This window comes from Vigna radiata, unplaced genomic scaffold (assembly GCF_000741045.1).
Source record: "Vigna radiata var. radiata cultivar VC1973A unplaced genomic scaffold, Vradiata_ver6 scaffold_310, whole genome shotgun sequence".
Classification (NCBI taxonomy): domain Eukaryota; kingdom Viridiplantae; phylum Streptophyta; class Magnoliopsida; order Fabales; family Fabaceae; genus Vigna; species Vigna radiata.
The window spans coordinates 101,362-162,725 of NW_014542572.1; the positions used below are offsets into that span (position 1 = coordinate 101,362).

At 33.4% G+C, this 61,364-nt stretch overlaps 6 protein-coding genes and 1 pseudogene across 10 annotated transcripts; 2 read left to right on the forward strand and 5 right to left on the reverse strand.

Annotated features, from left to right (window-relative positions):
- Window positions 1-3,274: 3,274 nt before the first annotated feature.
- On the reverse strand, window positions 3,275-7,785 carry LOC106780435 (G-type lectin S-receptor-like serine/threonine-protein kinase At4g27290). Of its 2 annotated transcripts, none has more exons than XM_014668720.2 (7): window positions 5,929-7,785; window positions 5,678-5,812; window positions 4,739-4,896; window positions 4,437-4,647; window positions 4,054-4,291; window positions 3,758-3,908; window positions 3,275-3,553 (listed from the first exon to the last, which is right to left on the reverse strand). In XM_014668720.2, the coding sequence occupies exons 1-7, from the start codon at window positions 7,229-7,231 to the stop codon at window positions 3,371-3,373; spliced, it is 2,379 nt and encodes a 792-aa protein (XP_014524206.1). In that variant the 5' UTR covers window positions 7,232-7,785; the 3' UTR covers window positions 3,275-3,370. The 2 variants fall into 2 exon arrangements, with proteins under 2 accessions (XP_014524206.1, XP_014524205.1); XM_014668719.2 differs by having other exon boundaries at window positions 3,275-3,673.
- A 17,509-nt stretch (window positions 7,786-25,294) lies between these two features.
- LOC106780438 lies at window positions 25,295-26,547 on the forward strand (annotated as a pseudogene).
- A 919-nt stretch (window positions 26,548-27,466) lies between these two features.
- LOC106780437 (G-type lectin S-receptor-like serine/threonine-protein kinase At4g27290) lies at window positions 27,467-31,857 on the reverse strand. Of its 3 annotated transcripts, none has more exons than XM_014668721.2 (7): window positions 30,212-31,856; window positions 29,961-30,113; window positions 29,351-29,505; window positions 29,045-29,255; window positions 28,658-28,895; window positions 28,412-28,562; window positions 27,467-28,325 (listed from the first exon to the last, which is right to left on the reverse strand). In XM_014668721.2, the coding sequence occupies exons 1-7, from the start codon at window positions 31,491-31,493 to the stop codon at window positions 28,017-28,019; spliced, it is 2,499 nt and encodes an 832-aa protein (XP_014524207.1). In that variant the 5' UTR covers window positions 31,494-31,856; the 3' UTR covers window positions 27,467-28,016. The 3 variants fall into 3 exon arrangements, with proteins under 3 accessions (XP_014524207.1, XP_014524208.1, XP_022632704.1); XM_014668722.2 differs by having other exon boundaries at window positions 29,961-30,074; window positions 30,212-31,855; XM_022776983.1 differs by lacking the exon at window positions 27,467-28,325 and having other exon boundaries at window positions 28,411-28,518; window positions 30,212-31,857.
- Window positions 31,858-33,031: 1,174 nt separating this feature from the next.
- On the reverse strand, window positions 33,032-33,659 carry LOC106780432 (calcium-binding protein PBP1-like). The gene has a single exon (XM_014668717.2). It carries the CDS (start codon window positions 33,488-33,490, stop codon window positions 33,134-33,136), a length of 357 nt encoding a protein of 118 aa, XP_014524203.1. The 5' UTR covers window positions 33,491-33,659; the 3' UTR covers window positions 33,032-33,133.
- A 7,856-nt stretch (window positions 33,660-41,515) lies between these two features.
- LOC106780431 (G-type lectin S-receptor-like serine/threonine-protein kinase At4g27290) lies at window positions 41,516-45,854 on the forward strand. Its single transcript, XM_014668716.2, has 7 exons — window positions 41,516-42,895; window positions 42,994-43,137; window positions 43,594-43,757; window positions 44,437-44,647; window positions 44,933-45,170; window positions 45,254-45,395; window positions 45,471-45,854. Exons 1-7 carry the CDS (start codon window positions 41,644-41,646, stop codon window positions 45,774-45,776), a joined length of 2,457 nt encoding a protein of 818 aa, XP_014524202.1. The 5' UTR covers window positions 41,516-41,643; the 3' UTR covers window positions 45,777-45,854.
- Window positions 45,855-48,595: 2,741 nt separating this feature from the next.
- Window positions 48,596-52,284, reverse strand: LOC106780441 (G-type lectin S-receptor-like serine/threonine-protein kinase At4g27290). The gene is made up of 7 exons (XM_014668725.2): window positions 50,876-52,284; window positions 50,432-50,554; window positions 50,121-50,278; window positions 49,835-50,045; window positions 49,508-49,745; window positions 49,266-49,413; window positions 48,596-49,041 (listed from the first exon to the last, which is right to left on the reverse strand). The coding sequence occupies exons 1-7, from the start codon at window positions 52,137-52,139 to the stop codon at window positions 48,742-48,744; spliced, it is 2,442 nt and encodes an 813-aa protein (XP_014524211.1). The 5' UTR covers window positions 52,140-52,284; the 3' UTR covers window positions 48,596-48,741.
- Window positions 52,285-56,180: 3,896 nt separating this feature from the next.
- LOC106780440 (G-type lectin S-receptor-like serine/threonine-protein kinase At4g27290) lies at window positions 56,181-59,870 on the reverse strand. Of its 2 annotated transcripts, none has more exons than XM_014668724.2 (7): window positions 58,504-59,870; window positions 58,247-58,372; window positions 57,676-57,833; window positions 57,395-57,605; window positions 57,075-57,312; window positions 56,832-56,982; window positions 56,181-56,645 (listed from the first exon to the last, which is right to left on the reverse strand). In XM_014668724.2, exons 1-7 carry the CDS (start codon window positions 59,774-59,776, stop codon window positions 56,355-56,357), a joined length of 2,448 nt encoding a protein of 815 aa, XP_014524210.1. In that variant the 5' UTR covers window positions 59,777-59,870; the 3' UTR covers window positions 56,181-56,354. The 2 variants fall into 2 exon arrangements, with proteins under 2 accessions (XP_014524210.1, XP_022632703.1); XM_022776982.1 differs by having other exon boundaries at window positions 56,522-56,667.
- Between the last annotated feature and the right edge of the window lie 1,494 nt (window positions 59,871-61,364).

Genomic DNA, 61,364 nt, shown 5'->3' on the forward strand with positions numbered 1-61,364 from the left:
GAGTATAGAGAAAAATAGGTTCTCACACCTAAAGGTTCTGTCAACAACAACCACCTCAGAAAGCACTAAGGAAGTTCCAAAAGCTAAAAAGGTATATCACCTCTACACTCTTATTTTCCTCTTTTTATTATACTTTGTAAGTTTTCTTCCAAAGATACTTTTTTTGTATGCGCGGAAAATGTTTTCTTAAAAATCATAATTTTTTTGAATTTAAGTATGTGTTGGACTATGACCAGTTCCTTATTTTCGGGCTTTTCAAGAATACAAATCAATCCATTTTTTTTAAACAACTCACAAACCTTTTTTTAGATAAAGAACTACGTGAGCCCTGATTGTCCATTAATGGATATACGTAGGACCAAGGTCAATCCTTGTCGGGTTCATAAAATAAAAAATATATTTTTGTTTCTCAATAATTTATTTTTATTTCTATTGATTTTTATTTTTTTGGAGAAAATTAATTATTTTTAAAAACCACATTAATTTTAAACATTTAATTAAAGGTAATGCCTTTGGCAGGCGCGGTAGGGTGCTAATACTTTCCTTACGTGTAACCGATTCCCGAACTTAAAATATCTTTTTCGTAGACCATGCTTTTATTTTAGGGTTTTTCCATATTTTTCCATAATAAATTATGGTGGCGACTCCAAAAATATTTTTCAAACCCGTTTGTTTTTCGGTTCGTCGTCCCGTCGCGATCCCGGTTGTGACATGATTTTATATTGGTTTAGACCAAAAGATCCTATATCTAGTTGTTAATATCTCTTAAAGAGTCATTACCTAATAACTAACAAATATCCAAAACTTACAAATGAAAAGAGTATAGTAAAGGTTAGAGTTCACATATCATGAATTCACATCTATTAAATACACAAGAGATGACTATCTCTTTCTTTTGGCACACAAAAGGATGAACAACTTATCCTAACCACAACAGATGTGCACACTTCGCTTAAACACACTTAGTGGAAACACTTCCTTTTACCAACACTAGGGTTTATAAGCTCACAACTTAAAGCACAAAGAGTTTCTTAGCAAAAGCACTAAGCTTCTCAAAAATAATAATTAGTTTAAAAAATATTCAGAGGCAAAATATTTATAGGCCAAGGTTTAAAAGTAGGTCAAAAGTTGAAGAGTCTTCTTATAACTACCATTGATAATCACTTATCCCAAGTGATAATCTATTATTAGTGGGTCTTTTCTAAATTTATTTTTCTTGTGGTAATCGGTTATTAGTGGGCCTTTTCTAAAACTATTTTTCCTATGATAATATATTATCTCAAGTGATAATCGATTATTAGTATGTTTTTTTTTTCAATTCTGAATTTGATTGGATAATCGATTATCACAAGTGATAATAATTATTCTAGTGCGTTTCTGAAATAATGCCTTTCTTTAATGGTCTCTCAACCTATTATGCATATTTATATGCTAAGTCTAATATAAAATTACAAAATGCTTTATTACATAAGCTTTAAATTAATCAACAACTTGAGCAACAAATTCTTATAATCTTCAAACACTAAGTTTGCTTCATCATTAAAACTTCCTTAACTTCAATTCTTCATTTGTTGCTAAAAGGAATATATGACTATAGGACTGAACATTATAAAAGGAATTGAAAGACCACTTAAATTATACTATGACAACAAATCAACTGTATTGTTTTCTAACAACAATAAAAGCTCGAGCAAGTCAAAACACATTGACATAAAGTTCATGGTATTTAAAGAAAGGGTACAAAGTGAATAGATTTCCATAGAACATTTAAGGACAAACTCCATGATAGCATATCATCTTACTAAGGTTCTTACACCCAAGGTCTTTCATGAGCATATTGCTCATATGAGTGTTTTACATTTTGAAGAATCTTTGGTTTAGTGGAAGTTAGTCACTTTTGTGTGTTTGGTGTTCTATGCTTAGTTTTATGTATACATACGTTTTTTTTGACATATTTGCTGTTTATAAAATATGGTTTATTGTTTAGAGATTACACTATATATGTATATTAAAGTTATTATTATATTAATCTCGTTGAGATAAAGTAAGGACTAGTTGAAAATACACATGTACAAGTTATCTTTCCCTAATTTTCATGTTACCTATTTCATGATAAGTCCAATCATTTAGTTCTGTTAATGTTAGGAATCATTGTCACGTTTAAGTTGTGATTAATGTAATGAAAATTGTTTTAACTCTACTTGTCGATATAATCAATGGATAGATCTTTTGAACATGTTCAAGATATATAATGACATATTTGAGCTCATAAAGTCTAATACATTTATAAAAATTTATAAGGATTTATATATTTGTGACCCTGAAAATGACTAATAATTTGGATTATATAGATATAATTTGTCAAGGGATCAAATTATAAATATTAAAACTTAAAAAAAAAATAAACCACAAATGTTACACAAAAAAGTCATGTTCTTTCTTTGTAAGCATGTGAAGTTTTTGTTTTTCTGTTTCTTTTTTTCATCTCATCAGTTTGGAAGGAAATCGGAAATTGCTTTATCACGAAAGAGTTTATTGCTCATTTATAATTGATCTGTTTTGATCTTTTTCCGAGTGAGTTTCAGTTAGATACAGAACCAGAATAACCAAACTTTAGATGTGATTGCTGAGAAATTCGTTATAATGCTGAAAATAGCCACGCCCTCACGCGAAGCAGTTTCGTTTGAGAGCATATCAAGAAGCTAATAATTAGAACATTTGTAGGATAGCTTCATTTTGAAACATGATTATTTCAGGTTAATTAACATATTTTCCTCGGTTTCGTGAAAAAGAAAAAGAGCTATGTTCTAAACACTAATCAATGCATCAAAATATTTACCTTTCTATTAAAGGATGAGTGAACTTGATTTCAGACTTTTAACAGCTTAGTTCAGAAGTTAGTGAATTTGAAGCAGCATAGTTTCTGTTATCTCAACATAGCCAAATTTTTTGTTCTTTTAACAAATACAAAAGAAAGAAACATAAAAGATGCTGAAGGAGTAAACACATTGTATTAACAAATTATAGCTATATCTTCTCAGACAAGACTAGTAGTTACAGAGAACTCCTGGTATCATTTTCCTGGATGCAAAAGTCTGACCAACTTTAAGGTATGAAAAGTTGTAAACCATGATGTGATTTCTTGGTTACTTTTTTTTATTGTTTTGTTGTGATATCATATTTTCAGCTCTTTAAGGGACCAAGCTTTTAATGTTCCCTTTCAATATTATTATGTTTAGTCACAACTTCACTCAGAAGGAAGAAGGGAGAGAAAGAGTGAATATAGTCCATGACCTAGACTTAATTTCTAATGATACAAAATGTTATGTATCTATACAAGTTAGATGATGAATGTGACTAACAAATATTATCAACGGGCTTCTAATAAGGTAATGGTTATTTCGTTTGTTGAACTTTGTTGCTGCTTGCTTGTAGAAGAGTCTCCTTCACCTGAATATTTACCAAAGAATCCTGGTTGCTTTGGCTCAGGCAATTCAACCTCACTCACTAACATTAAGAGCACACTAGACATTCCAGGCCTATCATCTGGATTCTGTTGAACACACAAGAGACTAACATGAATGCAACGCAATATCTGTGATTGAAAAATGGATTTTTCTATGCTTTTATCAAACAGTTCTAGTGGTCTTCCTTTTTTCCAGAGTTCCCATGCCTGAAAGACATTAAAATTGCTTGTCATAAAGAATACAAGCCTGTTTGATGCATGTGAGTTTGCAATTTGTCTCTAATTACTTACATGGCCTATGAGATTTTGCGTGTGGTTCTGATTGTAATACCCTCTGCTTCTCTTCCCAGATATAATCTCCATCAATAAAACTCCAAAGCTGAAAACATCAGATTTCACTGAAAATAGCCCATCAGTTGCATATTCTGGTGCCATGTAGCCACTGCAGAACATATTTTACATGAAAACTGTTAATTCGTTACTTGAATGGAAACTCTTAACATTTATTCTGATGCAGTGAATCTATTAACTAGGATAAAATAGATGTCATGAATTCAGCTTGACTGGAAGAACATTTGTTCACTTACTAAGTACCAACTATTCTCCCAGTGTTTCCTTCTTTCTGATCTCCACCAAATATTCTAGCCATGCCAAAATCTGAAATTTTGGGGTTCAACTCATTATCAAGTAATACATTACTTGCTTTGAGATCTCTATGAATAATCCTTAGCCTGGAATCCTGATGAAGGTAGAGAAGGCCCTTAGTAATTCCACATATAATGTTGAAGCGCTTTGACCAGTCTAGTAACTCACTCTTTTCCTGATCTGCCAGATTTTTCCATCAGAAAACAAAATCAATTTGATTATATGCTGTTAAAAGATATTCTAGTGTGAAAATTGTTTAGCGGATAGTCTATCATGAGATTAATCTTAACTACTTAAATATATAATTCCTTCCTTGGATCCATACCAAAAATAAATGAGTTCAGGCTGCCATTTATCATGTACTCATAAACCAACATTTTTTCCTCTCCTTCAAGGCAACATCCAAGAAGCTTTACAAGATTCCGGTGTTGGAGTTTTGCAATCAATTTTACTTCGTTCTTGAATTCAGTCAATCCTTGTCCTGAACTTTCTGAAAGCCTCTTCACAGCAATTTCCTGTCCATCTGCTAGTGTTCCCTGAAAAATTAAATTTTCAAATGATCATGCGATACATAATTTCATTTTATCTCCCAATTCTTGAGGTCATGATAATCTATAAGCAAATTACCCTGTATACAGATCCAAAACCACCTTCTCCAATTTTGTTCTTGAGTGTAAAGTTGTTAGTGGCTTTGGCTATAGTTGACAAGTCAAAAACTGGTAGGTCCATATCACCCACTTCCATTGCACTGTTTTGATATGATTTGATACTGAAGTCTGATCTCTCTGACAAAGTATAAGTGGGTGGTTTTAGATAGTGATAACTGACAAGCATGTCAGAAAATGTCTTTCAATGTTTGAAAGAAATAAAATTTCATCTTTGCATACAATGAAAAGAAATTCTACATCCTAGTTTGAGTAATCTCACTCAATCCCCACTCTCCCCCCAAATGCCAAGAAATAAATAGGAAATGAGAGAGCTAGTAACTCCAAGTGGGTGCAAGGAATCAGGAAAACATGCGCAGAAAAGTGTTTCAATTTTAACTTAATTTGCAGAAGTTAGCATAACTATTAGGAACACAACATTTCACAACATATTAGGAAGACAAAATTTAAAAAAAGTCAGCGTAAATATGATGAGAAAATTGAAAATCATATAAGAAAAAATATTCATAAATTTATTGTTTTAATGTTTTGGATTATAGGATATCAATCTCGAATTGGGGTTAAATCATGTTATGTAATCTCTCCCTCATGAAACATTTCTGAAAAAAAAAAATCATCATTCCATGACTTCTCAACATCCGTATATCTTTTTTTCCCCTTATTTCAAATTGAATTCCACAAACTTCACATTTAGCAAGCAAATATTGACAAAGGAAGGTGAACAAAATTGGCAATAGTGGAACCTATACACTGTTTACTTTCTACGGCTTTTTTTGATGTGGACCACTCCATCGCTGGGAAATAATATGTGCATACATCTAATGCAATACTACAACATTACTAGGAAATTCAGATACTGTTTTTCCGCTCATGAGAAGAGGAACAGAAATGTGAATTTTACCTTTCACATTGGCGCGTGATTTCTTTCTATAACACAAGCCAAGTATTACTAGAATACCAGAAACTGTTGCCACGGCAAAAGAAACTGTCACTGCAGCCAAGACTCTTCCCTTCTTGTGGCTCTTGCTGGTGTGTTCTAATTGAATGTGATCACAAATTTACAGAAGTTGGCATAAGTATTTCCAGATGAAAATCTAGCCTAGCTAAGAAATTTAGTTGAAGGACTAAAAGGTGGCAAAGTTTAGTTCCTACCTAATTCTGAAGCATCCACTCGAACATATACTTCCTGGCCTCCATCTGAAAACTGTCTCATATCAATGAGATCACCAAACCACATGGCACAACCACTTCCTTGTCCACTGATATCTGAATTTGCATAAGCCATACAAGAACAGTTATCCAAGCACTTGGCTTTGCATTCCTCTAGCCCAATTGTCTGATCTAGCCAACTATGTGTAGTGTCAGGCGTTTTCATCTCAGGCAGTTTGATAAATTCATCCTTGTGTTTGTTCTCACAGCTTAATTCCTTATTGCGGACACATCCATGAGACCAATCCATTGAGTTCCATGCTTGAGGGTACTTAGGCTTGAACCCTTCCAAACATTGGCACACAGGTGAATCTGATATAACACAATTTGCATTAGCTCCACAAAGGGAATAACTGTCACATAAGTCCAGTGGCACTGAAGTGTAGACCTCCCATATTTGCTTTGATTCAATCCAGACATACCGTCTACGAACGTAGCTTGTTGCATTCAGCACCAACCTCGAGATCACAGAGGAGTTCTTAAGGCTATATGTGTAGTAAACTTCAGCTTCGTTGAAAACAAACCTGAAGTCATAAATGGGGTTGGCCCTAACATGTGGTGAACCACTTGAATGCAAACCATTCCATGGCCCACTTCGGTAGAACTTTTGGTTACCCTTCATCATGTATGCTTCAGGATAGTTGTTGAGCACCATACCAAAAGAGAAGTCACTGGGAGATGGATCATCAGGACTCTTCCAAGCTGTTATCTTCCTATTGATACCAGTTCTCAAGTCCCAACCAAACTTCATTTCTGGTAAGAAGGTATCAGTGGGGTAGTCAAAGCTCTGCCACAAGTAGGCCTCAATGTTTGAATCTTTCTCATCTCTTATCACAAGATTACCAGAATCTAAGAGAAGGGCTACTGGGCTTTCTGCTCTTTTGGAAGAGGTTGTAGTCCAAACAACTTTGTCATCCTGTGTGAGGACAAGGTTCCCACTGCTGGTGTTCATCCTCAAGATGCCAGATGAGTCATTGATCGGATCGAGCCTGTTTGCAACCCAAACCACAGTTTGAATAGGGATTTTCCTGTACCAAATCCCCAGGTAACGTTTCTGGGAATTTCCTGGGGTGAAGAATCCAAGTTCGAAGGTTCCATCTTTGGAAACCAAGGTGGTGTTATCAACATCATCACTTAGAGACAGGTCTTGAGAAATGGAGTCAAGTGCCAAGGAAATTTCACAAAGACATAGAAGCATATGATAACACAGAAAAATGATTCTCATTAAAGACATTAGATTCTTCATGTTTGTAACATCTCAAGAACTATGCTCTTCAGCTACATAAATATACAGTGATTGATAAACCAAAGGAATAAACAACCTGGATTGTAAATTGCTTAGGCTTTTGCAACGATGTTATTGGCACCCTATGAAAAAACTGAATTGAAGTGAAATGTGAACACAGAAATGACCATGATGCATCACAGTATCTGGATGGAAAATGTTACTTCTTCATGTGATTTTCATTCCACAAATAAATAGAATTGATTGAGTAATAATAAATGCGACCTTAGAGGTTGGTTGTGGAAAAAGAATACATTATGTTACTTTCATAGTGAAATCACGAAGTGGTGGTTTGTTAAGGGTGGTTGGGAAAAATTATACAAGTAGGAAGCAGTAGACTTGAAGAAGCTGGTGCAGTTTCTTTGAAACAACGTTGAACACTAACAGACACATTATTGGAGAACAGAAGTGTAAGAAATTCTGAATCAACAATTTGCAAAGGGCAGTTTCCTTTGAAACACTGCTTTAACGAAAAGTCTTATGACTCCATAGTCAAAGTCCCTATCTCAAAGAGAAGACTTTTCTTGTGTGGTCCAAAACTTTGACATAAGAAATATTTCTATCTTTTATCTGTTAAAATTCTTTGTTGGGGCCTCTGTCTCACTTATATGTTTTCTGTATACAAGTCAGTATCTGTCAAAAGTATTTATATTTTTTTAATACAAGGCGAAAAGAAAAATAAAATAAAATAACTATTGGTAAGAACATTTTTAAGCTTTAAAATTGATTTTACAATTAAAAATTGATGAAGAAAATTTCATTGCATTAATTGTGTGAAGGACCAATGACCAAAGCAGTAGCAGTAAGTACGGTCATAGTTTTTGAAAAATTCAACCTTTCTGTGTACTCTATAGTCAGTAGCAGAGAGATTTAAATCTAGCTATTGCTTACTTCAGAGAGTGGACAAAAGCTACATTGAAGGAACTCGGCTTTTGTACGGAAATAGGCAGATTTCACTGCCAAATTACGAAAGTAGGCAAAAATGGCGGAATTTACGGAAATGGGGAAGTCGTCTGGGGGTAGAACGACTTCATAAGAAGAAGTCGTGCCCTCCTGCACGACTTCACACTGTTCACATGAACAGTAGTGAAGTCGTGCACCCCTAAAACGATTTCTGGACTCTGTAATCGATTACCAGGAGCTATAATCGATTACAGCTTGTTAAAATCGTGGCCTCCCTGCCTGCACGACTTCAGCATTATAGGAAAAAACGGGCCTGGTAATCGATTACAGACCCTTGTAATCGATTACCAGGTGTTTTTTAAGTGGTAACAACCCCTGTAATCGCTTACCAGGGTGTGTAATATGGAAAAATGACCCTGGTAATCGATTACAGACCCCTTGTAATCGATTACCAGAGTTATTTGATTGTTGAAAATGTTTTTTATGAGGTACCAATATAGGTGCAATTATGAGGTACCATTTCCGTAAATTCCCCCATTTTTGCCTACTTCCGTAATTTGGCAGTGAAATCTGCCTATTTCCGTACAAAAGCCAAGGAACTCACAAGTCAATATTGCATATATCAAGATGAAAGGAGCACTTATAGAAAATGAATAATTAAAAAAAAAAATGATTCTTTAAAAAGGGCTTCTGGTTTTTATATATTTTTTTTAAATCAAATTATTAAAATAATTAGATATTGTAAAAATGAAAAGTGAGTACATTGAATTACTCATAAAGTAACGTAACTCGTAAAGTAACGTAATCCTTCTTTATAATTTTATATTTTTCTTTTCTAAAAACATGGAGATATTTTCATTTTTAATTATTGAGCAGTGAAAAGTTAATTAAAAATAGGTTTAATGATTCAGAAAGTTCTTATTTTCAGACAGAATCTTAATTTAGTCCCTTTCTTTCTTGATATCTCAGTTGGGTCCTAATTTAGTAAAAATTACAATAAATCACTCCTTACCGTTAAATTAAGCCTAACAGCGTCAATCTCTTGTTGACTTGGCACGCTAACTTTTATCACTCAGATTTTTATCACTCAGATTTTTGAAAGGGTAAAATGGGAATAACAAAATTAAGTGCTGACTTGACAAATCTAATTGATATTGGGGAAAAATTTGCGGGTAGGGTTGGAACAAATTTGGGAAAAATTTTGGGGGTAGGGAAAAATTTGGGGAACAAATTAGCGTTGGAAGTTGGAAGAAGGCCTTCACAGTTTCAGGCTCTTGCTTGATCATATCCCGCTTCTCAAAGGTGTCAACTTTCTGAGGCGTCAATCCATTGATGGCTTCCCCAGAGGGCTACCCTGCTACAATCCACCTAATCACTGATGCGGTGAGCAATGAGGGCGAGAATATTGGCGTTACACAGGAACGTGTGGTAGTTGGAGGAGGAGCCCCTTTTGGGGCATATGGAGGTGACGACGGAGGAGACCGCGCGCCTAAGGGGATATGTGATCGAGCTGGAGGAGAGGAAGGGTCGCGGCCCATGAATCGTAGTGACCCGTCTCGGGCCTGTGACAGTGGTCAAGTGATGGTCGCTCGACGACCACGTCATTGTCTTGCTGTTGACCTCAGATCATACGGCGGCGCTGATGGCGGAATCAAATCTCGGAGGCGCGACATCACGTCTAACTCCAGATCAGAAGGTTACGATTCTACGAATCATAGATGAAGATGAAGCTGGTGACTGGGGTTCATGAATCTAGGGGGTTTCCTCTGTTTCGATGGCGCGAGATGGCTACTGTCGCGGGATTGATGACGGGGGTGGCGAAGTGGTCTTGTAGAATGGGTTGGGCCTGATGGAATAGCTATTTGAAAGGGGTTGATGGTGGAGGGTGCGCCGTAGGGAGCGTCGAAACCTCTTCCTGGCGCGGTGGCAGTGAGAAGTGCGGGCGCCGGTGGACGCAAGAATTTGGGAAATTGACAGACATCCAGGAGGTTAATTTGGTTTGAACCATGCTCTTGAACTCTTATTCACCTTCATGGTGGTAACTTAGATAACAATAGTTGGATCTGAGGAGAAGAAAATACATTGTGTCTCAGACGGAAGCTTCAGATATTCGGAAAATGTGGGAAGCAATAGCCACTATTGCTCGTATAGGTGCAAGACGCACGTGGTTGTCCTCAATCCAAGGATGGTGTGTGATCTTAACAGTGGATGATCATCATGGTTCTCTCTGCGCGTTTGAACTACTCTGAGTCTAACATCAATACCGTGACTATCTTCTTCCAGATGATGTTGGTTGGTTTCATTACTGAGATGGGGTTCTAGGATTTTGAAAGAAGGGGTTAATGGAAGAAGAAAAGAGGATTGTCTTTTTTGCCCCTACGAAGACATTTGATTTAATTTTGCTTAATTATTTTTTAATATAAAAATTAATTCAAATTTATTTTTAATGCCACGTGGGATAAATTTAAACGACCGTTTGTTTAATTTAACGGCAGGTCTTTAATTGTTTCAATTTTACAAAAATAAGGACTCAATTGAGAAGTTGAAAAAGAAAGGGACCTAATTGAGATTTAGGGCGAAAATAAGGACTTACGGAGCTATTAAACCTTAAAAATATACCGAAACTGTTACGAAACAATGAAGAGTAAAGACATGATGTCAGTGTAATGACTCGTCCATATAGAAATGTGAGATAACTGTTTTTAGAAGCAAAGTTGAGGGATTGGTCAGAGTTTTAATGTTTGCATTTGTTTGGATTTGAAGCGATTTAAAAAAAAAAATCAAATTAATCCTCAAGTACAATTATCAATTTTACCTTTGGTAAAAGTGGAAATAATTAATTACAAGATATATAGAATCAATTCCAACCTTCGTGCCTTGTAACTGATTCCAACCAAGTATAAATCGATTACGGAATCTATAATAATAATATTTGAAATGTCTTTGTTGCCATATCGCAAGTTCTCGAGCTCTCTGCATTGTGTATTGCTTTTCTTTGGCATGCACAAGGATTCCTTACTCACAAAGATTCCTCCAGTTACATAGAAGAGGACAAGATTCCTGAATTGCACAGTGCCTAATTTGAAAACTTTTCGCTCTTTGGTAGGTATGGTTGGTAGCATCTACTGGTTTATAATAAGTGCCATGCCTCATGCTTCATATATAAGGTCGTGCAAAGAGTGGTGTTGGAGTATGAACTGCCCAATCGAGAGTGTTGAAAGACAAACTTTGGAGTATTATCGAGAGTTTTGAAGGAAAACTTGTGACTTCTTTGAGATGAGGGTTCGTGATTCGTTGTTGTTGTGTGGTTGTTCTTTGGTGCAAGTTAGGCAATTCCCAGCTGAAGAAAGAAGCAAGGTTAATAGGATCCATTCCATACATGTGAAGTTTTAACTCATGCAGCTTGGGGCTTTAGTTTCGATGTTTAAGGGGAAGAGGTTGAAGATGAAGATATTGAATATGGAGGTTGAAGGATTATGGAGGTTGAAAACGAAGTTGGAACTGATTCCAGTGCAAGGTAATCGATTCCACTTGCACCTGGAATCATGTCTAGAGAGCATGTATCTAATGTCAGGCCACAACGATGCACACCGTAATCTATTCCAACAAAGGAGTAATCAATTCCAGCTCCTTGTATTCGATTCCAACTCTTTGTATTCAGTTCCAAGCTCCTTGTATTTGGTTCCAAGACCTTCGAAAGGTTACATGCAGCGGCGAGCAACCTTGTAATGGCAGGTTTAACCCATTTTTGTCTGGTGAAGGTGTTACAAAAGGAATTTAGAGGTGAACGTGGTTGTTTTGGTGGTGAACGTGTGAAGAAAACATCAGTGGTGGATCTATAGCTCTATAAATGTGTTTCTAAAGGGCAATTAATGTTCTGAACCTGGTGGAGGAGGAAGATTTGTTTTGAATCTGGTGGAGAGGAGGATTTGAGGCTGGAGTTAGTGCTTGTCAACGAGGTGGAGGTTAGGTCCTGGTTTGTTTTGGTGAAGTTTATTTGTGATTATTTCTTGTTTGATATGTTGTAATTTGTGTAGGTCTTAAAGTTGTGTTTATGGTTGGTGGAAGTTAATTGGTTTTGTATTTGGTTATGGGTGGTAATATGGTAGTTTGGTTTGGTGGTTCTAGCCAAGGATTTGGTGGTTGATTGGTGTATCGTATGGCCGGACGACTGCATTACGAAAGAGGGACAGTCGGTCACATACACTTGAACTCTTGAATTTGGACAAGACAATACAAAGGTCGTTTGACTGAGTATGGTTATAAGTCGAACGGACAATGTCAACAGCAAACTATTTCTTAAGAGACACTGTAAATCAAGGTCAAGAGTAAGTATCAATTAGTGTGTAATGGGATGAGATTGGACAGTGATTAGGATTCTACTAATCTTAGACTCATCTTAAAAATTATAAATAAGGTTAAAGGTAAGAGGTAGGTGATTGCATTTATTGTGAAATTTAAACTTTGCTTTGAGCCCCGTCCACCTTATTACTGACTTAAGCATCAGAGTACCTTTGACAGGTATCCCCTATCAGTCTAGAGCTTTGAGGAGGAAAGATTTGGACTAAAGACGAATAGGGTTTCCCAAGCGAAAATAAGGAATAAATTATGAAGGCATGTTTTGTGGAGTTACTCGACCCTACATTCGAAACATTTTGGCGTCCACCGTGGGGTTGATTAATACAGAAAACCCAATAACCACGAGAAACATGAGTTCAGAGGACCTGACAAAGATGATTAGAATTCTTCAACAACAAATGATGGAGATGCAACAACATTACGAAGGGGAGCCAGTTGCCCTGAGAGCTGTAAACACGCTTAGGGCCGCTAGAGAGAAGGCAATTGAGGAAGGTGACAAGACCGTTCATATAGGTAAGAGAGAAGGGGACGAAGACTGTCCTAGAAGAAAGCACAACTATTAGTAGGGAGCACCACTCGGTGAAAACAGAGCATATGGTCGGCATGTTGTCATTCGTCCCTACCATCATGAAAGTCTATATAAGGAGTAGTTTACCTCTCCCAACTTCAAGATGTACGATGGTTCATTGAACCCAGAGGACCACTTGAAGATATTTACAAACTGAGTGTCATTCCAATCCGCCAAAGACGTCATCTCGTGTCGCGCTTTCTTCCTCTCTTTGGAGGAAGAAGCGTTGGAATGATTAAACTCTTTGCGCCCAATTCGATGGAGAACTTCTCTAGCATCAAACGCATGTTTGGACACCAGTTCGTTGGGAGCCGGGTACAACACTTGACCGCCCTCTCCCTAATGAAACTTAAATAGGAGAACTATAAGAAAAAATTGAATTACATACAGTTAAAATCCGTATATAAGGCCCAAAATCCGTATATAACACTTGGTTACATACGGCTTACGTACGGACAAAAATCCATATATAAAACTATTGTAGATAAGTTACATACGGATATATTCCTATATAATTTATATACGGATATATCCGTATATAATTTATATACAAATTTTTCCATATATAATTATATACGGAAAAATCCATATAAATATGTATATAAAATCAGTATATAATTAAAAATGTAATTACATACGAGAAAATCCATATATAAAATCCGTATGTAATTAAAAATGTAGATTTAGTCATTCTCCCATGAATTTGATATTACCCAATACATAAGATAACACATATGTTCAGCTAGGATTGCAAAAGATACCATTCTAGTCACTAGTAGATTTATTAGTTCAGCTAGGACTACAAAAGTTGAACAACACCAATCTAATATACCAAACGTCATAAGGTACCATACTAGTCACTAGTAATTTATTAGTTCAGTTGGGACTGCAAAAGTTGAAAAACACCAATCTAATATATCAAACTTTGAAAAGTTGACAATCGAACATAATAATAATCCGTTGAAAAGTTGACAATCGAACATAATAGTAATCCGATGCACTTTTAATATTTAAGCAACTCTAGTTCCTTCTTAGGTAGCTTCAATGAAATCCTACAATTCACAGTAGTAACATTTGTAAGCATAGCTATCTACAAATATATATTGAGTGGAAGCTCACGAAAAAAGTGCTCATCAGCTTATTGACAACAGCGTTGCCAACTTTAACACTATCTTCATTGAAGTAACCAGTAATCAGATCCATAGTTTATTTTACATGATGCTCTTGATCAACAAGATTGTTACCAACAGACGATTAAACTAACATTACATGACATACAATAAGGTATAGAATATCATTTAATTTAATGCATACATCTAACACAGTGCCACTTTAATCAACATGAATAATGACAAAAAGGAATTACCATTTTTGACATATGTTCTAGATTTCTTTGGTTTATACCAATTATGGGTATAGGAAGCAAAACAACAGATGAAGTTAATTATAAAAGTCATCTGGGCACATTGCTTTAAGATGCTCAGTTGGCCAGTCATCAAAAGGCTTTCCATGTCCACCTGTAAACAAATTCAGTGCCGGTTCATCAAACCAAGAAAAACACATTAAGCTTCTTTATCATAAGCAGAGAGATAATTTCAGTATGATCCCAACAGGTTTTATAAAGAAGTATACCTATTCTACAAAAATTGTTTTATGAAGAATATATGGCAAAACAAGTTAATGAAAAATGCATTACTCTAACAGCAGTAAAATCAGATATATTTATAGTCCTAAGCCATATACTCAACTTGAAAAGGCAAGCTTTCTATGACATTTGGAACATGATCTGTGGAACAAGATTCTGTAATAAAATTTTAAAACTTATGAAATGCATTCTGGAAAATGAATTTTACGGAGCAGAGAATATTTAGAACAAGTTTTTCGGAACATACCTTCCAGAATCAACTTTTTAGAACAAATTTCCAAAACAAACTTTCTTAGATATATGAGATGTGTTTCGAAACAATAACCATTTTTCTTGTAGTCGTTGAAAGTCTTCATGGGACCGTTACCAAAATACCGTACAACGAGTAAAAGGCCTTAACCTCGAGTTCATCCTCTAACATGTGGTGACTATCTTGATTAAATAAGAGATGGTTTCTATATTGATTGTTTTAGGCTCCCATTGGGCTACATATGGTATCCACAACGATGAATTTGAGCCTAAGATTAAGTTGAAGCAAGGAAACAATATTATCAGTATACTTAGTATCACGGTTGGACTACAGGTATCAGTCTTATTGTTAAAGAACTTTTTCCAAATATATCATATGATTTACTCATGCTAATTGAAAATAATTTAATGTATGGTAATGTGTGAAACAGAACTACGAACCAAACTATGATAAATGGAACACTGGTCTTGTTGGACCCATGAGTGTAATCAGTAGAAAAGACGATGAAACCGTGGTCAAAGATCTATCCTCAAACAAATGGTCTTACAAGGTTGGGTTGCATGGTTGGGATAACAAATTCTTCAGTGAAGATTCTCCATATGCTTCTGCTTCCAAATGGGAATCTGTGTACCTAACTACAAACAGAATGTTGACTTGGTACAAGGTAAGTTATTTTTCAATTCTATATAATTAGAAGCCTCTTTGAATAAAGTGATAATATTTTATGTATTTGTTTACAATTGTGAAGACCACTTTCAAAGCTCCTCTCGGATCAGAGCCTGTTGTTGTGGATTTGCAAGGAATGGGAAAAGGGTTTGCTTGGGTGAATGGCCATAATATTGGTCGCACATGGCCCAATTATGATGCAAGTGAGGAAGGTTGCAGTGACAAACCTTGTGACTATCTTGGCAAATATGATGACAAAAAATGTGTTACCAATTGTGGCAATCCCATACAAAGATGGTAGGTTATATACATATACACACTTTCTCCAATGTTAATTATTTGTTATAAATGTTGGGAATATAATTTGTCCAAGTTTTGGGTTGATAGTAACTTCTATCTAATTGGATTTGGTGTGTTTCAAATGAACTTCTCTTTCTGTAAACCCAACAATAATATGTGTCTAACAATTATTGTTTGGATTAATCTAGGTATCATGTTCCTCGGTCATTTATTCAAGACGATGTGAACACATTGGTTTTGTTTGAGGAAATTGGTGGCAATCCATCATTGGTGAATTTCCAGACCGTTGTTGTTGGGTGGCTTGTGGAAACACTCATGAGAACAAGAGTTTGGATTTGTCCTGCCATGGACGTCCCATTTCAGATATAAAGTTTTCAAGTTTTGGCAATCCACAAGGTGAATGTGGAGCATTTAAACAGGGCACTTGCGAAAGCAAAAGTGATGCTTTGTCCATTGTAAAAAAGGTAAGCTTTTTATTCATTTTTCATTTGTTTCTTTTTTGTTATGGTGTGCACTAAATGATGATGGATTAACTTGATTCGGTCTGCAATTTTATAGGCTTGTCTGGGCAAAGAATCATGCATCATTGATGTTTCAGAAAAAACTTTCGGACCTACAAATTGTAGAGATATGGTGAAGAGGCTTGCTGTGGAGGCAATTTGTTAAGATTTTTTGTTTTGAATATTAGCTGTTAATAGTATTAGTAGTTAAATATATTAGAATCAAACAATTTAGTTTATTTCTTTCTTTAAGTTCTTATTATGTCTATGTTTAAATTTGAAACTTTCAATTTGCTAAATATTAATAAAATCCCCTTTTATATAAATTTACTCATTTTAGTATGATGATTGTTGATTTCAAGTTATTGTTACATGAATGATTTATCATAAAAAATAATGGTCAAGGGAAATTATACATTCTCTAAAAGGTTATTATTAAAAAAAAGTGATTAATTTTACTAATTGATTTAATTAATTGTTCCATTTTATAAAGTGTTTTGTTTGGTTTCACTTTTTAAAAATGTTGAGGCCGTATACAACCCTATTACTAAAACAGGTAGAGATAGGGAGGGGCATTGATGCCTCACCCCCATTTCAAACCTACACCTCCCTATTTTTTTTTTATTTTTTTTAATTACAAAACTAACTTTTTCTTATTTTTATTTTTTTACTTTTTTAACCCTATTTACTAAATAACCTTTCACTTTCAACGCAGCTCCACCTCTTCCTTCTCAGATTCTTCTCACCTCCCTCCAAGTTCCACACCTACATATTAACATAATAAAGGCAAGATTCAATTCATTGAACAATTGTTCCAATAATATATGTAATTTGTTCCAGACACAAGCCGAATTCATCCCGTTAAATTACAGAATCGGTGAGAAAGAAACACAAAATACATGTTGTGTAAGAATATAAAAGATTATTAATTTGTTGAAAGGGGAAAGCCAATTCCATGTCTCTGTGTAGGAAACACAACAAAGAACATGCTGCCGAAAACGCCAATTCCCACTGGCAATGCCGTGAGGATTTCTGTATCTCAGTTGAGGGTGTTGGAAAGAAGCAATTCAACACATTTTGATCGAACAACGCAATTGCTGCAAACACCAAAACTGACATAACAACATGCATAATATCTATGAACTTTAGGCAATATTTTGCAGCAAGTTGAGGTGGAAGGGTGGTTGATCCGTCAATGACCCACAAGCCCCTGAGAGTGTTCCATTTTCGAAAATTCCAACACTTCCACTCATCAGTGCTTTTAACTTTTGGTGTGTGGCGGTGCAGCATTACGGCTGTGCGGCGTTGAGGCGGTTCGGCGGTGCGGCGGGTGTGTGCGTTGTGTGGCAGTGCACCATGGTGGTTCTGCCTTTTGGTCTACGAGAGATTAGTTTCTTTCGGGTTCAGGATGATATAGGGTTTAAGATTTTCTGTTTCGTTGCTGTTGATGTTTTTGGATGGACAGGATGTTTCGTTGTTGTTGATGTTTCTGGGTGGATAGGAGGAAGAAGACGTCCAAGCTTAAACCGGATGTCGTTCATCCATAGAAGGATTTTGACAGGGACAAACAGATCTCGACATCCGTTTAGGATCTGATTTTGTATTTTTAAGTTTTTAGTTTATTTTATAAGTAATTAAATTTTAACTTTTAATTTATTAGTTTAATTGTATGCAGAGCACCTTTCGACCATGGAGACGAAATATGCACAACGACTTTCCTTTACACGATTCCTCACAATGAGGGAGCACAAAGAATTAAAAAAAAAAAATAATGAGACAGAGAGCAGATATGTGAGGGTGGAGGGATCAACTTGAGAAAAAAAATAAGTTTTGTATGATAGGAGATTCAAATTAAAATTTAAATTAAGGGTATAATAGGAATATAAAAAAATAAGAATATAAGAAGGGATAAGATTGGAATGGTGAGGTGGAGGGATCAATGCCCTATACGGAGATAGGAAGTTACATGACCCAAATTTATGGTGTAAAGTGTTTTTTATGAAATATGTTAGTATAAATGTTTTATGTTTTAGATAATCCAAAAGTTTTTGTCTTTTAAAAAAATAGTCAAGTACTTAATGTTAATAAAATAATTAAATTACTTCATGTTAATTCCTATAAAATTAGTAGTTAATTTTAATTAATATATCATAACTTCAAATTTTGTTTTACAAATATTCATATAATTCAATAGTTGAAGTGGTGGTTTATTTTTACATTATAAGTCAAAAGAGAAATTTTAATCTCCAGTTGATAAGTAAGCATAATTTAAAGTAATTAATTAAAATTAAAATTAAAATTAAAATTCGAAAAAATTTAAAAATGATTAAAATTCGAACAATATTAAAATTTAAAGTAATTAATTAAAAATATTAATTAAAATTAAAATCATTTAAAAATTTAAAGTAATTAATTAATATTATAGTAATTAATTAAAAATATTATATTAAATTATTTTGTATTTTATTTATTTTTTTTAAGTAATTAAAATTTAAAATAAATATTTTTAATTAATTATTTAAACGAATTTATGAATTTTTATTTTAATTTCAATTTTCAATTTTTTTATTTTTTTCTAAATCAGAAAATTAAAATAGGTATATTTAAGAAACTAATATTTTAATAGGTCTTATTAAAAAAACAAAGTTCTAAAAAATATATTTAATTTTATTATATATATATATATATATATATATATATATATATATATATATATATATAACACAATGTTCTTTCAGTTTTTATTTAGACAAATCAAATTATTTGTGTTCATTCGAAAACAATGAATTTAAGTTATTTTTAAAATTAAATAATATTGAAATTGATTATTATTTTTGTTAATAATTTCTTGATACGATGACTTTGTATGATAAATCCTTAAATATAGAATCGTGTGGTACTAAGTATAAAATTAACAATATTCATTTAAGAACATTTAGACATAGATATTTAAGTCTCATATTTACAAATAGAGTTGAATGACTTGTGTCGAATGAGATCTTAGATTTCATTGACTTCACAAACTTTGATGTTTGTGTTGAACGCGTTAAAGGTAAATTGACCCAAATAACGAGATTAAGGCTATAAATTCTATGATCTTAAATTAAAGACAATATTTTATACGGAAATTGTCATATTCTTTGAGGATATTGAATTTGAAGGAAAGAATTAGGTTAGAGACTTTGTCTTAAGGAAGAATTAGTGAAAATTCTATACAGTTGCTTTTGATAAAGCAAGTTTAGAACATCTACAAGATATTGTTGTTGAATCTCCCATTGAGGACAATTTGGTTGGTTATGAAGAACAAACTCAAAATCCTCAAGAACCTATGCTTCATGAGTCAACATCTTTGTAGATATCCATGAGAGAAAGGAGAATTCTATTTAAGATGATTGTGTGGTATTTCTCCAAGAAAATGAGGAAAATAATGGTATGATGAAAAATGATTTAGTAAAATTTCGTCAAGACAGGCAAGATCCTAATTCAAAAAAATGGATTGAAGTAATAAATGAGGAGTATAAATCCATGTAAGACAATAAGGTTTAGGAACTTGTCCCATTATCAAAAGATATGAAACCCATTAGTTGTAAGTGGATATTTAAGATCAAAAGGGATTCCAAAGGTAATGTGAAAGGTATAAGGTTTGTCTTGTGGTAAAGGGCTATACTCAAAAGGAAGGGATTGATTTTATTAATATTTTCTCTCCATTTTCATCAAAAATACTCTTTTAGAACAATAATGATTCGTGTTGCACATTAGGATTTGAAATTTCATCAAATGAATGTTAAAACAACGTTTCTCAATACCAACATTAATGAGATGATTTATATGGTGCAACTAGAAAACTGCGTCAAGAGATTCAAATAATATGGTTTCCAAATTGATAAAATTCATTTATGGGCAAAATAATATGGTACCACAATGTGACAAAAAATATGGTACCAAAAATTTTATCAAGTGACTCTTTCTTTTGGTTTCGAAATGAATGTTGTTGATGATTGCGTGTATCACAAATCAAGTAAGAGCAAATACATGTAAATTTGAAGATACTCCAATTGCTAAGGGAGACAAGTTCAATCTCGATCAATGCTCAAAAAGTAATTTGAAAATTCAGGATATGTAGAATATTCCCTATGCATTAGCTATAGGGAGTTTGATGTATGTCCAAATATGTACACATATAAATATAGAATACATTGTTGAGTTATAAGGCAAATATTTAAGCAATCTAGGAATGAATCATTGTAAAGCAGCCAAAAGAGTTATGAGACATTTCAAAAGAGCAAAAAATTATATGCTCACATATAAAAAGTCAAATCAATTAGAGATCATTGCATACTCTGACTTACATTTACATGATCCAAAGATTGTTTAAGATCCAATTCGTATCACATATTTATGCTAGCTGGTGGTGTGGTTTCTTGGTCCAACACCAAGCAAACCCTTACGACTCCATCCATTATGACTACAAATTTTGTGACATACTATGAGGAATCACATCAAGGAATATGGTTGAGTAATTTTGTCATAAGATTGTACATTGAGGAAGGAATTAAAAAACCACTTAAGTTAAGCTGTAATAACAATAGGAGCTCAAGCAAGTTAAATCATGTTATAACATCAAGTTCCTGGTTGCTAAAGAAAGGGTACAAAGTGAACATATTTCTATAAAACAGTTAGCCTTGATGACATCCTTTTACTAAGGAACTTCCACCTAAAGTCTTTTAGGAGCATGTTGCTCATATAAGTGTTTTATGAGTTTGAAGAATTTATGATTTAGTGGGAGTTAGTCACTTTTATGTGTTTTGAATTATGTTTGATTTTATGTATGCATACATTGTCTTTTGGACATATTTGGTTTTATATATATGGATTTTACTCAGATATTAAATTTATTATATGGATCTCATTGAGATAAAATAAGAACCAATTGAAAATAGACGTTTATATGTTACCTTTACGTAATTTTCATGTTATACATTTCATGATGAATCTATGTCATTTAGTTATTAGATGTAAAATACATTGAACATGTTGATTTATAGTTATTAGATTTTGTACATTATGTGATGTAAATATTGTCTATTGTGTTGATTTTGTTGAATCTGTGTTGTTATGATATTTTTTGATATGCAGGTCTGGTTTTGTGATAGTGGATATCACAAAAACAAACCTGCTATTAAAAAAAATTACAAGAGAATAGGCCTCGGTTGTGGCCAAAACCAAGGTAGAAAGCCTGCCTATGGCTTCAGTTTAGACACAACCAATGTCATAGGTTACATGAGAATTTAAAAAAAAAAAAAAGGCTTTGGCAATAGTTCAAGCTAGAACCGCTGCCATATCCCCACGTTATTACCTCGGTTGAACCAAGGTAATATCCCCTCCCCCCCCTCCCCCCTTTTCTCTTCTTTACTACTTCGGTTGCTGAAGAACCGAGGCAGTAGCCATCAAGATATTACCTCGGTTGGAACCGAGGCCAAAAGTCCCCACCCTTTTACCTCGCCCATATATGCCTCGGTTCAGAAATCGAAGCCTATTGTAAAAAAAACCGTTGTCGGTTTTCTTTGTTGCACTAATGATGGACGAAATCTTTTGAAGCATATAATGGTCATTTTGAGCTCATACAGTCTAACACATTTATAAAGATTATAAGGTCACCTTAATTTAATTTTGATGGTACACATTTCATTATGAGTCCCTATCATTTGGTTCTCTCAGCAATAGTGATCATTATCAAATTTAATCGGGATTAATGTAATGAAAAACTACTTTGGTTCTATATGAGGATATAATCAATGGACAAGATTTTTTGAATATGCTAAAGACATATAAAAGCCATTTTGAACTCATAAAGTATGATGACTTGGGTCCCAAGACTAGTCATGGACCCATTACTCAGAGCATGGCTAGGAAACTCCAACAAGATTTGGAAGAGCTAAACCCAGAAGGACAAACCTTATTCATCCGCTTTGAGTGGAAGCCAGGAGACCTACCAGAAGGATCAACAAGAGACATACTAGCCCATGGAGAAGGGTAGAAGAAAATTCAAGTGTGCCAAAGTAAGAACTAGGTCGCTGAGCGCACATCCTAGGGCGCTCAACGCCAGCGGATCTGTTTCCCTCTTGAGTCTGTTGGGACTTGTTGAAGTCCCTAACTTCTTTAGAAATAAGCTAAAACTAGTAGAATCCAAGTTGGGTATAGAAAGTGAGATTTGTGTAAGTTATGGAGTATAACCTTGTAGTAGTCACTTAAAAACGAGTTAAGGATGGTTATATGAAGTTTTCTAAGTCTAATTGATGGTATAATACAATCTAGGAGTGTTAGAAGTTGGGAAATGTGCATAAAATTGGTCAGGAGTGGTTGAAATGTGCAAATTCTCCAATTTTGGTGTTGTAGAATTATGTAGTCTCATTGAGCCAACCGACTTGGTGCGCTGAGCGAGTGGGCTTTAACTGAGCGAACAAACTTGGTGCACTGAGCGAGAGGTGAGTGAGCAGAACCTACTGTTTTTTTTTTCGCACAACGTGTTTGGTGCGCTGAGTGACTATTTCAGAACCTGTTTTGAATATTTCTTTGTTTTATGATAACTTTAAATTATGTTTTGACTTTGTGAATGATGTAAAAGTAATTATGAGATTATATGATTATCAATGTTATGTGTTGTGATTCAATGTGAAAGTATATGAATATAAGTATGGTTTCAAGTGGATTAAAGGTGAAGTGATATCAATGGTTTCACGGTTGGTAAGATGGGTTCCATGGAGAACTCCTTCGGTATGGTTTCAAGTATTGATAGTATGAATGGCCAGAGTTTTGCTGGGGTTTATCTTGAAATTCTAATAATCATCCATGCTCAAGTAGAGAGTGACGAGTCATGTGGTGAGAATAGCAGGAAGTCCGAACTTGAGGTGCCTTTCTCTAGTTGGTAAAAGGGCCTTTGTAGGACTAACCTAGTGTGGTAGCTTGGGGTAGTTTAGCTATTCCACCACACTAGTGCAGGAATCCCTAGAACTCTACATTCCGTACAATATCCGAATTAGTTAGTCTAAGTCTTTGCATGTTAAGTATATAGGTGATATGTATTGTTTGATATCTAGCTTACTCTTGCTTCTGTGTTTGTTTGTCTATATGTTGTTTTCTCTATTGCAATAATCACCTTAACTGGTGTGAGCTTAGGGATGACATCTTTCATAGATCTATTTTTTTTTCTTGTTGAGAGAGAAACATCCGAATAGAAAATTTTACTCTTTAAGGATAGAGTCTTCTGCTCTAGTAGTTTGTATTTTCCTCGTAAGTTATCATGTATGTAATGTTTTATTTTGATAATTTTATTCTACTAAAATGTTACATTAAGATAATTATATTTTATAAATTAATTCATTAAAATGGTTTAATTAAGATAAATTTATTACTAGTAGCATATATTGTTATGAAATTTTGCTTCTAAATAAACCATAAACAATATTGTGGAAAGCCAAATTAAAAATGTTAAAATTAAAGAAATATTATATAAAAATTACATAAAAGATTGATTTCCATACAAAAACACGTATATTGCTATTTTTTTAGGTTCATCTCTATCGAAAATAAAATTAAAAGAGATGTTAAGATGTTTTAATATTAAAAATTATTGAAAATTATTCTATTAATTAAAGAATGAAATTGCATATTTATTATTGACATCTAATATATATATATATATATATATATATATATATATAATTATGCCGACAAATATGCGCAGGCCTCTTTTAACAAAGGTTGGTAGCCATCTATTGAAGCCTGGCAACGACACATCTTCATCACTGACGATGACTCAGCCAATACGTGTAGCTTCCATAGTTCCTGTTTCCTGCGTTTACCTTGTTGTCCTCTGTAACAGTATAAAGAGTTACTTATTATAACTTTTCCTAAATTAATTAAGAGATAAAATAAGATAATATTAAAGGTAATACAAAGTTAACAAAAAGTTAAAAGACAACTATTTTATATTAATTTGTTATTTTATTCTTTTATCGTACAATAAACTTGTTATTGTTAAGAGACATTAACAATTTTTCTTGAAATTTAAATTCAATTATTATATTATAATTGATATTTTATTTGAACTTTTATTTATAATTTAAGAACAAATAAAACTATGTTTTCTTAATTTTGATATATATGAAGTTCTGATATTATATTTAATTGATAGTGTTTTAAAATTATGGGTTAAATATGTTTTTAGTCCCTATACTTTGGAGCGATTTTGGTTTTAGTCTATCTTTCAAACTATGGTACAATTTAGTCCTTCAACTTTAGAAAATTCTGGTTTTAGTCCTTTTTACCAATTTTTTTTAACTTTATTTGCTGTTTTAAAAGCGTTTCTCAGTTAACATTGAAGCAAAAATGTGTCAAACATTTTTGGTAAAAAAGATTAAAACCAGAGTGAGTTTTCTAAGGTTGAAGGACTAAATTGTATCATAGTTTGAAAGAGGGACTAAAATTAAAATCGCCCCAAAGTATAGAGACTAAAAATATATTTAACCCTAAAATTATTTAAATTTATTACCATTTTATTAAGTCTGGTTCAATATATAATTTGTTAAAATTATGGTTATTATAACTATTAATCTAAACATTGTTTAATAATTGTATATACAAAATATGAAATTTTACTGTGTGTCATTATCTAAATGCTATAAAATTATATTTATATATAACTCTATTTTTAATTTTAATATTATTATTAACACTGTAAAATTTAAATCTAGTCTTTCTAACTGCAAACAATCCAAAAGCCATTATATATGTCATGATTGGAAAAAGTTTGGATCACAAATTTTCCACTCTCCCTCGCAAATAAGGATTATAAAGTCTTTGATTTGAAAACTTTTACGTTCTTATCAATTCTTACTAGTTTTTCATTCGTGTTAACTTAAACATGATAATCAGACTATGAAATGATATTGTTCATTAAGACTTGAGAGTTAATTATGAGAGAATGCATGCATGTTGTGGCAGCTTGCTCTCGGTGGAGAAAGCCATGCTCAATCAAGGGTTTCAGAGGAAGATTACTGGCAAGCTGTTTGGCCAAACACTCCCATTCCCACTGCACTTCAAGAGCTTCTAAAGCCTATCACTTCAGGTTGGTTGCATATTCATTAATTCTCAACTCTAGATTACTGATTCATTAATTCTCAACCCTGTTCAAAGCATGTAAGCACTGATTGATTATTGTTTGTGAAGTAAAGATAAAAAAAAGTTGTATTTTTCGATTATTATGACACAGGTGTTGAAATCCAAGATCACCCTACTAAAATTGATGATACAGAGTACCCGAAAACCTTTTTCTATGAGCATGACCTTCACCCTGGCAAAACCATGAACGTACAGTTCAGCAAGGGTCTCTTTGAGGAACCTGTGAGTTTACTCGCATGGTTAAGGAAAGTTAAAGACACTGATAAAGAAGGATACTTTTGATGAGCTATGCATCAAGAGAGAATCTATAGAGGGAGAACACAAGTTTTGTGCAAAATCCTTGGGAACATTAATCGGTTTTGCCATTTCAAAGCTGGGAAAAAACATTCAAGTACTGTCCAGTTCCTTTGTGAATAAGCAAGAGCAATACACTGTGGAAGGAGTGCATAATCTTGGAGACAAAGCAGTGATGTGTCATGGGCTCAATTTCCAAACCGTGGTGTTTTACTGTCATGAAGTGTGTGGAACATCAGCTTTCATGGTTTCACTTGTGGCTGCTGATGAAACCCAAACTCAGGCACTTGCTATTTGCCACTCAGATACTTCAGGCATGAATCATCAAATGCTTAATCAAATTATGGGAGTTGATCCTGGAACTAACCCTGTTTGCCATTTCCTTGGCACCAAAGAAATTTTATGGGTACCCAATTTAGCTGTGGACACTGCCTATCAGACAGAAGTTGTTCTTTAGTCCATCTTCGATCCGCACCAGGAGTTTGTCTTTTGTCTGTAAAATTTAGTATTGTGTGTATGTTTGTACCTTAAACCTCGTTATTATGCTATCAATGCAGCTGTTGATGATGATGGTTGGATGCAATAAATATGTTGTTCTATGAATTTCATTCGTATGCCATTTAATTTCTAGTTAATCATAACTTCGTCTGCTATGTCCATTAATGATAAGATGCCACAGGTACATACATAAGATTTGGTTAAGAATACGCATATTGGAGGGCACAACCATTGGAAGAAAAATATTTAATTTTCCATTTAATCAATGTGTAATATTTAATAAACTTCATATGACCGATAAAGTACTTACTGCGAACCTTGTATTCTACTTTTAATTCAATTTCACCGTTAAACATCGATGAAGCTAAAGTCTTTTAATTCAATTCATTAAAACGTTATCTGTTTTATGATCTTTATGTATAATTCTCATTGTTGCATATTGATGAAGATAGAATCTTTAGAGTAACTCCACTTGTAATTTAAAAGGTTTAGAAATCTACTTTGACTAAAACTCTGTCAAATTCATCAAATGTTATTATTTTCACCAACTTTCTTGTCATTTTAGTTTTCAGTGACGCGATTAAAGTAAAACCAACCAAATTAGTTTCTTTATTATTTCTCTACTAACAAGGAGTTACTTGATTCACAAGCTGAGAATATAACATTCCGTTAAACTATAGAACCGGTAAAATATCTATAATTTTAGTCCATTGATAGAATTGAGAAAAAAAGACAAAATATATATATATATATATATATATATATATATATATATATATATATATATATATATATATATATATATATATATATATGTCTCTTGCTGTGCCTGTGACAAGCACAAATTACAGTGTTGCTATTAGCATCAACTTAAACAATGCAACTACCAAAAGAAGAAGAAAAAATGGAATATTTGTGAATGGATGTTTAAACTGTTATAAGGCTCTTGTATAGTAAGATTTAGTAGAGTTTGAGTAGATAAATCCTTTGCATTGTGATTTGGTTGTAAATATAATCAATGAGGTAGGGAAAATGTCATGCATGGCTTTATTACCCTGTCGCCAAATAATAATGACAACAGTATATAAAATTTTAAGTGCATTCAATAAAGCATTAAAAAAATTGATATTCTTATTGTGTATATAATTGGCAAGCCCTTGGGAGGAAGTGTTAATTAGCATTTGAATTCACGTTCTTATGAATTCTTACTAGTTTTTCTTACATGTTTTTTTTTTCTTTTTTCTTATAGAAGGTTATGCTAGCCATCATTATATACTTTGGCATCTTAGATATGTTGATATTCCAATATACATCTATCATTTACTATCACAAGAAAAATATTATTAAAACAAAATTAAACAGAAGGTCAAACCAAACCCATGAACAGAAATTACAACTAAACTTCCTAAAGAGGCTAAAATTTTCTAGAGATAGGAAGTTGATATCTGTCATGAAAAAAATATTCTGAATTGATCACAGATTAAGTGTTCCATTAAAAATATTTCCTAATATCCAAGTATAAATTAGTCAATTTATTAGCATAGCTATTCTCTTCCCTAAAAATATATGAGGCAAACAGTGCACTACCGAGGCTCTAACATGGTAAGACTTATATCATTGGTAGAAGAAAACAGGTGCTTGGTAGAGGACTCTGCTCCAAGAAAAATTTTCTCCTTCTCCATAAGGAAACCAGGCTCCTTAGGTTGAGGTAGGGAACTCTCACTGCTCAGCATCACTACCACAGTGGACATGTTTGGCCTATCCTCAGGATGCTGTTGGACACATAAAAGACTGATATGGATACAACGCAATGCTCCTGACAGAACAGATGAATTCTCCATGCATGAATCAAGTAAGTCCAAAGGTCTGGTTTCTTTCCAAAATCTCCATGCCTAAACAGTGTAACAGACATGTCATTACTAATATTTATTGCTTGTAAACAAAAAAAGAATCATGTCCTTTTTAGTTTCACACTTACTTGTCCAATAAGGTTAATACTATTATTTGAATGTGAAAAACCTCTGTTCTTCTTTCCACTTACTATCTCTAGCATTAGTACACCAAAGCTGAAGACATCAGATTTCACTGAGAATAGACCATAAATGGCATATTCAGGTGCCATGTAACCACTGAACAAAATCATTAAAAGTATGGTTTAGAAGTTCAGAAGAACACTGTGTAGTGGTAGATGCAGATTGCAAATTCTGTTGAGATATTAACTTACTATGTTCCAACCACCCTTTTTGTATTTCCTTCAATCTGATCTCCCCCAAAAGTTCTAGCCATGCCAAAATCAGATATTTTTGGGTTGAACTCATGATCAAGTAGAACATTACTTGCTTTGAGGTCTCTATGTATAATTCTCAACCTGGAATCTTGATGAAGATACAGAAGTCCTCGCGCAACTCCACAAATAATATTGAAGCGTTTAGACCAATCTAAAATTTTAGCCTTTGCCTGATCTGCCAGATTAATAACATTGCTAACTCATTCTCTGGAAAAATATTTGAAAAAAATAACAGGAAAGAGTTTTGTGAAAGAGAAACTGGAGGAGGAAAAATTCTAGAAGAAAATGAAAATTAAATTGAAAAAGAAGTCGAGAGATTAGAACCAAATATAAAGGAGTCAAGGCTTTTGTTGGGCATGTATTCATAGATAAGCATCTTCTCCTCTCCTTCAATGCAACAACCAACAAGCTTAACTAGGTTCCGATGCTGAAGTTTGGCTATCAATATGACCTCATTCTTAAATTCATTAAACCCTTGTCCAGAACTTTGTGAGAGTCTTTTCACAGCAATTTCTTGCCCATCTGCTAGGGTACCCTATAGTGTCACACATATAGGCCTCATATTAATATGGTTCATAAGATGAATTCTGGGATTTTATGTTGAATCAGGGAAGTATACTGCATAATTACCATATATACTGTCCCAAATCCACCTTCTCCAAGCTTATTGTTAATTGAGAAGCCATTAGTTGCTTTGGTGATTGCAGCTTGATCAAAGAAAGGAAGCTCAAGCTCTTCCTCATCTTTATTATTATCTACTATCAAGGAATTACTTGATTCACAAGCTGGAAATATAATATTCCGTTAAACTCAGAACCGGAAAATTATCCATATTTTTTTTTTTTCTCTAGGAAAAGTGCAGAACAATTTGAGGTTTACTCTATCGATAGAATTGAAAATTGAAATATATGTTTCTTTCTGTGCCTGTGACAAGCACAAATTACACTGCGTTGTTATTTGCATCAACTTAAAAAATACAACTACCAAGAGAAGAAAAAAAAAAAGAAGGAACTTTGTTAGGGGATGTTTAAACTCTTGTGCAATGTGATTTGGTTGTAAATATATTCAAAGAGGTGAAGAAAATGTCATGCATGGCTTTAATACCCGGGCCATCAAATAATAATAAAAATAGTATATAAAATTTTAAGTGCATTAAGTAAAATATTAAAGAAAAATTGATATTATTGTTGTGTATATAACTGGCAAGTCCTTGAAATAAATACAAGAGTAAGGAAGCTACCTCTGAACTTTTTCATTCTCTTTCCAAATTGGTACAAAGCTAGAATGGCTGCAACAACTGCGGCTGTTGTGAGGACTACTGCCACCACCTTCATGTTATAATTTTTTTTCTCACCTTCATGATTTATATAGAATTGAGAGAGCAGAGTAAATTCTGAATCATTGAAAACTATTAAAATTATGACAAAAGCAGAGCAAGTTCAGTAAAAGTAAATATACTATAACCTGAGAGATATTAAGTGAAGACCTTACCTGATTCTAAAATTTTAGTTCTAACATATAAATCCCAACCACCAGCAGAAAACTCTCTGATATCCCTGAGATCACCAAACCACATCAAACAGCCCTTACCTCCTCCTCTAACATCTGTATTTGCATAAGCATTACAAGAACAATTCGCCAAGCATTTATCCCTGCACTCAGTGAGACTCATACTCTCATTGACCCAAGAATTTGAAGTATCTGGAGCTTTCAGCTGATTAAATTTAACAAACCCATGTTTCTTTCTTTCCTCACAGTTCCATTCTTCAGAGAGAAAACATCCTTGAGTCCAGTCCATCATGTCCCAGTGCTTCGGAAATCTTGGTTTAAATCCACTTAAACAGTGGCACACTGGAGAATCACCAATTACGCAATTCCCATTTGATCCACAGATATTGTAGGAATCACAGTTATCTCTCGGTACAGATGCATAAATCCTCCAAGCTTGAGCATCTTCAATCCATATGTACCTTTGGCGAGTGGAAATAGATTGGTTCATAACAATCCTTGAAATGATAGACTCATTCGTGAGGCTGTAGGTGTAGTACACCTCATTCTCGTTGGAAACAAACTTGAACTCAAAAACTGGATTTGCCTTCAATTCTGGGGCACCACTGAATCCAAGACCATTCCAATGACCACCACGGTAAAACACCTTTGACCCCTTCCACATCATCACTTGAGGAAATCCTTCGAGAGAGATACCCCAACTGAAATCACCTGGTGATGGATCATCCCAATTCTTCCAAGCAGATACACGCCGCTCAAGGCCGGTTCTTAAGTCCCATCCCAGCTTCATTCCTGGTAAAAGTGTATCAGAAGGGTAATCAAAGCTTTGCCACAAGTAGCTTTCAGGATCTTGGTCTCCTTCATCTCTCACTACCAAATTTCCAGAATTTAAAAGCTGGACAATGGGATTCTGAACCTTCTTTGTGGAGTTTGCTGACCAAGCCACAACCCCATTATGGTTAACAAGCTCAAGATTTCCCTCACTGTTAATATGCAACACACTTGAGTTGCCTTTTACTGGCTTGCCTCTGTTTGCAACCCACACAACAGTCTTCACAGGTATTGACTTGTACCATATCCCCAAGTAAAGATCTGCAGCACGTCCTGGACGGAAGAAACCCAATTCAAAAGTACCCTCTTCAGAAACCAATGTATTGCCTACAGAAAGTGGTTTAAATTGGGATATAGAGTCAATTGCAGTGGAGGTGCACAAAAAGAACAGTAGAATCTTAGTAAGAACAAACATTAGAAGAACTTTTTTCATCGCTTGACACTCTCGAAGCTCTGTGCTTTCACTGAACCAGAGTTTTCCTGTGTCTGGACAGCAAAGAGGAGAATAAGAGTTACACCATGAAGCTCACGGTTTTAACGTTGGATTTCTGTAACTGCTACCGTTGAGTGAAAAAAAAAGAACATGAAATCGGTAACGGCTGATACTAAATTCCTCAATTTCTGGCATGGCCAAACTTCTTTTTTTCCTATTTGTGATTTGGTTTATAAATTTCTTAGCTGGAGAAAACGTCTCTCAAAAATATAGTATTACTTACGTTGAAAGCGAAACAAACGTGAATACAAACACATTTTCTGAAGTTTGTGTCAAATTTTTCTTTGGACAAGTTTGACCTGTATTAGGTAGACATGAATATAAGGTTACCTCTTTTGTTGGTCCTCGTGTCCTATCAATGGCGAATGTCTAAGGTTGTTTTATGCTGATATTAGATATTAAAATGAATGAACAAACGTTTTGCATTAAACTCTCTTTTTTGTATTTGAGTTATAATTATTGATAGCTTTTTGAAGAGTTGAATTAGGAGAAAAGTTACTTATAGACTGATTAAGCTGTAGTTGGAACGAAAACTTAAAACATGTGGAACTGATACCATTAAGTACCACCTAATGAATTAGTCTTTTGCATAAAAGAGCTCCTAAAATTGTAGCAAAGCAGTAGTGGATGTTCCTTAAAACCTTGCAAGTAGGTAACCTTGTAGTGTAACTAGCTCAAAGTGAAACTCAATATCCATCACACAGTAATTTGACACTTTTTCCTACTAAAAATAACAGGTCACTAATGACTTAGGTTATAGAATTTAGAAACATTTTAAATTGGCCATGTACCGCTAGCATCCCATTGAGTCACTTCCCTCTCAGTTATTCAAACTAACACAGCTTCCATTATGGGAAAATTGAAGGATGGATAAAATATAGAACATCTGGAATTGCCTCTTTCCTAGATTCGTGATATTGTCTCCATGCTTCCTTGCACTCATGCTTGAAGGCGAAAACAATAGTTCCTTCAAGAAACGCAACGGCTTATCAGGTAAACACATCTGTGCAACTTCCAGAAGCTAATGCATGAAACATGCTCCAAAAACTTGTCAAGTCTATGCCCTCAAACTTGTGGTCAAGCAAGGGTCTATTTGATTAGCTAGAGTTCACACACTCTCTTTTGATTCCTCTGCACCATACACAGTTTTGAAAACGATATTTCACCTAAAGTTGAATATTGAGTAATGACGAGTGGAAAAAGACTTGCATCTTGGTGCTTTAGTTCATCCAAGTCTTCACGACTTTATTAGCTTTTCTAAGCCAATTGAGTTTAACCCTATTTAGGCAGCCGACAATTAAGACTAATTCACAACTCGTTCAGAATAGAGTCTGTTCAATGCAGGAATAAGACGGCAGAATTCAATCATCAATTTTTCAGAACAAATAACAAAAAAGATTGATTTTTTTAAAGTAGCATAAAAGAGGTTAACCAGCATTTGTGCATAATAATTAAAAAACTGATAAATATACGGGAAGTATCAAATGAAGCACTTCTGCCATTTCATTTTCTTTTCGTTTCCTTACAAAAGTATATGGGAAATTGCCCAAAATGACAAATGAATAAAAAGGGGAAAAAAATTAGAAGTAATCTTTGAGTTCTTGTTGAAGGACTTGCTCCAACCACAACTTTGAGCCTTCCATGAGTTCAGGACTGAGTCTGAACATCAAAACACAGAACTCCAACTGATTGAGCGCCCCATCACCGTCAAAGTCACCTTCCACAAGCATGGAGCGAAGATCCTCATCACTGAGGCCCTGAAGGCCAAGAAGGGCAGAATTTCTCTTGAGGCTGTCAAAGGTGATAACCCCTTTTTCTGAATCCTTCAAAAGATTGAAGCCATTGCATAGTTCATCGATTAGGCCATCCCCACCAAGCTTGTTGGCCATCACAGGCAAAAAATCTTGGAACTGGGTTTGGGAATTTTGTGCTGCCATAACGGTGAATTGGAGTTGGGTGAGTAAAAAGAGAGAACAAAGATCAAAGAGAGAAACAATGGAAATGGATGAATTGATAAGATAGTGAGGATGATGAAGGGAACATGATAGTATATAAAGATGAAGAAGGGAAGAGAGAGGAATGTGGAATGGGATCTTCCTAGAAGGAGAAGGCATAGATAGATACATTGAAGACAACTAAGCAACAGACAGGAACAAACTCGGTCAGACACACACAAATACACACGGTTTACTTTCGAGTGGACTTTCGTGGAAGTTAACAGAAGGGTAGAACCGTCCACTACACTATAAAATAGTACTTCTACTATTATTATAGAAAGGTTTAATACCTATTTTGTTCCCTCTTTTGGGAGGGTTTGTTCAAAGTGGTCATTCCTTTTTTCAAAAGTTCACTTTAGTCCTACCTTTCGCAAAAACGGTTCAAGTTGGTCCTTTTTGATAACGGCGTTAATTCTGTTAACGGCAGAGCTGCCTAGCTGGCAAATATTTGATGATGTGTAACATTTTTATTGTGTTGGCATTGTTATATGTTAAAAAAAATTATTAATTGTGACATGGAATTGTAATAAAATTAGGGTTAAATTAGGTAAACAGATTGTTGGTAAGATGCAAATTTTACCCAAATTTGCAATTGCGACTGAGCTTGCGATTAGGGTTTATCAATCTTCAAGATGATTAGGATTGAGATTTTTTGGGCTTGCGATTGGAATATAATTTTAACCTGTCTGAATAGTCTTGCTTCCTTTCTTCACTCGCTTAATCACCTTGAGGATCAATTTGGAATCACCACACTGAGTTTTCGTAAGACCCATAGAAGTTTTAAAAGTTCACTCCCGCTGGGAAGAGAAGAAGAACGATACCTGATTTTTGGGTTTCTTCTTTATCCCGAATCCAAGCGAAGAAGGAGAAAAGGTCATCAGAAGAAGAAGAAGAAGTTTATGCTCCGTGCCAAAACAGAATAGTTGTTTCATAGAAGAAGAATAAGAAGAATGTCGTCGTATTTGGGATTTGGGAAGGCTTCAGGACCAGTGCACCTCCCAAATTTAAACCCTTAAAGCTTTATCTTTTTAGTGGGTTTTGTACTCACATTGAAATGGGATGAGGAATTTGAATCAATTTGCATTTAACCCTTTCCCTTGCTTGTTTTCTGGAGCTACGAGAGTTTCTTCTATATTAGAACATGCGAATCTTCCGCAGAGGGTTATATTTGGTTTGAATTGTTTTTGTTAAAGAAGAGCAAGGGTGCCTGGCATCTGTAATTTGTTGCTTGCATTTGGAAGGGTTCAAGCATTTTCGGTTGCTTGATGTATGTATAAGATTGATGATTGAAGCTTGATGAACCCTAATGTCAAATCCAGAAAATCCCAATTGCAATCGCAAATTTGGGTAAAATTTGCATCTGACCAACAATTTGTTTACTTAATTAATCCAAATCCCTAATTCATTTTGTAATATAACCCTAATTCATTTTTTAATTTAACCCTAACAACATACATTTACACGTCACAATATTTTTTTTTTTTAAAACACATAACAATGCCACATCAGCACATATTAGACAACTGGCAGGTCTGCTGTTAGTGAACTTAACACCGTTACCAAAAAGGACCACTTTGAACAGTTTTTGCGAAAGGTAGGACTTAAGTGAACTTTTGAAAAAAGGAGGGACCACTTTGAACAAACCCTCCCAAAGGAACCAAAATAGGTATTAAACCTTATAGAAACTAATGCACTTTCATAATTTAATGGCAAGTCTCACATTTTTTCTTTGTATATAAATGTTATCAAGACTTAATTGATTAATAGAAAATCTTTCATTTCAATACATTTTTTTAAATTACAAAATAATTATTAAATAACAGTTTATATTTATTGAAATTAGGAGGTTTTAATAAACTTTATAACTGTTTTAAACTTAAATGTAAATGAATTTGCTAATTCATTTTTGTTAAGATTGTTAGTTAATTTAATTTGTTTATTTTATTAAAAGATATTCTTCAAATTGGGAAATTATTTTCTATTAAATTTAGCATGAGCATTTTTACATATTGGTGTCTAGAAGAAAGAAACCACTAATAGAAAGAGTTTACTAGTGTTTTTAGGAAGCTAGCTAAGAAACTAAAAATTAAATAGAAACACACTAAAAATCGTTAAAAAAAAATCCATTCTATGTACTTTAATGGTTTAACAAATATGATTTTAAAAATTTTAACCTATATCCTGTCAGTGGCCCTTGTTAGCATTTACTTCTTTTTTCCTTTTAAGTTCTGGTCTCGTTTGACTGTTGACTGCGGCTGCGTCAATGAAAGACATTTTACGATATATGAGTTTAAGGTCTACGTCATGTCATACGATATATTTGTTTTAATTATTTAATGTTTTTTAAATTAAATATATAGTAAATTATAACTTTTGAATGGAAGTATTATGTTAGATTGATAAAAGAAAACTAATAAATATTCCAGTTTACATGAAACTCTTTAAACTTAATACATATAGATTTTTTTTAATTCAGTATATATTAAAAGTAAATATATATATATATATATATATAAATAAAGTAATCAAAATAAAAATCAATTATGTATAAAATATTTAAATTTTATTTGTTTGTTTCGAATGTAAGACTCAAGTGTCGAACACAATCCCCGCTATCTCGACTGTTGCTCTTGTTATCCTTTGAATCTTTTCACCATTAGTGTCGATCAGTTGTGATCTACAAGTTAGCACTCTGACGCTCAAGTCAGCAAAGTCACCACACAACCAGCATAAATATAATCAGAAAAGTGAAATATACCTGGCTAGGTATCCTTATATTTATAGATGTTAGATTCTGTAACCGTTGTCAACTTTACCCGCAAGATTCGCACCACATTGATAACCACTAACAACATGCCCGTGATTTTCGCCCCTACCTTTTTGTCATTACAGTTGCACTTACCGATCATCTTCCTTCTCCTCCCAATCGACCTTTTCTACTTTCCGATCGATCCTCGACGCTCCCCCTTCACTACACTACATAAGCCCCCCAAAGCCCTGAGCATTTGCTAAAGGCGAAAGGGTTAACCAATACGCCGAAGATGGGTGAAATAGGAAGAGTCACGACGTTTCAACCCTACGATCAGAAAGGCATGAAAGGTTGAGATTAGTTTAGCTATCATTCAAACCTGGGTTATGAAAAGACACGTGTTATCCGTCGTTGGATTTGGTGATAATTAACGGTCACAATGAATCCACGAAACCGTCTTTTGCGGCTATAAATAAGGGAGGGCCCCTCGTCATTCACCACCATTATCAAATACAGATCCTTCCATTCCCGATCTTCCGTTGTCTATAACCGATCTTTTCGCTTTTCCACCCGTTCGCTTTTCATTCCAAAGGTAATGTCTCTTTCCTCACGATCCACCAATATGTCTAGAGACGAAGGTCAAGGGTATGATGACGATGCGGCTGGTTCGTCCTCCTCATTTAGTTCCTCATCTATCTTATTTACTTTAAGATCATAATGTTAACAAGGTTTGTACTGCCAAAAATACTTACTCTTTATATTTTTTCTCAAATTTTCAAATCCAACTTATTTTAGTTTCTTGAGACGAGGTATCTTTTTTCTTTAGTTCCTACATCTATTTTCTTGCCATGACTTCCTTGATCTCAATGTGGGAAGTCGCTCTCAATCTGATCGCTCTCAATCTTATCTTTACAATATTTTTCTTCCTTTCTTTGCATTTAGGATTCATCAAATGACACATTATGGATGCCTTTATAAAGGCATGCACAAACATTATTTCATTGAGTTGGAGAATTTGGGCAATGATTCTACATAATTGTCTAAGGTACACCTTCAAATCTTCCTCTTGTCTGTGTCTTGTATAAAACAAATATTTGATATTGGGTGGTTTTCTCATGCTCGCCACAAACTAGGTTTAGGTTGTGAAAATTTTGGTAATACCTCAAAAGATGAGATACATCCATCAAGAAGGATACTGAAATAGTCCAATGTGATTTTTGTTAACATCCTAGTGAACATTTTACATCAAACACTATTCAACTTGATATGAATAATTTTAACACGAGAATCAGGATATTGTGTTCCTATAAATAAGTTAACCTCCAATGTCATGTAATGAGACAATTTTGACTCATACAAACCTCTACTAAGAATAGCTAGAAATTTTAATCTTATCTACATCTACTTTCATCATAATTGGACTTGTAATATTTGTTTTGTGAAGATTTAAAAAATTATATTTTAGAATTGATAGTTGGTTTAAAAATAGTGAAATTTGATTATTTTAATATTAAAAAGATTTAGTATAAATAGCTTTGTTATAAATGAGTTTTAATATTTTAAAACATACAATTTTTCTAAATATCACCTCTTTAGAGTTCACTAACTTCTCTCTAATAGTACTTCCTCTTTGTTCAATTGTTTGACGAGATTAGAGACCGTCTCTGTGACTAAAGCGATGACTTCAAGGGTGGCCGGATTAGAATCTCAAATAGAGTAAATTGGTCTTTTACTCTTTCTCTAAGCTTAAATATGTATTCTCTTGCGTGTGAGCTTTTTTTGTTTGCATGTGAGCTTTTTGTCTTCTATATAAGTTTTTATGATGTTACTATGTGTATATAGAGCATCATGTAGAGTTATAAGTGTCTTATTTTTAGAGCTATTTGAGTCGAGTCATAAGTAAAAGAATATTTTAGAGTTGTTTTAAGTCACTAATATTTTATGTTTTTGTCATATTCAAGTTACTGATTTAATGCCTGTGATTTGTATGAACGATTGAGCTTAGTGTTGAGTTTTACCTATTCAAATAGGGATTAAATCCTCAAATTTATATGATTTGGTTTGTATGATGAAATTTGAGAATATTGTTTTTATGGTATTGCAAATATGATGTTTTGAGCCTATGAATATAGTGTAATTTGTATTTGGTGTATTTTGGACTCTATATGTGGTATTGACTTAATTGGCAATCAATTTGTTGAATTATGTTCTACATAATTATGCAGGTTCGTTGGGCGAGGCAACACTCGTTGAGCGACTCCAAAGTCAGAGAGTTCACTGACTTGGTTATCGTTGAGTGCGACAACACTTTGCTGAACAAATTATGAGTTATTTAATCTTTGTGAATTCTAGTGCTTGTATCGTTGGGACAGACATGTAATTTCTAAGCGAGTGGGCTTTCAGGCACTACTTGCTTAGCCAGTGAATAATCTCGCTAAGCAGGATTAAGAGGGTAGTTCAACCTTCCATGTTCATTGTTTTGTATATTTAATGTGATCTTATAAGTTGTTAAGGAAATTATCTGTATATATGATTTATATGAGGATGGTTGGTCTTGATCAAAGGAGAATTAGCATTTGGTTTTATTATTGTACACATTAATGTGAGAGTTTAGATGTTTGAGGTTATCATGTTATTCTAATAATCATTCAAGCTCGGGTATAGTACAATGTTATTCTAATTATCATGTTAATTCCCTTGGAAAATGGTGCACATGGGACAAGAAGTCAACACATTTTGTGGCTTATTGAAGGTGGAATTTGAAGTTTGACTTGGTGGAACATAACTCACAGCCAAGAGGTGTTCTTTGGCCATTTTCATTTTCAATTTCTTTATTTGGTGCACATTGGGTCACGTGAATGTGTAGGAAAGAGCATGTGTGATTGTTTCTTTTATTTTAAATTAGTTTGCATAGTAGGATTAGTTGCTTTTAGTTTCTCTAATTTAAATTAGCATTTAAGTTAATTTAATTTTGTTAGATAGTTGTTTGTAACAGTGTTGGTGTTTAGTATTTTATTTTATTTTGTCTTAATGTTGTCTTATATTTGTGGTAGAGATAATTTAGTTGTCATGCTAGCTTAAATTAATTTGGTTGGTCATTAATGATATTGCACTGTTTCCTTAAGATACCTGGACTGTGATTGTGTTTGCCACTCTGACCTTGCACTTGCAATTGGGCATGCGCTTAGTTGCGCAGTTGGTGTTACATCTTTGCTTAGTCGATGTAACTGCATGGTGTAAATTAGATTTGACATTAACACTGCGTCCGCTTAGTTCGCTTTTATGAAAACCGGGTTAACCTTCGCTTAGTTGGTTAACTTTTTTGGATTAGAGGTTTGAATCGCAACTTTATTTTGTTGATCTGTGATAGGAAACATTGTAATTAAGTTAATGACCAACCGTGTCCAGTCTGTCTTTAAAACCATTTTTAGATCTGTGTTTGCGTTTCAATTTGCGTCAGCATTTTGATTTTATTCATCCGTATGCACCACAACATTTTCACAAACACTCCCCCCCCCCCCCACACTTCGTGTTTGACTTAATTCTTGAACCGCAAAATTGGTGCTTGAGAGACGACCTAGGAGTCATTTCCTAGTCTATACTGCATTCTTTTATGCACATAAAAGTTTGCATAAGGTGCGACACCCGTCACTAAGTAACCACAATATATTTCTTACTATCCATGTCATTAGTCATGTTTACTTCTATGTAATCATTGAACATAGGGTTTGCTTAAACAAACAAACTCTAAAAGTATATATGAGATACTTAAGTATTCACTTTATAACTCGTCCATTAGGTTTTTCAAAATTTGCAAGGAAAGCAACTAACAATACCAACAATATATGGTTTGACCTTATGCATACCATAACATACATCACATTCTATAAATTGCAGATGAATATGAAACTTTTTGTATATTTTTTTCTAGTTTTCATTTGTAGGACATTGCTTTAAGCTCAACTTGAAGTGACATTAAAGTGAAGTTCTAATCGAATTTGAATTGTTCATATTAAATCTTTATAATACTTTTCAATGTATTTTGGTTGGGAAAGCCACCCATTTTTTCATTCTTGTCACGAACAATTCTCATGTTAAGATTTTTTTTTTTAGGACCCGAATCTTTCATAGGACTTGTTTAACCCTCTTTTGAGACTTTGAATCCCATTCATCTCATGACCAACAATTGACATGTTCTTAACATAGAGTAAAAGAATAATAAATGTTGTTAGAATTTCTTCACAAAATCACATTGATCATAAGAGGTTTTGTCATACCCATGACTCTTTATGTGAGTTTGACTCATTATTTTTTAATCTCTTTGATAAATCTTTCTCGAAATAACCATCAATGGTAATAGAGTCAAAGGATCATTTTAGTGATCGGGCTAAAATGAATATGATATGGTATCTTGTATTTAAAGTCTTCAAAGGTTTTAGACAAACATGTTCGGTTGTGCAATGGTACAATAATGAGTTATCATTAAGGTATTCTTGGTTAGAAATGTTTCTGCTCGAGAATGTACCAATATAAAAGAGACTCACACATGGAAAGATTATTAGAAATTTAATTGAGTCAAAATTTCATATTGAATAAAAATGTAAAAGTTGACAACTAAAAAAAGAAGAATTATAAATTTATGGTCTTAATCAAAGTTTTGAATTGGAGGTGGTGTGAATCCTTTCCGTGAGTTTGATTGGTGTTTCATTATCATTGAATCTTCCTTCTAAATCCCTCTCAAATGACCTATCAATACAGGTATAATTTGCTAGCTTGATAAATTCTAATAATGCGCCTAAATCATTGGAGGTTTAAAAAGTTTTAGCTTGCATTGAATGCAACGGTTATTGTTGGTGAAGGTAGTCCAAATTCAACCTTTTCTGCATGGTTTTCACACTGTTGTTTGGCTGGACGCATCACAAACTGTAATGTTGGCAGATAAGATGATTAACATTAGGATGATTTCCTTTTCAATGGCAAACATTAAGTCACTCTTCATTCTGTACATTGTGTCTATTCATTCATTAATTAAAGAGTCAGCTTACATGTGCCTCAACTTTATGTATAGTATATGCATAAATAGATACCAACCACTTTTTGTACACATCACCAAAAGCATGTCTAAGTTGCTTTCTGTTCGAAGAATGCCAAGTTTACTGTCTGGGACCAACTTGTTTTGAGATCATTGACTTTATGGAGCACACCTGCCTCATTAACGAACCACACAAGTTGAAAAATCAACTCATGGAGGGAGTGCTTCAGGTTTTATACCTCAGTTTGTTGATATATTAAAAGCATTGCGATTACTGGAACAGAAATATTGAAGAAAAGGATAAGCACCTGAATGGAAAGAGTTACCTTGCTTCCGTTCTGTCTTGCTTTGCTGAATAGTATAGCAGCTACCACTGTGAGAGAAAGTATTAATGTATTGCAATCTATCAGTGATGGCCAAGTCATTGTTTCACCTGGCAAAATCTATGCACTGGGATTCTTCAGTCCAGGCAATTCCAAGAACCGTTATGTGGGAATTTGGTATAATGAGATCCCAACACAGACTGCAGTATGGGTTGCCAACAGAGACAACCCTCTTAATGACTCATCAGGGGTTTTGAAGCTCAATGAAACCGGAGTTCTTGTTCTTCTCAACCACAACAAGAGTGTCATCTGGTCTTCCAACACAACAGGCTCAGCACGACATCCGGTGGCAAAACTTTTGGATACTGGAAATCTCATTGTGCAGAATGGAAACGGCAATGATGAGGCAAAGGATTTACTGTGGCAAAGTTTTGATTATCCAGGGGACACACTCTTGCCAGGACAGAAGTTTGGAAGAAATTTAGTTACAGGTCTGAATCGATACATGTCATCATGGAATAGCTCTGAGGATCCATCTCATGGTGTATATAATTATCAACTTGATATCACTGGATATCCACAGTTTGTTTTGAGAGAAGGAACTACTAAAATATATCGTTTTGGATCATGGAATGGTGTTCAGTTCAGTGGGGCACCTCTGTTGAAACAAAGTGATTATACTAGATTTACTTTTATTTCGAACGAGGAGGAGTTGTATTTCATGTTTGAGCATACCAACAAGTCATTTTTACATAGGATGGTGCTAACAACAGAGGGACGTATTCTGGGGACCTTTTGGGATAATGAACGAAAAGATTGGAGCTTGCATGCACGAATTCCGGTGGATGACTGTGATTACTACGGCAAATGTGGAGCCTATGCTACCTGCAATATAGACATCATTCCTCCATGTCAATGCTTGGATGGATTTGTGCCCAAAACGGCTGACTTGTATGGTGGTTGTGTCAGGAGAACTTCACTGAGTTGTCATGAAGATGAGTTTTCGCCGGTTTCAGGGTTGAAGTTACCAGACACAGAGAGATCCTGGTTTTCCAGAAATATGAGCCTTGAGGATTGTAAGACATTGTGCAGGAACAACTGCTCCTGTAAAGCTTATGCAGCATTGGATATGAGTAAAGGGCCCAATGGGTGTTTACTCTGGTTCAATGATCTGGTTGACATAAGAAAATTGACCGATGTTGATGAAGATGTATACGTAAGGATGGCTAGTTCAGAATTAAGTATGATATTGTTTCTCAATTGTGGAACATCCCTTCTGTTTCTTTCTTTTGTTATCATCTTGTCACTCTTACCGTTTTGCAATATCTCTTTCTTACAGAAGCTACTGAAGGAAAGCAATTGCATAAATCCAACATCCGGAAGTACGAGAGTGTTTTCATAATTTGTGTGTTGTTTATTGGAATTTTAATACTATGTTTAACCTTCATCACCCTTTATAAACGGTTGAAGACACGGCAGAAAGGTGGTTTAGTAGTTCCTATTTATGATTTATAATTACGTTTCTTGATTCTTCTATATGTTCTTTTTACTGCAAACTTAGGCTGCTTTATCCACAAATTTGAAACACCTCTATAGGTGATGATGTAAGCTCTGAGTCAGTGCATGCAGGCATATTTTACTTAGTTACCTTATAGATTTTAACTGTCTTTGAGTTTATCTTTCTCCCTTGAGATTTGGTTAACTGGTATTAATCTCAACAAGAATAACTCATTATTCACAATCATTAAAGCACTTTAATGCTAGTCAATAAAGTGAGTCATGTTATCAATAGCTGAATAAAAAAGGTGTTTAAACTAAGTTTGCTTTTATTCTGTTTTAGACTTGGGTGAGGCAGATTAAGGTACAAAGAGTACAGAAGACAGCATATTCTACAATTCATCTTCTTTATTCCTTACACATTCCAATTACTATATTGCAGGAAAGATGGAAGGTAATCTAGAACCAGACGTGAATGTAATAAATGAGCACGAGAGTAAAGATCTAGAGTTACCCATGTTTGAGTTGTCTACAATTACTTCTGCAACCAACAACTTTTCACCTGATAACAAACTAGGAGAAGGTGGCTTTGGATCAGTTTATAAGGTAATTAATTATTAAAATGTCTTCACGAGCATAGAATGGATGATATTTAATAATTTTTTTTACATTTTGTGCAGTGTTGTACTACTGTGTGGTCAAATAATGGTTAGAGATGATAATTATAAGAGACGGGAATTATAGCAATGTCTTTTTCTGGAAGAAATCTAGGAAGTATTTGTTTTAAGAAAGTATTTTCTGTTTTCCATTTTTTGTTACAATAAAACATATTTCCTTTTTTTTGCTTTATTTACTGTTCTCAAAACTATTTTATAGGAAATCTTGACAGCAGACAGATTTTGTTTTTTCTATTTGTTATGCAAATATATTTGAAAACAGATAAAATATTCAAAGCAGTATTATACTTTATGCATTAAAAATGAAAATAAAAAACAAAGACAAAAGTATTCAGACTAGTAGACCTTGCAGAGCTTAGCTGATCTGCTGATGACTATAGTTCTTATTCTATGCATCTTTTCCTTTATTAATTCGCTGCTTGTTATATATCAAATTTCATATATCACGTCATTGAACTTCTTTGTAATCAACTCTCCATATTAGAAAAACCAAATTAAATGTTGGAACACATGAACTGAACTATTAACGTCATGTAAATTTTCCTGTAACATATTTTAGTAAAATGAAGTCTATTCATAGCTTAATCTGTCACCGTCACAAATTCCAGGGCATCCTGGCCGATGGAGGAGAAATAGCTGTGAAGAGGCTCTCTATGAATTCCAAACAAGGACTTCCAGAGTTCAAAAATGAAGTTATGCATATTGCAAAGCTTCAGCACAGGAATTTAGTGAGGCTACTAGGGTACTGCCTTCAAGCAGGAGAAAGATTGCTTGTATATGAATTTATGCCCAACAAAAGCTTGGATTCCTTCATATTTGGTTTGTTTCCAGAGAAACCTTCTTAATTGTTTCATTCATTTGGGGTTATATATTCATTTGTTTAATTGGATTCTTTTAGCTTGAAAATTATTGCAATTAAACAGATACATACAAGAAAATCATGTTAGAAAGGAAATAAATTTTCCTCTATCCAGTTATTTATCATGGCATGAGGAAGAGATATTAATTTATTTTGCACTTAAGTTTGTCATTCCATAATCTACCTACATAGGAACTACTGAAACTGATCTACCACCATCTAAAACTTGGTCACATTTTTCTCAGATGAAAACAAGAGCATGTTACTAGATTGGCCAAGGCGCATGCTGATTATCAACGGGGTTGCACGGGGTCTTCTTTATCTTCATCAAGATTCAAGGCATAGAATAGTTCATAGAGACCTCAAAGCGGGGAATGTTTTGTTAGATAGTGAAATGAACCCAAAAATCTCGGACTTTGGACTGGCTAGAAGCTTTGGAGGCAATGAAATCGAAGCAACCACAAAACATGTAGTTGGAACCTAGTAAGTGTCTGATTACACCAATGTAGTATGAATATGATCGCTTGGCACTGTCTTACAATGACTTTTGGTGCATGTGATTGTAGTGGCTATCTTCCTCCAGAGTACATAATTGATGGAGCTTATTCAACAAAGTCAGATGTTTTCAGCTATGGTGTACTGATATTGGAGATAGTGAGTGGGAAGAGAAATAAAGGATTCTGTCATCAAGATAATCTGCTGGCACATGTAAGAATGAACTTGAAATCTAACCACCTTTGAGATGTTTCTGCTGATAACCCAATGGTTTGAAAAATTATGCAGGTGTGGAGGCTGTTTACTGAAGGCAAATGTTCTGAAGTAGTTGATGCAGCAATAACAGAGTCAGTCCATTTGTCTGAAGCTCTAAGAACAATTCATGTGGGACTACTGTGTGTGCAACTAAATCCTGAAGATAGGCCAAACATGTCATCGGTGGTTATGATGCTTAGCAGTGAATCTGCACTGCCTCAGCCAAACTTGCCTGGATTCTTTACAAGTACAAGTATGGCTGGTGACAGTTCATCATCAAGCAGTCATAAACAATACACAAATAATGACTTGTCACTTAGCATAATGTCTGCTAGATAGTTGCATTTCAAACATGTTTTGGATTGGTTTAATACGTGATTGTGGACAAGTACTGACTAATGCAAACTGCTTCTCATATATGTACAGTTCCTCTATCTGACACAAGTTATTACAAAATATTTCAAATTGAACATAACTAATGTTACCAAGTCAACTAAATATATTCTCAATTATCAATTAATAAACTTGATAAGAAAACTTATTTGTATGGCTATTATCACAAACAAAATATATATGACAAGTTGTTCTAGCAAAAGGTAAAAATCCAATCAGCTAGAGTATTTACAGATTTGATTTTCTCAACCTTCCAAAGTCCTCTCTATCTTCATTCCCCTGTCTCTTGAGTTTTCTCTCCTTTAACACTCTCTTTACTCCTCTTTTCAGTCTTTAATGTCCCATCTTTACTACCTGACCTTTTAGTTCCTTCAGTAACCACTAGGTCAATGATAAACAAAACCTTCCTCTCCTAAAACATCCAATCAATATTAGGTCCATCACTTTGTGCCTATCATCACACAGCCTCCGGCCTTTAGCTCTTGTAGGACTAAAAATGTATGACCAACTTATCTTGATTAGTTTTGGGTCTACCATTTTGAGCCTATCATCACACAGCCCCTTACCCTTAGCATCGTAGAGTGTAAGACTAGACATTTTTAATTATCGACTCAAATGACATATCTCTTATTTTAAGCCCAAATAATGTTGAGCTTCCAAAAAGAACTACTAAAGTGCATAACGACCTTAATATCACCTTTTATTGTTTGTAACGTTCTAGAATATGAAATGTAAAAATATTCTCGCCTATGGCTCAATGTTCTTTCCAGGATGGATTTGAGGCTGTTGTTGACCAAGCAAAAGTATTGTTTCCTGATATAAACTTTTCTGCTTAGATCCCTTGAAAGAAGTTGTTGATGACCAGATTGTGAATGGTTAACTTTGGACGATGTTTTGTTCTTCCTACTTGCTTTGTCAGAACAAAATTCATGTATTTTCGTTTTGCATTGCTTTTGATAAACCTTCGGATGTATCATCTATGTCATCTCGTGCGAATTGTGATAATGTTGTTTGTTGTCTTGATTTCTATTTCAAAAAATGGTTTAGAGCATATCATAAAAAATGCATGAGGTAAACATCTCATCTTGTATCCAAAAAACTGTAAAGCACTTCTAAGTAAGCGAAACTTGGGAATTTATTCACTCCATCGATAATTACTCTCATCAGATCTGCAAACTAGTATTTTCCCTATTTTAAGAGCTTATTTGCTCCCTCATATCTTTCCCCTTTTTTATTCCATAGGAGACTGGATGAATCTTATTTGATTCTTTTTATTCTTTAGAACACTGGTTGCTTCCATAGAATTTTTTCCTTTTTTTTTATTCCTCAAGAGATTGGTTGCTCCCTGCACTGTATTTAGAAATTATAGGTGTTCACGTTAAACGTTTATCTACTTTTTTGAAACATTAGGATATTGCCCTTTTCTTTCATGGTTCATGCATAATACTCAAACAATGACATGACAGTTAGCATAATGTCTGCTCGATAGGCTGCATTTCAAACGTAATATTGGAGTTTAATGTGGGCGTATACCTATGATGCACAGATACAATACGTCAATTGGATACGACATGTATCTAATATACATGTTGAAAAATGTATAAAAATTCTTGAAAATATGATAAATATATGATTATTATTATTATTATGTGAATTCAAATCAAATGTATTAAACATTATAAAAAAAAATACAAAATAAAGTATCATAGGTGTGTTCTGAGTAAAAGTGTGTTTCATATGTAGGTATTTGTTTCTGAGACCAAACACACATTAAACGCGAAAGAAGAAAAGTAAAACATGATATTGAAAAGAAACAGATAAAAATGCAAATTTATTCTCTGATTTTCTGAATTTGGTAGTCACCTTATCCCATGAGCTTGAGAAAAAGTTAAAAATAATCACTGAATATGTATAGGGTCTGTCATTCACGATAGACCAAACATAAACACGTGTTTATTAACTAAAAGTCTTACATCGCATGTTAAATGCCTTCATGGTACATGTGAATTTTTCATATTGCATCAGCAAGGACAATTTGAACATAATTGAATTCTCAAAGCATGGGGTTAAAACTGGTATTGTTGTCTGATCAGTTCTGTCACCTCTGCCTTTCAGAAACTTCCTAGAGTTTCCAAAATGTGGTCCCCTCTCTCTAGATTATGTATGTCTTCTCTCCACACATGATGCCTTTACATAGCAAAAGTTCATGACTTGTACTTAGATAGTTGGCTTAAATTATCTCACCTCTTCTAGATTGAAGACGCATTCACCAAGTCTTGGAAGCTTTTCAATTACTTGCATTAACATTTGGAAATTTTGGATTGATGTCCCAGCAAATTCCACGTCGGATTGTCATGCAAGTGAAAAAACTTTTCCCTATCTCTAAGTGGCCTACAGCACAGGACACAGAAATATGTATTTCATCTGGTGAAACTAGCATATATCTTAACATATTTGAACACATGGATAGAGATTCTTCATCATGGCCATTAATGGCAAAGCCAATTATCATTCATATCCAAGTAAATTTTTCTCATGCATTTCCTTAAATGCATTTTCTGCTTTCCCAATATTTCCCAAACAAAGTATGAGTTATGCCAATGTTGGTATTTTTCCACCCCTCTAGTTCAAGTGCTCCCAGATGGGCACATGATTTTAGAATGTTAATCCTGTTAAACACATCTGCAGGTTTCACATAAATCAACCATTTGAACCAAATTGGCCAAATCTTTTGTTTGAGGAATTGGTTAAAATTGATGACAATATAAAGGGAATTTACATACAATAATATAAGAACTAAGAACTAGTTTCATTTCCAGGTTTTTCCATCTAATACAGTAGCTAATTCAATCAAATCTTGACTAATGTTGCCTCATTTACATTGAATTCTATAAACATATATATAAATAAACTATCTTGCCTCCAACAATGAAATAGAAATCTCATTGTTTGATTGCAGTTTACTATTTCCTGATGAAGAGCCAGATTGATGGGGATAAAAAGCAGGTTCCCTTGGCCTGGGCAATGGTTTCTCACCATTCAGCATAAGGACTATTAATGACATTTCTGGTCTATCCTCTGCTCTGTCTTGTACACATAGAAGCCCAATGTGAATACATCTCAATACATCAGCTTCAGCTAGAGCTACTGATTCGCCTAGTGATTCATCTATCAACTCCATTGGTTTTTCTTCACACCAAAGTCTCCATGCCTATTATGATCATCAAATTAAAATTGTCAATTTTGAGTTCACAGTATGTTCGTACTTATGTTTTGTATGTTTTCAATGCTCAAAATCATGATCAATAACCAAAAAATACGTAGAAGGTACAGATAATAGCTTCTCTTTGAAGTGGATAAAAATGAAGGAGATGGGTTTTCAAACATGCTCTGAAGACTATGCCAATATAAATGGTATGAGTGGACTAGACTTACATGTCCAAGAAGGTCATGATCATGATCGTCAAAATATTCCCTATTCTTTTTTCCACAAACTATCTCCAATAATATAACACCAAAACTGTAGACATCAGATTTCACTGAGAAATTCCCACGGGCTGCATATTCTGGAGAAATATAACCACTGCAATACAGAAAATGACATGGAACTCAGAAAGGGAGAAGAGGGAAACTTTATGAAGATAAAGTAACAAATCAAGTTATTTATGCATGCATACTAAGTTCCCACTATTCTCTTTGTTTGGCCTTCAACTTCATCTCCTCCAAATGATGTAGCGAGACCAAAGTCTGATATTTTTGGATTCATGTTTTCATCTAGCAGAATATTGCTGGTCTTGAGATCTCTGTGGATAATTCTTAATCTTGAATCTTCATGGAGATAGAGAAGCCCTCTGGCAATCCCACGAATAATTTGGAAGCGCTGAGCCCAATCTAGCAAACCTTTTCTAGCTTCATCTGAAAAAATTTCAACTAGTTAGCATGAATATGGTTTGGTGATCATGGCAAGCTAAGACTAAGTGTTGGGAAAAGATAAAATTTATGACCAAAAATAAAGTAGTTCAAGCTTTTGTTAGTCATGAATTCATATATCAAGATCCTCTCATCCTCTTGAATGCAACACCCAAGAAGCTTCACAAGGTTCCGGTGCTGAAGATTAGCAATTAGCACAACTTCGTTTATGAACTCTTTTGGTCCTTGTCCTGAATTATTGCAAAGCCGCTTCACAGCTATATCTTGGCCATTTGCCAAAGTACCCTGACAATCAGTTTCATAAGAAAGTTATGCACAGAAGATAAATCCAATTGTAAGATATGAGTTCAATCAAACTACCTTGTAAACTGGTCCAAATCCACCTTCTCCCAATATGTTAGTAACGCAAAAGTCATTAGTTGCATTAGCTATGGTTGAAAACTTAAATATTGGAATGTCAATGTCTTCCTTCTGTGTCTTAACAGTGTGATTCTTCCAGCTAACACTTTTGTTGCTTCCTGTGAAGATAGAAGAATGTATGTATATAAATTACTTGCATTATAGGTTCTATCGGAAGAGGAAAATCTAAAGGTTACCAAAACTTAAAATTTTGTAAGAAAAAAATATTTGCAATTGTAAAATAACTATTAAGTCTACCACGGTATAAGTACCTGGCTTCTCAAGCCTTTTTCTCCGGAGTATGGTCACTGCCAATAATATCATGACCACAATAAACACTGCAGAACCTGCAAGAATTCCTGCTAGCTGCTTCTTGCGTAAGCCTTTTTCATGACCTGAGAAAATAAAAAGCACTGTTAGCCAACACACCAAATTTTGAGCAATTTAGAAATCCCAAAACATTTAGTTGATGGCACGTATTCACAATGAAAGTTGATGGCAGTTATATGCTTCCTGATCACAATTTTTTTCATGCTAAGCAGTATTATACAATGTCCTCTAATGTTCATCATTTCTTATATGTTATGTATAAGAACAGGAATAATCTGCAGCATAGTAAGAACAGGAAATTATATACATGTACTTCGCACAGTTAAACCAAGTTCTGCAACAAAGAATGTTCTGTTATCAGTTAGACGGAAATAAAGTATTAGCACCTAGATCTGAAGCTGCCACTCTTATGAAAAGATCTTGTCCTCCGGTGGTTAGTTTTCTCACATCCACAATGTTATTAAACCAAAGCAAGCATCCACTTCCACCATTTCTGATATCTAAATTTGCATATGCTGTGCAGGAGCAGTTTTCCAGACAGAAATTCTTACATTCCTCAAGATTCATGCTTCTGTCAAACCATGAGGTTGATGTGTCCGGCAACTTCATTCCCTGATACTTCAGAAAGCCATCACTGTTGCCACAATCTAGATTAACTCTCCGAACACACCCATCTGACCAGTTTTGTGCATTCCATTTTTCTTCGGATCTGGGAATGAAACCCTGAAGGCACTCACACGTTGGAGAGCTATTTACATCACAATTAGAATTCACCCCACAAACGGCATAATTATCACACTGGTCTGCGGGGCCTGAGTAGAAAAGCTGCCAACTATTTGTCAAATCAGACAAAACAAAACGTTGTATTTGACCTGTTAACGTGATCATGTACCTCGAAACAATTGACTTGTTCAGTAGTTCATATCCATAAGAGACTTCCTTCTCAGTTATAACAAAAGAGAAATTAAAGCTTTTGTACAATGTTGCAGAAGGAATCCCAGATAAAATATTGCCATTCCATGAACCTGGCCTATACAACAATGCCCCTCCCTTCCTAATCACCACTTGAGGAAAACCACGAGTATCTATGTGATATGAATACACACCTCTACCAGGATCTTCTGTGTCTCTCCAAGATGTCAGAGATGTAAAACTACCATTTACCATGCTACTTCGAAGTCGCATCCCTGGCAACAAAGTGTCCCCAGGAAGATCAAAACTCTGCCATAGAAGATTCTCTGGGTTGCTTTCTTCTCTCATAACAAGATTTCCAGTCTCCAAAAGCTGCACAACAGGATTCTTTGCAGCTGCTGATGTATTGGAAGACCAGATTATGGCTCCTGAACCATTCAAAATGAAAAGATTTCCTACATAAGTTACATTCAAAACTCCTGAGGAGTTTTGAACTGGAATATCTCTATTGGCTATCCACACAACTGTTCTTGGAGAAATATCCTTGTACCATATACCAAAGTATTGACTACTTTGATCTCCAAAGTTGAAGAACCCTGCTTCAAAAGTCCCTTCTGCTGAAACTAGAGTCTCATTATCCTTCAGTGATTGGCCTGGACCAATGGTTTCAAGGGTGCTCAAACCTGGTATGAAATGCAACACAAGAGACCACAAAACCATTGCCTTTAAGCTTTCCATTCATTTCTTCTTGGATTAGAGTTAACTCGAAATTGCTCCACTACTTTCCAAAATCTTCAAAGATTAGCTACATAACTGGATACTCTTTCCTCTGCTCCATGTCTATACAAAACTTTATTATATTATTATTTTAATGTATCACTGACTATTCGTTCTTCAGAGAGAAACGCAGGTGGACTTTAATTGTAAAATATACAAACATTTTGAATTTTTCTCTTATATATTATTTTTCTTTTTATATATTCAACTTCACCCTTGAAATCACAACATATAATAACGTTATTATCAGACGGCGCTGTCACCTTTGTACTTGAGATTTATCATTACTATCCGCGTTCTGATTAACATTGTCTAAACCAAATGTTGGATTGATTAATAATTTAAATAAATTAGATATTTCTTTTTACAGAAAAGTATAGCTTGATGACTTAAACAATTTCATAATCTAAATATGAAAATGAACTTCTACCTTCGAAACGTAATTCATATTTTTCAGGGCAACGAATACTTCTAAGCATGCTTGTTTGATAAAAGATTGTTCTGGTATAATTTTTTGTTGAATTGGAAAAGTAAGACAATATGTTTAATAGAAAATAAAAATAATCTTTTACAGATTTATTTATTAATTTAAGGGTTAATTTTATTTTTTGAAATGGCATTTTTATTTCCAATTTTTCTTAAAAATGTTTGTGAAGATATTTATCAAATCAAGTATTGTCTAAAGCTAAAGGAATGTTTGTTAGTTTATGATAGTTTGATAGCTAGCAGTTGTTTCAAATGCTATATTTTAACGTGCACAAGTCAACAACTTCGGTATATTGTATGCTTTTATATATATATATATATATATATATATATATATATATATATATATACACGTAATGAGCAATTACAGGGTATAAGATATTGCCAAATTTGAGTTATTATAACTCTGTAAAGTCAAACCAAACTAATTAAATATTAAGATTATTTTATTATTAAGAAACTTTAGTGCATCATTTCTTGGATAATATATTTTTATAGAATACACGTATTTTCTTATTCAAGCTAACTAGACAACTCATGCTTTCCGAGGACAAAATTATGTATATAGTAGATTTTGAAGATATAACTATGTTAAAAAAATCATTATGATGAATTATTAGATTTAATAATTAGTTTTTGTTTTTGTTTTGAAATCTAATTTTCCTTACCAAATTGTATTTTTACACAGACTGAGCTGAAATTAATCTTTGCCCAATTTTGGAAACACACGTTTAGATCCAATTTGAAAATAATGATAAAAATTGAAGATTTATAAATTCATAGCTTTTATTTTTTTTTTTTAAATATTATCTTTTGAGGTATTTTCTTCACTCTCATTATTATTGTCATCACTAATAACACCATTATTCTCATTATTACTTTAATCCAACTACGTAGCACCGACTGCATATTATTACCATCACTATAGATATTGCATTTTTAAATATTTTAAAAGAAACGTAAAAAATAAAAAATATATAACAGAAAAATATGTTTTTTCTGCTAACTAAAAATCTAACATCTATTATTTTCTTAATCATTGAGAAAATATATCATTATATTTTTTATGGAATTGTCCTTCAAATTTCGTATACTTCATTTTCACCCAAATAAATAAGAGGTGGAGACTTATAGAGTAGCAACTTGCAAATAAATTTAATTGACTTTTTTCGCAGTTAATATTAATCATGTTGGAAAGAAAGAGACTTGGAAGACTATTATTTAGACATATTTAATTTATGCGTCATTCATTTGAATTTTTTTTTTTTACAATATTTTACTAAATTAAATTCTATTATTAATTATTTTAACTCTTTACTGTTAATTAATATAAAACTCATATATTCATAATATTTAAAGTACTGGATTTATATATATATATATATATATATATTATTTTGTCTTCAATACTGTATATCTAGTATATTGATTTAACGTTGTTTTAATCTTTAAAATTTAAAATGAAAATTATTTTAGTTCACAAATTTAAAAAAGTTTATTTTAATAAATTAAATTTTCAAAATAGAATTTTAACTTCTTAAATTTCTATTTTTAACATATAATTAATTTAAATGATCAGCTTATAGTCCATCAAATTTGAAGAATTAAAAAAGTTTAAAAAATTTAAAGAACCAAAATTAAATTTGGTTTGAATGTCAACAGAATAAATATAATAAACAGTTGAGTATTTATTTGATGTTCCCAAGGACTCCATTATTGAATATTGAATTAGAAGAAATTGATGACCAGCTTTCAACGCCCAACCAACCCCTCATTAATTTGACAGTGTTTACAAATTTTATATATATTCTAAATTAAAAATAAAATTAAAGAAGTGAAAATTTTTATAAATTTGCATCGTGTAAGAGAAAAACTAAATTATGTGTTATTAAACTTTCGTCAAAGTAATATAAAACAAAAAGAAAATATATGTCTAAACTAGAAAAGTATAAATAGTTAAGATAAATTGGAGTGGATGGCAATTCTGTTGCTAAAGCTTCCCACGAAGATAATCTAGTAATTAATATGTTAATTAAACGTAATTTTTTTAATGCATATTACTTTAAATCATTTTCTAATACATATTGTATTTTTGAAAATACTTTATTAAATTCATATTAGGAGTTTAACACATTAGTTTGTATTTTTTGGGTAAAGACTATACAATTATGTTTTTATGTTTTTTTCAATTATAGAAATTAGAAATTACCACGAAAACGGAGTTAGAATAAGGATAATGATATTTAGACAACATTGTTTTGACAACATTTCAACATTGATTATGTGTCAACTTGTGATTGGTCAAAAATTTCACCACAATCAATAATAATAATCATAAACACTAATGTCAAATAATTTTTGACCAATCACATATTAACACGTAATCAATATTCAAATGTTATAAAAAAAAATTGTCTAAATATGATAAAATAAATATCCTAACGAGAGTTTGCTGAAGAGAAAATATAGTAAGTTGTAATATTTATGATACAGTGAATTCTTCCCTACACAGATATTTTTTTGTTCCTTTATTTATCTTCTACTCTCTAATACTTAAGTTTGTTGTCGATTCTGATGATTGCGTGATAAAAGCTCTGCAATAAATGTGTGAGTTAATTCTTTCAATAATATTTTATAGAATATAAATGTCAATAGTTTTTAAAAAGTTTAATTAGTCAAATGATTTTTACTTTTGTGAGAGTGTCGTAAGTTAGTCTAAGCTTTTAAAAAAAAATCAATTATACATTAACATTTTATTAAGATATTTTAAAAAAATATTACTAATGGAATTATCCACATGTTAATATTTTTTTTTATCAAATGATATTATTTTGATTTTAATTTAATTTTTGTATATATATTTTTATTAAATTTAGTTCTAATTTTTTAAAAATAAAATAATATTGTCTCTAGATAAATTTATTATTTGTATACTAATATATTTTTATTAAAAATAACATTTAAACATATTACACTATTACATATTATTAATTCAATATTTGTTAATTTATGTTTCTTTTACAAGATTAAATCTAATTACATATAAATATTTTACAAAAAAGAAATAAGAATTTAAAATTAATATATTATTTATTCATGTTTTTTTATAAAAATAAATTAATTAATACCATTATTATATCAATAATAAATTTGGTGTTATTTTAATTGAGACCAAATTTATTATTTTGTATAATTGTTATACTAAAATTTATGTTAAAATTTAGTAATTAAAATCAATATTATTCAATAATGTAATATTTTTAAAAAATCATTTTTAATAAAATATCAATATAATATTTATACTCATAATAAATTTAGTCTCGATTTGAAGATGTATAATATTGCTCTAATTTAAAAAAAAAATTAAGATTAAATTAAATTAAAGAAACATATAATAACGAAATTGAAATCAAAACACACTTGGCATTGACACTTGAGTGTCATTTGTCACACAAACTTTTTAAAAAAGAGACCAATTTGACAATTTTCACCGAAGTGGAAACATGTGAATAATTAAGCCTTTTCAAAATATATCTCTTCCTATTGTACTTATATGTAAATATTACATTGCTGCACATCGAATAAACAACAATAGTTTATGCAATCACATTCAAAACTTAAGACATTAATAATACTGAAAACTGTACAAACAGTCAACACATGGTGGTCATTTAAATTAATTTAGGTTTACTATCTTGCCTCTAAACTGATGGACATATCATTTGAGCTGAATTCACACTTGGTGGATGAAGAAAAATCTTCATGGTGTGGATAAAATGCAGGCTGCTTGGGCTTGGGCAATGGGCTCTCACCATTCAGCATCAGAACCACACTTGACATGTTGGGCCTATCCTCTGGTCTTTCTTGCACGCACAAGAGCCCCACATGAACAATTTTCAATACTTCACTTTCAATGACTGAATCACCTACTGATTCATCAACCAGCTCCAAAGGCCTCCCTTCACTCCACAATCTCCAAGCCTGAACAAAAATTAAAAACAACCTTTGATAGTTTTGTTAACTTTTATCATAGTTACCTTGAATAATCCTCTCTAACATAATTTTTTATTGTTTGATAATGTAAAAACTTTTTAAATTACTGGTATATAGAAATTAAACTCTTGTTAGAATAGTAACAAAAGGGTTGTCTTCACACTTTATGCTTACATGCCCTATAAGGTTAAGTTGGTTGAGTGGATCAAGAAATTTTGTGTTCTTCCTCCCACTAACAATCTCTAGCACAATAACACCAAAGCTGAAGACATCTGATTTCACAGAAAAATATCCATACACCGCATATTCAGGAGACATGTAACCACTGCAAGACAAAGTACAACAGATTCAGATAAAAGAAAAAATATACAACATACATGGTAGCTAGTTCAACTATCAAAGCATAAACAAGCTTACTGAGTTCCCACAACCCTTTTTGTATTGGCTTTAGTGTGATCACCAACAAGCATTCTTGCTAGTCCAAAGTCTGATATCTTTGGATTCATATTATTATCAAGAAGAATATTGCTTGCTTTGATATCTCTGTGAATGATCCTTAGTCTAGAATCATGATGAAGATAGAGAAGACCTTTAGCTATGCCACTTATAATTTGGAAGCGTTTGCTCCAATCCAATAATTTCTTTCTTGTGTTATCTGCATGTCGTTGCCTAATTTAAGTTAAAATGAATTTGGCAGAAATGAGAGTACAAAAAAAATCTGAGTAAAAGTCTCAAACCAAAAATGTAAAGATCCAAGCTCCTGTTAGGCATGAATTCATAGATCAAGATTCTCTCCTCCTCTTGAACACAACACCCTAGAATCTTTACAAGATTTCGGTGCTGAAGATTGGCAATCAACACAACTTCATTTCTGAATTCATCTAATCCTTGTCCAGAATTTTTGGAAAGTCTCTTAACAGCTATTTCTTGTCCATTTGCCAGAACACCCTGATAATTAAATGTGGACAAATATTCAAAATATATTAAGTGTAACATTGGTGGGATATAGTGATGTTACCTTGTAAACTGGTCCAAATCCACCTTCTCCCAATATGTTATTGACAGAGAAATTACGAGTGGCATTATCAATGGTTGATAAATCAAGGGTTGGTAAGTCAATGTCTTTCTTCCCATGTTTTATAGTGTCAGGCATTTGGTCCATGATATTTGTCTTTCCTGATAAGGCAGCGGCAAATTGTAACCAAATGACAGCCTATTATTGTTTTATGTTGAAATATACTTTGGTTTCTTATTTTAGTTTTTACTTTTTTTCAGTTTGGACTCTTAAAATGTGTTAGTCCAAATTGGTCTTTATATCAGTTCATCATACTAACATGGTCAACTTGATAGTATGGCAAAGTGTGAAAGATGACACATCAAGAAATTTAGTGCAATAAGACAAAGGGAAAAACAAATTTAGTTTGACAAAATCATTTCCAAGACTAAAGTGGCACTTTTTAAACTTAAAGACCTTGAAACTAAATAAATGAGATGAAGAACCAAACTATAGGTTAGCCATGTTTTACTTTGGTGGTAGCCAATTCATGTAGTGAACATTACATAAAAACTCACCTAATCTAAAAGTTTACCTTGTTTCTCAAGTTTTCTCCGTATGTATAGAACTGATCCTAATGTTATGACTATAATGAACGCAACAAGTGCAACCAAAACCACCACAAGCTTCTTGTTAATGTGCCTTTTATGCCAAGTGTTCTCTGTTAGAACAAAAGGAATATTAGAAAACACATTAAGCAGTGAAGGTAAGAACATTAAATGCAATGGTCGCACAAACCTGAGTGTCATGTCATGCATTATTTTTCTGTTTCAATTGAAAACTTAGAAGTACCTATATCTGAAGCAGCCATTCGTATGTAAATCTCTTGTCCTTGGGAGAGATGTTTTCCCATATCCACAATGTTACCAAACCAAAGAAGGCAGCCACTCCCACCACCTCTGACATCTAAGTTTGTGTATGCTGTGCAAGAGCAGTTTTGCAAGCACACCCTCTCACATTCGTCAAGACTCATTTTTGCGTCATACCAGGAGGAAGATGTGTCTGGCAATCTCATTCCCTCGTACTTAACAAAACCATCTTCATTGTCACAACTCAGACTCATTCTCCGAACACACCCACCAGACCAATCCAATGATCTCCACTTCTCTGTGAACTTAGGGACAAAACCATCCAAGCATTCACATATGGGGTAGCTATTTACATTGCAAACAGAATTTACACCACACAAGGCATAGTTTTCACACTGTTCCCTGGGGCCAGAGGCAAAAAGCTCCCAATTCTTTGTTCTCTCTGACCATGTGAAACGTTGATCGCTACCTGCTTGGTTGATCACAAACCTTGTAACAACAGAACGTTCCAAGAGTTCATACTCATAATACACTTCCTCCTTGGTTAACACAAAATAGTAATTGAAGAAATGAGGCAACAGTTTCCAAGGAACTCCTGAGAATTGATAACCATTCCACGAACCTGCTCTGTACAACCAAGTCCCTCCCTTTGTAGTCACTCTCTGAGGAAAACCATGAGGATCAATATACAATGAAAATTCCCCCACAGCAGGATCTTCCGTGTTCCTCCATGATGTCAGAGAACTGTGTGCACCTGTCACAAAACTGCTTCTGAGTTTCATTCCAGGAAGTAAAGTGTCACCAGGATAATCAAAGCTTTGCCACACAATATTTTCTGGGGCATTACTACCACCATCTGTCACAACAAGGTTGCCTGAGTCCAAGAGCTCCACAGTTGGCTTCTGAACAGTGGTTGATGCATTGGATGACCAAACATTTGCACCAGTGCCATCAAGTACAGCAAGATTCCCCCAATCACTGACTTTCAAAATCCCAGTGGAGTTATCCAATGGGGTGTTTCTGTTGGCCACCCATACAATTGTTCTAGGTGATATATTCTTGTAACATATGCAAAAGTAATATCTCTGAGAACTTCCAATGCTAAAGAATCCTGCTTCAAAGGTTCCAGATGCTGAAACCAGGGTTTCATTATTATGCAAGGGCTTATTTGGAGTGATACTGCTCAGTGCAGTGATGTTGGGTATGAAGGAAGAAAGTAAGAGAGAGCACCACACTATCACCTCATAGAAATCCATATAATTTATTCTATAACTTACGTATCGTATATGCAACTACTTATTCAACTTATATTGGACTAGAGCTTGCTAAAGCGTAAATTTTGAAAGAAGATTGTGACTTCAACTCCACATATGAACGCGAGAGTCTTCATCCACATTAGAAAATAAGAAAAAGTATCTTTATTTTTAGTGGTTGGAGCGACCTGCACTAAAAATTTGACTTTTGATCATTCTCTGGTTTCTGGTGTGGATGTAACACTCTTTAACTGCTCCAACTCAACTGGGGTCATTGAACAATTTCGTCAAGCAAAAGAGTTAGACTTATCGAAAGTGTGGCATGATTTGAGATGCTTTTTTTGCAGAAACATGTTTGACACATCAAAATGCTTTCCTAATATTCATAACAAATTAAGAACTTTCTGGAACCTAGAAAAATCGTTGGTGGTAATAACTTCCACTATGTAATAAAATAATGTCTCAGCTCTAAAGAATGATATCTCAGTAATTGCATACTCAGGGTCCAACTCATGATTGTTATATAATTATATAATACTAGTATATGAAATGAAATAAATACCTTTATATGGTGACGTTTTGAAGTATAAGCCAATAATAGATATCCACATGCATACCTAGAAAAATAAAAGAGATTACAGTCAAATTATGCAAGCATGACAACAACATTCAAGCACAAACTCAGCATTAGTTAATCATATAATTCAAAATATCTGGGTTCTAAATCTCCATTTCGGATAGTCTTTGAGGTGAAGCCGTAACAGAAATGTTTGTAAGGAAATCCTTTTAACAAACTAATTACAAAAGTTGGCCCTGTACATAATCATCTATTTTATTACGAATATCGGATACCTAAAGCCACTTGATAAAGACTGAAGTTTTATATGCCATATTGCCTCCAACCATGTAATGGATATTTCATAAATATGGACTTTTATTGTTTCAAAAGATTTCGTCTCAGATTAACCTAATTAAGTCGAAAGGTATTAAAATTATATCGTAGAGTAATTGAGTTCCAATCTTCAAATACCATGCATACAACAAAGGATTGTTTATTTTTTAAGATTTAATTATCTTTTAATTTATTTTTCTTTAAAACATTTATTCTATTAATTTTTTAAATTATTGTTTATTTTTATTAAAATATCTTATTTTTTTTTATAGAATAAAATTAGAATAATTTTGTTATTACAATGAATTACACACTAAATTATAGATTAATATGAATTACTAACAAACAATTATCATTATCTTTTTAACAAAATTAAAAATTTTGTTTTTATAAAATTACATGTAATAAAATTAAGAAAATGAACTATTTTGGGTATCCAAAGATTAGTGTCAGGAACTTGTATATTATTTTCGCATCTTAATTCATGCAATTACGATGAAAAACCATTTTATCGTGACAAATATAATATTTTGACTTCAATTTAAGGAAAATGTAAAAGTCAATTTTAGAATTAAAAAAATAAGTTTTTTCAAATTAAAAAAAAATGACTAAAATTAGTTCAATAACATTTTTTATTTTTATATTTATAGCATGATTCAATATATTTTTTATTTTCTATAATTGCAAAAAAAAAAAAAA

Coding starts and splice junctions, on each gene's coding strand:
- LOC106780435 (XM_014668719.2), bottom strand. CDS start 7,231: ATGAAGAATCTAATGTCTTTAATGAGAATCATTTTTCTGTGTTATCAT. Junction 4,648..4,738: donor GTTTTGGATCTGTATACAGG/GTAATTTGCTTA, acceptor TTAATTTTTCAG/GGAACACTAGCAGATGGACA. Junction 3,909..4,053: donor GGGAGAATAGTTGGTACTTA/GTAAGTGAACAA, acceptor TATGTTCTGCAG/TGGCTACATGGCACCAGAAT.
- LOC106780437 (XM_014668721.2), bottom strand. CDS start 31,493: ATGAAAAAAGTTCTTCTAATGTTTGTTCTTACTAAGATTCTACTGTTC. Junction 30,114..30,211: donor AACTAAAATTTTAGAATCAG/GTAAGGTCTTCA, acceptor TCAATGATTCAG/AATTTACTCTGCTCTCTCAA. Junction 28,326..28,411: donor GTATTAACCTTATTGGACAA/GTAAGTGTGAAA, acceptor TACACTGTTTAG/GCATGGAGATTTTGGAAAGA.
- LOC106780432 (XM_014668717.2), bottom strand. CDS start 33,490: ATGGCAGCACAAAATTCCCAAACCCAGTTCCAAGATTTTTTGCCTGTG.
- LOC106780431 (XM_014668716.2), top strand. CDS start 41,644: ATGGAAAGAGTTACCTTGCTTCCGTTCTGTCTTGCTTTGCTGAATAGT. Junction 42,896..42,993: donor GATGGCTAGTTCAGAATTAA/GTATGATATTGT, acceptor TCTTTCTTACAG/AAGCTACTGAAGGAAAGCAA. Junction 43,138..43,593: donor GTTGAAGACACGGCAGAAAG/GTGGTTTAGTAG, acceptor ACTATATTGCAG/GAAAGATGGAAGGTAATCTA.
- LOC106780441 (XM_014668725.2), bottom strand. CDS start 52,139: ATGGAAAGCTTAAAGGCAATGGTTTTGTGGTCTCTTGTGTTGCATTTC. Junction 50,279..50,431: donor AAAAAGGCTTGAGAAGCCAG/GTACTTATACCG, acceptor CTATCTTCACAG/GAAGCAACAAAAGTGTTAGC. Junction 49,042..49,265: donor ATCATGACCTTCTTGGACAT/GTAAGTCTAGTC, acceptor TGATCATAATAG/GCATGGAGACTTTGGTGTGA.
- LOC106780440 (XM_014668724.2), bottom strand. CDS start 59,776: ATGGATTTCTATGAGGTGATAGTGTGGTGCTCTCTCTTACTTTCTTCC. Junction 56,983..57,074: donor AAAAGGGTTGTGGGAACTCA/GTAAGCTTGTTT, acceptor TTTGTCTTGCAG/TGGTTACATGTCTCCTGAAT. Junction 56,646..56,831: donor AACTTAACCTTATAGGGCAT/GTAAGCATAAAG, acceptor ATTTTTGTTCAG/GCTTGGAGATTGTGGAGTGA.